This window comes from Anabrus simplex, chromosome 1, assembly GCF_040414725.1.
Source record: "Anabrus simplex isolate iqAnaSimp1 chromosome 1, ASM4041472v1, whole genome shotgun sequence".
Taxonomy (NCBI): Eukaryota; Metazoa; Arthropoda; class Insecta; order Orthoptera; family Tettigoniidae; genus Anabrus; species Anabrus simplex.
In genome coordinates this window covers 1,775,822,265-1,775,894,353 of record NC_090265.1, presented here as the reverse complement: position 1 = coordinate 1,775,894,353, position 72,089 = coordinate 1,775,822,265, and positions in this window count along the sequence as shown.

The window sequence follows — 72,089 nt, the reverse complement described above, 5'->3', positions numbered from 1 at the left end:
ACAAACAATCAGGTTCTTATCAGTGACAGAGGTTTGGCAACTCCCAGAAAGACGAGCTGCTCTGAAGTTTTATCTCCATGGCAACCGCAGTCGCCCCACCCTCGTTTCCATGGCAAGGGCATACAGCCACTCCCTTTATCCCGCCTCGGCAGGCAGTAAACGGACCTCCCTCTAAGAAATGTCAGACACCAACTCTTATTATTAGCAGTGTAGTTCACCTATTAAACATCTTGTCGGTATAAAAAATTAAGCTAATGCTGGAGCATCAAATTATGTGCAAGATAAGAGAAATATTGAAAGGACGCTTGGATAGCTCTATCAAAGTAAGAAACATATTTCGAAAATCACTTCCGGCATACATGCTGTTCCGGAAAAAGAGCCTACAGTCGCTCGTTTGTTTACCCGTTTTCATTCAAATCCTATAGAAATTATGTACATACATGCAATTCTTTCTCTAATGTGTTTCTTGGTTCAATGCATACACTCAGACATGTCCACACCGAATGTAGTTATAAGGGTTTAAGTGAATTGACTCACATTAGTGCTCGTAGTGGTAGGAAAAGTCAAACTGCCAATCTAATCGACCGGGTAACGATGATTACGGAAAGGTTTGTCATTTTACGGAATAAATAAAGAATATATTCTCATACTTTATTATATTTCATTTACCTAAAATTCTTAGCTCATATCCCTAGGATGTTTTCAACACTGGGTTGCTTGCCTGAAAGGCTATTATCTTCGATTTCCCGTTTGGCGAACCTTTCTCCGGTTAAACGTTAAACCTACATAATACTCATTATCTGAGATAATGTTCTTGGTGAATATAAATTTGCCAGTTATCTCGATTTTCTTCGCTTAAAACAAAGATAAAAGTTTTTACTCTCGTTGCTGAATACGGGTCTAACTCGTCAAGAAATAACGAGGTCGGACAGGAAAAATGAAAGTGACCAGTCTGACAAAGTAAGTGAGGGAAGTTAGGAGAGGCTAATGCCTGTTAAGTTCATAAAAGGATAAGCGCAAGGAATCCAAGAATCGGGCCCATTTTCTATTTTTCTCACGTTACAGAAACCCTGATGGAAACCATCTGGACCCGGTAGTTGGATCGAATCCCACTGTCGGCAGCCTGTAAGATGATCTTCCGTGGTTTCGGATTTTCACTCCAAGTAAATGACTGTACCTTAATCAAGCCCACGGTCGCTTCCTTTCCTCTGCTGCCCCATTATTATCGCAATGTCGCTGTAAGACCTATACTGTGCCAATGCGCCGTAAAACAGAATTAAAGAAGGACAAAAGAGCGTCTAATATGATCCGATATGCGACCATACACAAAGAACACACTGTGCTACAGCAGCGCTCGTAACTAAGCTGTAGCGCGTGTGAATATAAGCTGCCTTTACGGTAATACGGAATAAATTATTTATTCATTCCTTTCACTCGATTTACGAGCCGTACGGACCTAAATTTAGTCACTGATGTGAACTTAATGGCAGAGCAGAAGAGAATAATGGCGCTCTCACAATCAAAATACCTCGCTCAAGTAAATGCAAATCACATACACATACATAGAGAGAAAGAAGATATAATTGCGAGAAACAATAAAAAGCCGTTCCAAAAAGAAAAGACATAGGAGAAACACTAAGAACAGGACCGCAAAAACAAAAATAAAGAGGTGGATCCTTTTCCTCAACTAAACAGATTTATGAACGCTGCGAACCATTACCTTGAAATCAGTCACCACTGATCTGCACTTAGGGCAGGCGCAGAGGTGGCAGATTGCCTTTCTCTTGTTGTCTTACATACATACATACATACATACATACATACATACATACATACATACATACATACATACATACATACATACATACATACATACATTATCATTATAGACTGTTATGCCTTTCAGCGTTCAGTCTGCAAGCCTCTAAGAATTTACTAAACGTCGCCACAATCCTCGATTTGCAACTAGTGTTGTGGCCTCATTTAGTTCTATACCTCTTATCTTTAAATCGTTAGAAACCGAGTCTAACCATTGTCGTCTTGGTCTCACTCTACTTCTCTTACCCTCCATAGCAGAGTCCATTATTCTCCTAGGTAACCTATCCTCCTCCTTTCGCCTCACATGACCCCACCACCGAAGCCGATTTATGCGTACAGCTTCATCCATCGAGTTCATTCCTAAATTAGCCTTTATCTCCTCATTCCGAGTACCATCCTGCCATTGTTCCCACCTGTTTATACCAGCAATCATTCTTGCTACTTTTATGTCTGTTACTTCTAACTTATATCCTGAGTCCACCCAGCTTTCGCTCCCGTAAAGCAAAGTTGGTCTGAAAACAGACCGATGTAAAGATAGTTTCGTCTGGGAGCTGACTTCCTTCTTACAGAATACTGCTGATCGCAACTGTGAGCTCGCTGCATTAGCTTTACGACAGCTTGATTCAATCTCACTTACTATATTACCATCCTGGGAGAACACACAACCTAAATACTTGAAATTATCGACCTGTTCTAGCTTTGTATTACCAATCTGACATTCAATTCTGTTGAATTTCTTACCTACTGACATTAATTTAGTCTTCGAGAGGCTAATTTTCATACCATACTCATTGCACCTATTGTCTAGTTCCAAGATATTAGACTGCAGGCTTTCGGCACAGTCTGCCATTAAGACCAAGTCGTCAGCATAGGCCAAACTGCTTACTACATTTCCACCTAACTGAATCCCTCCCTACCATTTTATACCTTTCAGCAGATGATCCATGAAAACTACGAACGGAAAAGGTGAAAGATTACAGCCTTGTCTAACCCCTGTAAGTACCCTGAACCAAGAACTCATTCTACCATCAATTCTCACTGAAGCCCAATTGTCTACATAAATGCCTTTGATTGATTTTAATAATCTACCTTTAATTAATTAATGGAATGGGAGTGGGCAATGGAATGGGAGTGGGCGTCTCGGACATATTCTGAGTCATGGCCCTCCTTGTGCTCAGGCGGCTAGGACTATACAATTCACCGGTGGTCCATAACCCGTTAGAGGAGAGATCCTCTCTTGGACTATGTGCAAGTAGGGTAGCATCCTGCTTCATGAATTTACCGAGCTCAGAACATTTTAAGCAAGCCTCTTGTTGTCTTTCCTTAAATAATTGTAAAAAAAATATTGAAAATTATTGAATGTCTCCATAGGTAAATTATTCCAATTCCTAACTCTCTACCCCTCTGCAGATGAAGAATACACCCACAGTATCCCCTGCCTTTTGTAAAATGCGAATAAAAGGGGCGACCAAGGTATGATACATTTGGAACTATGAGACAATCTGTGATTTGTACCATTACGTGATGAACGGCCTGGGTCTACTTTATTTACGATTAATACTACTACATGTATCTGGCTGTGCTCCTTCTTAAAGCAATAATCACTACTACCTGAGGAACTGTTAACGCTACTGCATCCAGCTGGGCCTGTGATGAGTACCACTATGCGAGCAACGTCATGAGTATATGGAACCTGTGATTAGTACCACTATGTGAGCAACGCCATGAGTATATGGAACCTGTGATTAGTACCACTATGTGAGCAACGTCATGAGTATTTGGAACCTGTGATTAGTACGTTTATGCGAGCAAATTGTCGGGTTCGCTGAGATGAATAGTGAGACTCCGGATGTTTTATAAGTCCAAGTTCATCCCCCTTTGGGATCGGGGGCGAGGTGATATATAAAATTAATCCAAAGTAGTGTCGAAGAAATAGTTTTCGGGGTCGCTGAGATGAATAATGGCACTCCGAAATTTTTTAAAGTTCAGCCCCCTTCGTGGTGGGTGGCAATGGGAGAGTGATATATAAAAATAAACGAAAATAATGTTGAATCCATAGTTGTCGGGATCGCTGAGATGAATGGTGAGAGCCCGGATATTTTATAAGTGCGAGTTCATCACCCTTTCTCGTGAGGTGTGAGGGGGATTCAGATTTAAAAATAATCGAAAATAGTGTCGAAGCCATAGTTTTCGGGGTCGCTGAGATGAATAGTAACACTCCCGATTTTTAAAACTCAAAGTTTAACCCCCTTTAGGGGGAAGGGCGAGTGAGATATAATAATAATCGAATATACTGCCTAATCCATAGTTTTCCGGGTCGCTGAGATGAATAGTAACATTCCGGATTTTTAAAGTACAACTTCAGCCCCCTTTGGCATAGAGGGTGAGAAAGGGTGAAAAGTAAATTGTCAAAAATGCATCCTAGAAACGCAAAACTTGGTACCAGACAACCCGACGACTTCAGGATCCCCAGAAAAATATAAAAAACTCAAAATTCTCTGAGAAGGACACGCTGGGAGTTTCAAATCTGCATAAGAACACAGTCGGTGATATTTATCCCGAACGATAACCTATAGGTTTCATGGACTTAAAAGTTTTCTGAAAAGGGGGAGTGAGATATAAGAATAATCGAAAACAGTGTCCAATCTACAATTTTTCGGGGTCACTGAGATGAATAGTGATAATCCAGATTTTTTATCTCTTATGGGTTCGGGAGGGGGGGGGGGGGCGAGAGAGGGACAGTCTCACTGGCAGTTGAAATCCTGTACATCGTATCCATAGTGCGACGGCTAAATACATATAGTTATCACTTAATTTTCGACAGGATCAAATACTTCCCAGTCGATTCGAGCTTCCATAAAGACGAAGTTTTACTTGAAAATTAAATAATCTAAAACTTGAAATCAAACACATCTAAATAATTCTTATATCAATCTGCAAGTGAAAAAGGAATTCTATAAAAATTCTCTTCACACATAACTGATAATGCAAATCTTAAAGGGAAATATTCAGAAACTATCCGGGCAACGCCGGGTACTACAGCTAGTATTATATAAAGGGGTCCAAAATCTGGACGCCGGCCCCTCATAATGCTACTAACCACTGGTAAAGCAGAACCATGGTGCTCATCCTATAGAGGTACTAATCACAGGTAACGTAGACTCATGGAGTTTCTCGCTTAGCAGAATTAATCACGGGCGCCGGTATTCTCGTGGTTTTCTACACTTAGTGGAACTACTCATAGAAAATGTAGACCCACAGTGTATCACACATTATGTAAACGCCCACAAGCAACACAGATCCATGGTGTTCCTCGCATAATGGTACTACTCGTAGACAACGCAGACCCATGGAATTACATAGAGGTACTTATCACGGGCGCCAGCCGAACCCGTAGTGTTTCTCACATAGTGCCACTAATCTCAGGCAACGTAGACCCATGGTGTTTCTCATAGAGTGGTACTCCACATAGGTAACGCAGGCCGATTTTGAACACAGTGGAATACACACGATGACACTCATCACAAGCAACGCCCACACCCGAAGTATTTCTCTCATAATGGTACTGCTCCTATGTAACGTAGACTCATGGTTTTCATCGCAAGGTGCTACTAATTCAAGTAGTCTCATCGTTCAATTGTCATCATCCCTTGGTCGCCCCATTTAGTCGCCTCTTACGATAGATAGGGGATTCCGTGGGTGTATTCTGCGTCTGCGTCCCCCACCCACAGTGGTTGCAACGGAGACTAATAAAGGATATAGAAAGAAGTAAGGTAAAACTTGTAGTTCATACCCTGAGACACAATGAGTTCCTGGTAAAGGACTTTGAAGGAAAAAATACGAGGAAATAAAGGAATAGGAAGACCAAGGAAGACTTGATGGGATGTAAAGACTACAAGGAAGTGAAGAGAAAAGAAGGACTGAGAGGACAATGGTTGCACTGACAAGGCTTAGCCTAAAGTGTATGATGATGATACTATTTATGTAGCTGGGAGGTATAAGATGAGCCTGAAAATGAAATGAAAATAATGGCCGGCTCAGCTGGAGACTTCTGTTCTTACGTCACGACCCCTAACTTGTGAGCCCCTTGAGAGAGTGAAGGCTGGAAAAGAAAGAAAGTGCTGTACGTTGTAGATATTACTTTTTAATGACGGTCGAGCCGATGACATGGGGCAACATAATCCCAAGGGGAAACAGAGAGTTCTGGAATAAAAATAAGACAACAAGAAAGGAAGGCAGGAAGGGGTAGGGTATGGATTATCTCCAGTGCCCGTGACCCAGATGTCGGTGCCAAACGGCGCTGCAGTGGAGGGCGAGCCAGCACCGGACACGAGCCGGCCTGCCTCTGGGCCAATCGATACAGAGAGCCACCGTGGTCTTTAATTGTCCGGTCAACCACTGCGGCTTCACACCCCTTCCCTGTCCTGCTTCACTTAGCGTCACCGTCACTGCCTTAGGAGGTGAAAGTAGCAGGAAGTTTGTCATGAAAGGGATTCGTAGAATAAGTTACATCTGGTGGCTAAGTTGGTTAAAACACTCGCCTGATAGTAATGTAATAATGATTCGTTTTCAATTCAAATTATTGGCGGAAAAGGAGAAATAAGGTCGAAGAATGAAGGTATTGGAAAAAATAGAAGGGTCGGATAAGGTAAGAAAATGAACTCGTAATCCAGGCAAACCCAATACAGTGGGGGTTGAAGAAACGTTAAGCAAGGTACAATGATAGGATAGATGACAGTGAGAATGTGACACGTATAGTGAAAGCCATGCTAGTAGCCAAGTGGTCGGCGTTTGAAGCTCCAGGTTGAATTATTCACGAAGAGATGCTGGTGGTAGTGGGGAGTACTATAAGGGGCATCGCAACTGCAGTCGAACCTCGATATCGGGGACTTCATTACTCGAACTCGATTTCTCGAAGCAAACATTTCCTCCCTTGAAGTAAATAATACATTGTAACTCGAATTTTGTGCAACATTAACTGTGCAATGCAGCATTTGTGGTTTGTGAGGAACAGTTAACAAGTAAGGAAAGAGTAACAGTGATGCTGGGAGCTAATGTGACAGGAACGGAAAAACAAACTTCTGGTGATCGGAAAATCGGCGAAGCCTCACTGTTCCTCGGGTTTGAAGTAATTACCGGTCACGTACGACAGCAACCTCCCGAGTCGCGGATGACAAGCTCCATTTACGAATCTCGGCTGCGTAGTATTGCCTACAGTAGTAGTTTCAACGTGAAGCGAGGAAATGTTAACAGTAACAAACAGAAAAGACTAACGGATTGTTTCCAAAGTTTCTTGTTTCACTACTGTGTGATCTGTATCCTGTCTTCTAAAAAGTTACTATAATAAGGATTAAAATTAGAGTGATGCCGCAAAATAGGGTTTGTTCGTATATTTTTTGAGTACTGTTCAAAACGTATGCATTATAAGCCCGTAGACACATATGATTCAATTATCTGCTGTACGAAATTTCGATAACTCAAATAAAGTTTAGCTGCTGAGGTGATTCAAGATATCGACGTTCCACTGTACTTTTTATTCGCACGGATGCGGGATCTACCAGACAAATGGAAATTTACAGATGGGAGAAGGGTAAGGTGCTGTGGAATGCATTAATATAGGTTTACCAGGTGTAGGATATAAAGAGAGGAAATTGTAAACCGTGAAATCCTTGTACTTCTTAGAGAGTACAGTAACCTTCAGAGAGTAAATTTTAATAGTAGTCCTCTAGATTGTGCACTGCACGTTGACAGTGATGCGGAGTCACCTCCTCATGTGTGAATTTTGCAACAGAGTTGGCAATGTTCTCTCATGTCCCAAACCGTCCCCAACGCAGACAAGTCCGGTGAGTATGGCGGCTATTCCAGTACTTGCCTCGTCACTTCCCTTCTTTACGGAGTCTGTCTCGCTATTGCAGCCCCACCGCCCTGTGCGTGCTATCTCTCCAATACAACGCCTTCTCGTACTGTGTCCATGTACTCTGAGTACCACGCTTTCCAGGATATATGGCTATTATTGAAAATCATCCTCTCTCTTCTTCTCTCCCGTTTTTTCAGCTGATATTTTCACTATCCTCTTTTCTTGTCTCCCCCCACTGGTGCTTCTCTATTCCTGTACCTTTCTCTGTCATTGAGCTCTGGTATATTGGTTGGTGTATATTTATTTTTCCAGTTCTCTGTTCCTTCCAAGTTGATCCATCTCAGTCCAGTCCTTCCAGAGTTCGACGACTCACTTAGTCCCCGTCTTTCCTGTCGTCCTACCCGTTGTCCCCCACACTCTTCTAGTCATTCTCTCCATGCATCCTGATCACACGTCCGGCAAGTCTTGCTCTTTTGAGTCTTGTTTCTTCGGAGATCGTCCTCATGTTTCGGTACAGTTTGACCCTTGATCTTTCACCTCCTCTTTTTGGTCCCAGTATGTTTCACAAAATTTTTCTTTCTTCTTTCTCCAGTTTTGTCTGCCCCGTCTTGGCGCCGTACAGTACTGCGTTCCTCACTGTAGGCTTGTAATGCCTGAGCTTTACGTGTCGTGATATGTTTGTTCCCTTTACTGTACACTTTTGTAGTCGCAAGGCAGGTAGTCCTTATCTTTTTTATCCCCTCTTTTATCCCACCGCTGCTCCTGTTCCTTCCTCTTACATTCATATTATTCATTTGAAGGTATACCGTACATCAATCAATCAATCAATCAATAACAAAATAGTTGCATTGACTTATCCCACAACCCTCGTATTTTAAGCGAAAGAAGCAAACCCCTTTAACACAAATCAGAAGAGAAAAAGGAAGACGTACAGCCCTTCAAGGAATTAAGGCGGCTCAAAGGGAGCAGAAAAGGTTACGAAGGATGTGAAACTGAAGGGTCCCTTAGGCCCTACAAAAATAATTCGTCGGCAGCCCTGAAGATGGTTTTCCGTGATTTCCCATTTTCATACCAGGCAAATGCAGGGGCTGTAACTTAATTAAGGCTACGGCCACTTCCTTCCACTTCCTAGGCCCTTCCTATCCCATCGTTGCCATAAGACAGATCTGTATCGGTCCGACGTAAAGCAAATAGCATAATAATAATAATAATAATAATAATAATAATAATAATAATAATAATAATAATAATAATAATGGATTTACGTTCCACTAACTACTTTCACAGTTTTTGGAGACGCCGAGGTGCCGGAATTCAGTCCCGCAAGTGTTCTTTTACGTGCCAGTAAATCTACCGATACGAGGCTGGCGTATTTGAGCACCTTCAAATACCACCAGACTGAGTTACGATCGAACCTGCCAAGATGGGGTCAGAAGACAAGGAATTCTAGGAGAGAGTCTGAACTAAGATGGTACTGGGTAGGTAGATATTGGCGCACTCCTCAAACACTTGCAACCAACCACTCAACCACCCACCCACCCCTGATCTGCATTTACGGCAGTCGCCCAGGTAGCAGATTTCCTATCTGTTGTTTACCTAATCTTCCATTAATAATTGCAAAGAAATTGGAAGTTTACTGAACATCACCCTTGGCAAGTTATTCCAACTCCTAACTCCTATTCCTATAAATTAATTTGCTCGAAGTTTTCCTCTTAATTCCAACTTTATCTTCATAAGGTAATCTATCCTACTTTTAAAAACACCACTCGAACTCATTCGTCTACTTATGTCATTCCATGTCATCACTCCACTGACAGCTCCGAACATACCACTTCTCCCAAGTCTTTCAAGCCCAGACTTTGCAATATTTTAGTAATGCTACTCTTTTGTCGGAAATTGCCCGGAACAAATCAAGCTGCTTTGCTTTAGAATTCTTCCAGTTCTCGACTCAAGTAATCCTGCTGAGGATCCCATATACTGGAATTATACTCTAGTTGGGGTCTTACAAGAGACGTATATGCCTTCTCCTTTACTTCCTTACTACAACCGCTAAACACCCTCATAGCCATGTGCAGAGATCTGAACCCTGTATTTATAATACAGTTTATGTAATTAACCTAATTAAGATTTTCCGTTATATGAACACCTAGGTACTTACAATAGTCCCCGTAAGGAACTTTCACCCCATCAACGCAGTTCGTATCAGAGGAACTCACATCCTGACTTTTAACTCCGTTTATCAACATACCATTGTCTGCTGTCCATCTCACAACAATGTCGAGGTCGTTCTGCAGTTCCTCACAAACTTGTAAGATTTATTTCTTACTGTATAACTAAACCAAACCAAACTAAATCCCATGGCGCAAGGCCCCCGAAGGGCCATGGTCTACCAAGCGACCGCTGCTCAGCCCGAAGGCCTGCAGATTACGAGGTGTCGTGTGGTCAGCACGACGGATCCTCTCGGCCGTTATTCTTGGCTTTCAAGACCGGGACCGCCATCTCACCGTCAGATAGCTCCTCAACTGTATAATCACGTAGGCTGAGTGGACCTCGAACCAGCCCTGAGATACACGTAAAAATCCCTGACTTGGCCGGGAATCGAAACCGGAGCCTCCGGGTAAGAAGCAAGCATGCTACCCCTACACCGCGGGGCCGGCCTTAGTGTATAATATCATCCGCAAAAACAGTTTCCAATTCTTTACACTTTCATTGATATATATAAGAAACAAAAGTCAAAAAACACTGCCTAGAGAAATTCCCGTCTTCATAATTACAGAATCAGATACAGCTTCACCTACTCTAGTTCTCTGAGTTCTATTTTCTAGAAATATAGCCACCCATTCAGTGACTCTTTCGTCTAGTCCCATTGCACTCATTTTTGCCAGGAGTGATCCTGCTTTTTGTTGGCTCGGTTCACAAGGTTATGCATATCAACTGTGCCAACAAAATTGAAGTAGGAATTTTAGTATCACAGACAGGTCTTATAAAGGTTATACACTTTAAGAAAGGGCTAGAATTGGGAAGGAAGCAACCGTGGCTTTAATTAAGGTCTAGCTTGGCATTTGTCTAATGTGAAAATGGGAAACCAAGGAAAACAGCTTTCAGGGCTGCGGACAACGGAGCTTGGGCCAGCACTCTCCCGAATGCAAGCTGTCAGTTGCGTGACCCAAACCGTGCGGCCAACTTGCTCGGTGGAATTAAAACTGGAAAGCCTTCTTTCCTTTCCTACATAAGCAGAAAGCAGTCACAGAAAACTAAAATTATAAATACTAGCCTTACGTGAATGCTTTTTTTTTTTTTTTTTTTTTTTTTGCTAGGGGCTTTACGTCGCACCGACACAGATAGGTCTTATGGCGACGATGGGATAGGAAAGGCCTAGGAGTTGGAAGGAAGCGGCCGTGGCCTTAATTAAGGTACAGCCCCAGCATTTGCCTGGTGTGAAAATGGGAAACCACGGAAAACCATCTTCAGGGCTGCCGATAGTAGGATTCGAACCTACTATCTCCCGGATGCAAGCTCACAGCCGCGCGCCTCTACGCGCACGGCCAACTCGCCCGGTTTACGTGAATGCTGTCGTACAGATCGATTGTTCTTCGGAAATAATTTATTGTATCAATGTCACAGTATTTACAAACCTTATTGACATTTACGGTCCAGTGGAATGTTCCACGTTCACAGAACAATTCCACCGCCGCCTGGCTAGCCATAAAATTTCAAAACTGTTACTTGTGGTGGTGTTCCATGATGCACAATGTATGGACCTCGCTGTCCTCAGTTTTCCGGTAACGCTTCGGAATCTACTTACGTCGTCAAACAATAAGCCATTTTCAATAATGTTCATACATGTGCGCGGTTCATCTGCTCCTCAAATGCACAGACCATACCACGTCTTCCTGCACAAAACTCCCCTGGCTCTGTCTGCAAGACAGGTGTAATCTTCACTGTCTAATCTTACTGCAACGAACTGTAAATCTGAATTCTCCCCCATTACCTTAAAGAACGTTTCTACAATCTATCTTTATACTACGAAAAAACACAAGGGCACAGAATATGCATATTCTTACCATACCCAACCACAAGTCTTCAGAATATGGCAATTCCTTCACAGTTACAGCAATTCGTGAATAGAACAATCTGCTACAAGACGTCAGATGGATATCAGAGTCCCAGACATTTAAACGTGCATGCACTAAGTATCTAATGGAAAGACACAACTAGCGAGTGGCTTTCCTGCTTCGTCGCCCTCTTCCCCCGTCTACTGTATCCTTCCCCTCTACCCTTCTCAACTTGGACACTCACAGTACAGGAGTAACTTATTTACAGATAAATATATTTTGTTTAGTAAATTTCTTTCGAATTTTAGAATTTAAGTATTTATGTATATCTTCAAAACCGTTCTCTTTTTCCGTAATAAAGTGCTGTTTTCCCTTAACTTTTATAACTGTTAATGTGCAAGTAGTTACTATTAGCTATAGTTCAGTAGTTCTACTGAGTTTTTAATATAGGTTATTTTAATGAATGGCAATTAGTTATTTATCAATCTATTTCTCTTACTTGTTAAGAGTAGTATAATGGGAGAGTTCGGCGGCCACCGCCACCTCCGGCTCCCAGTGGCCACCTCCACCTCCACCTCAGCCAGAGGCCTCCCAGTGGCCACCTCCACCTCAGCCAGAGGCCTCTTCCAGTGCTGCCAACTTAACCTAACTAGCGCGAAATTTGAATTTGTAAACAAAGCCACGTGCTTTTTGACAGACAACAACGCATCGCTAACCTCAGTACTGCCATCTTGACGGGCCTAAACCTCAGTAGTGCCAACTTAACCTAACTAGCTCGAGATAAACAAAGCCACGTGCTTTTTGACAACCACGTGCTTTTTGACAGATTTGTAAACAAAGCCACGTGCTTTTTGACAGACAACAACGCATCGCAAACCTCAGTACTGCCATCATGACGGGCCTAAACCTCAGTAGTGTCAACTTAACCTAACTAGCATGAGGTAAACAAAGCCACGTGTTTTTTGACAGCCACGTGCTTTTTGATAGATTTGTAAACAAAGCCACGTGCTTTTTGACAGACAACAACGCATCGCTAACCTCAGTACTGCCATCTTGACGGGAATAAACCTCGGTGGTACCAACTTAACCTAACTAGCGAGAGGTAAACAAAGCCACGTGCTTTTTGACAGCCACATGCTTTTTGACAGCTGCCATCCGCCATCTTTGAGCACCGTGCTGCCCTCTTTCGTCACCTGTCATCGGCAGTGCTGCCATCTTGACGGGTCTAAACCTTAGTGCTACCAACTTAACCTAACTAGCGCGAGGTAAACAAAGCCACGTGCAGCCGTCATCCGCCATCTTTAATCCATAGAGCACAGTGCTGCCCTCTTTAGCTACTTACCTTTGAAATGTGGTGGCGGATAATTTGAAAAATGCTTTTTGACAGCAGCCATATTGCATCGCAAACCTCAGTGCTGCCCTCTTTAGCTAGATACCTGTGGTAGCAGACAATTCCACGTGACAGCAGCCATCTTTATTCAAGAGAGCACCGTGCTGCCCTCTATGTGGTGGCGGCAAATTGAAAAATTCCACGTGCTTTTGTTTGGAAACAAACTCACGTGCTTTTTTGACAGCTACCATCCACCATCTTTAATCAACAGAGCACAGTGCTGTACTCTTTAGCTAGATACCTTTGAAATGTGGTGGCGGCAATTTGAAAAATTCTATGTGCTCTTGTTGGGGAACAAAGCTACGTGCTTTTTTTGACAGCTGTCATCCGCCATCTTTAATCAATAGAGCACTGTGCTGCTATCATGCGGGCAATTTCGTTAGCTGTCATCCGCCATCTTTAATCCAGAGAGAACAGTGCTGCCCTCTATGTGGTGGCGGCAAATTGAAAAATTCCACGTACTCTTGTTTGAAAACATACTCACGTGCTTTTTTGACAGCTGTCATCCGCCATCTTTAATCCAGAGAGAACAGTGCTGCCCTCTATGTGGTGGCGGCAAATTGAAAAATTCCACGTGCTCTTGTTTGAAAACATACTCACGTGCTTTTTTGACAGCTGTCATCCGCCATCTTTAATCCAGAGAGAACAGTGCTGCACTCTATGTGGTGGCGGTAAATTCCATGTGCTTTACAAACCTATGTGCTTTTCTGACAGCTGTCATCCGCCATCTTTAATCTAGAGAGAACAGTGCTGCACTCTATGTGGTGGCGGCAAATTCCACGTGCTTTACAAACCTATGCGCTTTTCTGTCATCCACCATCTTTAATCTAGAGAGAACAGTGCTGCACTCTATGCGGTGGCGGCAAATTCTACGTGCTTTACAAACCTATGCGCTTTTCTGTCATCCACCATCTTTAATCTAGAGAGAACAGTGCTGCACTCTATGTGGTGGCGGCAAATTCTACGTGCTCTTATTTGGAAACAAATTCTACTCGCTCTTCAGCTGTCATCTACCATCTTTAATCAAGAGAGCACCGTGCTGCCCTCTTTGTGGTGGCGGATAATTTGAAAAAATTCTTTTCGACAAGCAGCCATCTTTAATCCAGAGAGAACAGTGCTGCCCTCTTTAGCTACTTACCTTTGAGGCGGTTAATTTGAAAAATTCTTTTCGACAAGCTGCCATCTTTAATCCAGAGAGAACAGTGCTGCCCTCTTTAGCTACTTACCTTTGAGGCGGTTAATTTGAAAAATTCTAGCTGCCATCTTTAATGAAAAGGGCATCGTGGTGCTATCTTGCGGGTAATATTTTACGTCACAGCTGTCATCCACCATCTTGCATTGCTAACCTTAGTGCTGCCCTCTTTAGCTACTTACCTTTGACAAGCTGTCACCCGCCATATTGCATCGCAAACCTCAGTGCTGCACTCTATGTGGTGGCGGATAACTTGAAAAAATCTTTTTGACAAGCAGCCATCTTTAATCAACAGAGCACCGTGCTGCCATCTTTAGCTACCACCATCTTACATCGCTTACCTCGCTGCTGCACTCTATGTGATGGCGGTTAATTCGAACAAGTTTAATCACGCATCGGGTAAGCTAGAGTAAGCACGTGCTGTTGTGATGACATCATCATACATGTTTAGACTTGTCCGTTTTCTTAAGAGTAAGTCGATGTAAAGGAATGTGGTAGCGGTAAATTCGAACGAGTTTAAACATGCATCGGGAAAGCTAGAGTAAGCAAGTGCTGTTGTGATGACGTCATTGTGCATGTTTAGACCTGATCGTTTTTCTTAAGAGTAAGTCGGTGTAAAGCAATGCAATAAGTACAACATTTTTTGAATGCGATCAAATATTTATTTACAAATGTACTACAACAGTGTTCGTTTTTGCTGCTGACAAGGTTGGTGTGCTTCTTAACAACGTATGCTTCCGAAATGCCTCCTGCAACATTCAAATTAAACAAAGCATTTAGAAATATATTATACTAAGTATGTTATGCTTTACAGAGAAGATCATGTACTTCTTACCTTGCTGTTATTCCTTTTCGGAATCATCATCATCATCATGAAGTACTAGAGAAAGTTCATTCATACACTGTGTACAGTGTTCAATCCTCGGATTTGGTCCATCCCAATCATCATCACCATTTTCTCCTCGATGCTTGTAATGTCGCTCACAAGTTCTGCATAAAGCTACTTCGATTGACATCTTACTGTGTAGAGGAAGGATGTCCCAAAAATTATGTACGTAAGAGGCAGCGTACGTATATAAAAATCCTGGTGGTAAGTATTGAATAAGATGTTTCGGCATCGATGATCTACGTTTATAGAACATCTTAATAGCCTCACTCACTCGTGAAACATAAATAAGATGTTGCGTATGAGCATGCAAACAGCATGCACATTTACAGTTTTGTTCCATAGCGTACGATGTCGAAGCACACACTAATGAAAATGATAAAGATCTATTCTTATTTATAGTCTCGTAACAATATTCGTTAGCGGATGGTAAGTAACATCACTCATACGAATAATAAGACAATAGGCTGCTGTGTTAGCAGGAATGGTTTCAGATGTTTCAAATTCTAAACGAATATCAACTGGAGATTCTTTTATAGATTCTTCATGATAAGAGCAGTCTATAACTACAATCGGTGCTTTATTTTTAAATTCTTGAGGTGTAAATAGCGGACGATCTTCTTTCTGATAATACGATGATTGAAATTTACAAAACATGTCATAGAGCATCCCAAACTTATTTTTCTCAAAGTTAATGTCGATGTTTTCGTAGGGATACGTAATTCCATTGAGATATAGTCTAACGTGTCTTAATTTGCAGTGATCAAACAGTGAGCTATCTTTTTCGTGATTGAATTTACGATTAGTTTGAAATCCAAAAATAATGTACAAGGGCTTCTCAGTAAAACGTGATGTTTTAACTGCCCAGCTATGCTTGTTTGTAGGTGGTAACACAGGATATTCATGCAGCTCCCAACTTCTAAAACGTATAGGTAATGGTGTATCATTTTCTACAATCTTGAGCAATCGAAGTTTTTCACGATCAGATAAGGTAACATGTGGGATCCGCCACAGTATACGATGCAGTGTTATTTTCGATTCTACAGGTGTTTCTACTGCTTTAAGAGAATTGTAATCACTTCGATCACGGATTAGAATAAGCTCTTGTTTTACGTTGATTATAATACGTGTAAAGTCTTCTGCGAATCCAAAAATATGTTTCAGTGATAACATACCCGTAAAAGTTCCATCCTCATTAATCATCCAGTTGTTAGTAGATTTTGGACACCATCCAGCCATCCGCAAAAGATTACTTTCTTCATCACAGAAAGAAGGGTAGAGTTTCATTGCGCTTGTAATACCAACATTCTTCGTTCGATCTATTTCAACATTATTTACTTCATATCGCGCTTCAGAAAAGAGAAAAGCTAGAGCATGGTTGTTTAGTTGTGAAGTGCTTGGTCCACTTCCATCAGACTTTTCTAATCGTCCTTCAATATAGAGGTAGCTTTCGTGTGGTAAGGTGTAAACATCTTGTTGATTAATAATAAAATGAATTTCATCATTGTTATTTAATCCAAACGTAAAAGGTTGATAAGAATGAAGCTCACTTCGTACTACACCTTCACGACTTTCTACTGTATTCGTAATGTCTAGCATTTCTTCCATTCTGTTGTAGTAGTGTATATCCTAAATCTTGGAGTATCTGCTTATGGGTATCTGTTAACTCGATGAGTCTCTGCACACATGTAGTATGTCTTCGGAATGTACACCGTGTTTTATAGATGGTTTTCATACTGGTTTAAGATGTAGTTTGTAAGCTACGTACGCGTGCTGATCTAAATGAATAAGCTGATTATGTTTATTTACAAGTCTAAGAGTAATGTTGCTAATGTGTTTTACAGACACAGGATGATAAAGAACTACTGCTGGTTTCTCACAAATAGTATATCCACGTTCCTCTGTAACAATAAAGTCGTGCAGGACGTGCGAAGGTTGTAGATTACTATTCAAGTCTGTAATAATATTACAAGTAATGTTCACATTATAATCATCGAAGAGTTTTATAGTTTGATCAGACTCGTAACGTACGTTCGGTAGGAGCTCCCTCGATGAAAATCCAAGCAGTGGTCCAATCGAATCAGGTTGTGATTTGAAGTCAATCTTAAATGATGATTCAATAACACATTTGTGCGTAATGTTGCTTATAGTGATTGAGAACTTGTAATTATGATTACTAAAACTATCTTCCCCAAACTGATCAATTAACGTACTTTCAATATAGTCGTGAATATCATCTACTGTATAACTACCTGAGGGTAGTGTTAGCACATACTCATCGTAATAGAACTTGTTTAAACCATCACGCACATTATAGATTTTATTGTAGCTTTCAAACGATACTAGTCCAAGACTATGCGGCTGATAACCAAGTTCGATTGGTGGATTAAAATAGACGGTTGTTTCAGGTCCTTCTCCACGTACAGCAAACGTTCTTTCACTGTTCGTCATCACGCATACACTAATGCACTTTCTCTACTGTCTGGGTTTGATATAAGAACATAAGACATAATCGTCCGCACATGCGTGTATTAAAGTTTTGCACACGGTTTTTATTGTAAACAATGTCTGCACTGCTTCCGAAATAACGTATGAGCTCAAAAGGAGGAGGTAAATCTCCATAGCTATCAAAATACCATACTTTAGATTTACGTTTTACATAAGCAACGTAATGAGTTCCAGGTCCACGACTGTCGTCCAAGTTAATTACGGCACTTTCACGTTCACGTGGACGTGCTGGTAGTTGATCACGCATATACACTCCTCGAAAATAATGAATTCCTAGTTGTTTAGCAAACGTAAAAACTTCATCATGCGTTAGAGCTCGATATGGCAGTGCATTCAGTAGACGTTTTTTGGAGAAATGTAGATACCAAGCCCTTTCTTGTATGGCGCTAGCTTCATGTTCACACCTTTGCCTCGTAACGCAATTGCCTCCATCGTCTTGTTATGACGTTCACTCTCTTTCAACTGTTGTTTCGCTTCTTCTACAGCTTTGACAGTTCTCGCTACAGCACTAGCACCACCTAGCAATGACCCTAAAGCTGCTAAGCCAGCAAACAGCGCAGGAAGAAATCCTCCTCGTTTTGGTACAGGAATAATTCGCGCACGTTTACTAAATATTGCTCTGCACTTTGGAGAAATTCTCGCTCTTGCTGCGCGTAACGCCTTAGTAATAGCTACACGAGGATTGTATTCCCCTCGAATAGCTTTTTGCGCAGCCTTTATAACATCTTTCCATCCAACAGTTTTTACTTTCTTCTTCTTCTTCATGTCGTTTGGATATCGTTGTTTCACCATGCTGGACACGACTTTACTAGTCAAGAGCAAATCATAAACTAACCGTTGCCTCTTGTTTCGTTTAATATATATATTACTATTACGTACTTTATGATTCAGTTATCATGAAGATTATAAAGCAGCAAGACACGCTACCTGTTACCGACATTGTACCACATCTCTTACCTAGTTCTAGTACAACTACAAGAAAACGTCATGGAACGTTGTTTCCTTTTACTGTGCGATGTATTATATCAGGTCCGTCGGGATGCGGTAAAACAAATCTTTTACTCACACTTATTACTTCTGTAAATGGTATACGCTTCGAGAATATTTACGTTTTCGCAAAGTCACTCTATCAGCCGCTATATACTATTCTACAAACTGTAATGCACGATCTAGTTAAAGATGGAATAAGATATTTTAAATTTAATTCACATGAGCAAGTACCATCACCAGACGATGTGCTTCCTAATTCTCTAATGATCTTTGATGATGTCGCAACAGAACAGCAAAACGTTATTCGTGCATTCTTTAGTATGGGTCGACATAAATATGTTGATTGCATCTATTTGTGCCAAACCTATTCTCGTGTGCCCAAGCAGTTGATACGCGACAACGCAAATGTTATTGTGCTTTTTCGGCAAGATGAGCGCAACATGCGACATGTGTATAACGATCATGTTAACACTGATATGACATTCGATGACTTTAAACGTATGTGTGCTAAATGTTGGTCATTACACCGTTACAGCTTTTTAGTTATTGATAAAGAAAGTGATGTACAGCATGGACGATATAGCATGGGCTTCGATCATTTTATATGCATTAACACAGAATTACAGTAACTACTTGATTAAAAACCACCATCATGTTAACATCTAGCAAGGAGATCACAAAACATATCATCCAAGCTCGAAACAATATTCGACGGAAATTTAAAGAGCTTAAACGTATTCAAGCAGACACGGATTTATTTTTAAAAACACAACTAAGTACACCACTCAAAGAAATTTTTAATTCTACTTCATTACCGCAGTCTACTTCAAGTTTTGCTTCTATGCAAACATCATATCATAAAGAGAAGCATGAAGAAGAAAAGCATGAAGAAGATACGGAAGAGAAGAAGCAGGATGTAGATCAAGAAGAGGAAGATAAGGAAGAAGAAGAAGAACTTAATGATGCATCACCATCTAAGCGTGTTGAGTTTTTAACTACAGATGTTATTGCAGAAACACCTACTACATCGACGCAAAATCTACCATCTTTGTCTGAGGTTATGATTACACCAGAATATCGCAATCAGTTTAGAACTTTTATTCAAGATACCTATGGATCTCTCTTTGCACCTTATATAGAAAAACTTTTTACAGGACAAACTGACACTACCTATGGTATTCGCTACGAAGATGACTGTTTCCGGATAGGAAATTCAAATGTTAAGATTAATAGCAACAAACTCATTGTAAAAGGTGTTACCTATAAACCTACGAAAGGACTCTTAGAACTTCTTTTCTCACGAATACCTGACAAGGATATAATTTTACAAGATGATCTTAAAAAGTATAAAGCAATACTTTTTGCTACCGATGCAACACGACGTAATTACAAGAGAACAGAAGCTGTAAATGCGAATAAGAGTTACAAGTATCGTGAGTTTATTTCTAAGCTGTTTCCGACTGCACGTAGTCTAGACGTTATCTACAAGCCTTTGTTGCCGTATGTGGATGTAAGATACTGGAATGACCCAAACTTACTCGTTGAACGATTACAACTTTTAAGAGCATCGCAAGAGGCTGGTCACACTGGTCACGGATCAGAAATTCTAGAAATAGAAAGAGAACTACGTTATGCCGGTATTATTTTATAACGGCTCGTCAAGAGAAGATCTCACCTGTAAAGGTAAACATCGCACATGAGTTACATAAACCAGCACGTCGCACCTACTGTCGCAGACGCGTTATTACACGAGGAAAAGATGATCTCTGGCAAGCAGACTTAGTAGAAATGATTCCATATGCTTCTAGTAATAAGGGCTATAAGTATTTACTTACTGTTATCGATGTGTACTCAAAGTTTGCTTTTGCACAACCCGTGCGTTCTAAAACAGCAGCTCAAGTTAAAGAAGCATTTAAACATATTGTTGAAGAATCGAAACGCTGCCCAAGGCTTCTTCAAACTGATCAAGGTAAAGAGTTTTACAACAAGGATTTTTCTTCTTACCTCAAGTTACTTGGCATTCAACACTACTCTACGTTCAGTAATCTCAAGGCAAGTGTTGTAGAGCGCTTTAATCGTACACTCAAAACAATGATGTGGCGAGAATTTACAGCGCAAGGTTCATATCGTTGGATTGATCTGCTACCTAGACTTTTATCTACCTACAACGATACACCTCATCGCACTATCGGAACAAAGCCACGTCTTGTTACAAAGAATACACCTCGTCTAGATGCTATTCATCTTGTAATCAAAACAGCTGATCCACGTCGCTATCGCTTTAAAGAAGGTGATTTCGTTCGCATCAGCAAACACAAGTCTATCTTTGCAAAAGGATACACACCTAACTGGAGCACTGAAATTTTTCAAATCAGAAGTGTTAAGCTTACTAATCCAGTTACGTATTTACTTCGCGATCTCAGAGGACAGCCTATTGAAGGAGGATTCTACATCGAAGAACTGCAGAAAACAAAATATCCTGATCACTATTTAGTTGAACGTGTTATTCGACGTCGTGGTAATAAACTGTATGTTAAATGGCTTGGTTTTAATAACAGCTTTAATTCATGGATTAATAAAGAGGATGTACTTTAAATCTTATGTGTGTTTTCTTTTAATCCTCTACGTTTCCTTTCTTCTAAGTCACTAGGACATGCTGTAGGATTAAACAACACCTGTAATATGTTTTGACAATTCATATTTATTTTAGACTATATACATACATTTTTATCCTTTGTTCATGTTACGGTCTTTGTCACTCAGTTTTTCGTTTTATTGCACCAACAACGACAAGTGCTGCTATATTCTTCTGAGCAGCTAAAGCACTAGGTAATAACACATACACACACATACACAGCATAACTTTACGAAGCAGATTTTAACAGCTACACTCTATGCAGGCAGCATGTAACTACGTATCAGGCGAACGTGTTCTAGGGCCGCAGGGGAGATGAAGCACGAAGAAAAGAAGATCAATCACTCTATTGATGAGTCCACGCCCAACATGCTTCCTCATCTTTCTCCCAGCACGTTTCTTCACCTTTTCCTTGTTTACTCTCTCCACAGCCATGATAAGTGTTTATAAGCGAAGACAACTCGTTAGTTTTAGGTCCGTGATACAGTTTAATTAGTTGACATGTACGGCACTGTCTCACAGAAGGTCTTCTAGCTAAACTCACGTGTTCATGATGTAAACTACACGTTTGAAGCTCTGACAAAACAGGATCTTGAGTCCACTCACGAGGCACCTTATCCCAAATCTTCTTTACAGCATTCGCAGCTACATTGACCAAAAATGCCTTTGGTAATGCATTTAACTCTTCTTCAGTAAAAGTGTTTAGTTTCTTTTTGCATGCATAAAACTTTACGATCGCCTTTTCAACTGCGTTACACTTAGTATCTGTTAGAAATGACATGATGTCTTTACTCTACAAATGTTTCTTTTACACTAAGGTTATTTCGACACTGCACTTTACATATGTTGTTCACTTCCCGACATGCACTGCGACACAACCAATCAAAGAGCATGCATACATGTTGTAAAGACTGTTTAGTTGTTTCTCTACTATGCTCTTTCGGAAGAGTTTTAAATGATGGGCACCCCAATTCATGCATGTCGATAACTTCACATGATGATGGTAGAAAATCACGCAACCATTCTTTCTTTTCACAACCCTTTAAAAGAACAAGATCTGCTCTTGACAAATGTGCATTCATCATTAAAGGTAGAAAACGATAAGGTATTCCTTTTTCTTCCCACTTCAAACCTAAATTGTTTTCAATCCACTGAGTCTGCTTTTTATCTTCATCTGTTTGCAAACAGTAAGGGAACGGTGGACTAAATACTAAACTAACAAGTTTTGGTGCCCACAACACACAGCAATCTAACACAGCCACCTCTTTAAACACAAACTTGTTTCCGTTTACTTTAAAGCCTTGCACATCAACTATTAATGTTTTCGTCATGTTTGCACTCCACACTCTATCACTGTTTCCCGAAGACTAAAGCTTTTAGTCAACGAACGGGTTTAAACATGCATGATAACGTCATCACTACAGCACGTGCTTACTCTAGCTTACCCGATGCGTGATTAAACTTGTTCGAATTAACCGCCACCACATAGAGTGCAGCAGCGAGGTAAGCGATGTAAGATGGCGGTAGCTAAAGATGTCAGCACGGTGCTCTGTTGATTAAAGATGGCTGCTTGTCAAAAAGATTTTTTCAAGTTATCCGCCACCACATAGAGTGCAGCACTGAGGTTTGCGATGCAATATGGCGGGTGACAGCTTGTCAAAGGTAAGTAGCTAAAGAGGGCAGCACTAAGGTTAGCAATGCAAGATGGTGGATGACAGCTGTGACGTAAAATATTACCCGCAAGATAGCACCACGATGCCCTTTTCATTAAAGATGGCAGCTAGAATTTTTCAAATTAACCGCCTCAAAGGTAAGTAGCTAAAGAGGGCAGCACTGTTCTCTCTGGATTAAAGATGGCAGCTTGTCGAAAAGAATTTTTCAAATTAACCGCCTCAAAGGTAAGTAGCTAAAGAGGGCAGCACTGTTCTCTCTGGATTAAAGATGGCTGCTTGTCGAAAAGAATTTTTTCAAATTATCCGCCACCACAAAGAGGGCAGCACGGTGCTCTCTTGATTAAAGATGGTAGATGACAGCTGAAGAGCGAGTAGAATTTGTTTCCAAATAAGAGCACGTAGAATTTGCCGCCACCACATAGAGTGCAGCACTGTTCTCTCTAGATTAAAGATGGTGGATGACAGAAAAGCGCATAGGTTTGTAAAGCACGTAGAATTTGCCGCCACCGCATAGAGTGCAGCACTGTTCTCTCTAGATTAAAGATGGTGGATGACAGAAAAGCGCATAGGTTTGTAAAGCACGTGGAATTTGCCGCCACCACATAGAGTGCAGCACTGTTCTCTCTAGATTAAAGATGGCGGATGACAGCTGTCAGAAAAGCACATAGGTTTGTAAAGCACATGGAATTTACCGCCACCACATAGAGTGCAGCACTGTTCTCTCTGGATTAAAGATGGCGGATGACAGCTGTCAAAAAAGCACGTGAGTATGTTTTCAAACAAGAGCACGTGGAATTTTTCAATTTGCCGCCACCACATAGAGGGCAGCACTGTTCTCTCTGGATTAAAGATGGCGGATGACAGCTGTCAAAAAAGCACGTGAGTATGTTTTCAAACAAGAGTACGTGGAATTTTTCAATTTGCCGCCACCACATAGAGGGCAGCACTGTTCTCTCTGGATTAAAGATGGCGGATGACAGCTAACGAAATTGCCCGCATGATAGCAGCACAGTGCTCTATTGATTAAAGATGGCGGATGACAGCTGTCAAAAAAAGCACGTAGCTTTGTTCCCCAACAAGAGCACATAGAATTTTTCAAATTGCCGCCACCACATTTCAAAGGTATCTAGCTAAAGAGTACAGCACTGTGCTCTGTTGATTAAAGATGGTGGATGGTAGCTGTCAAAAAAGCACGTGAGTTTGTTTCCAAACAAAAGCACGTGGAATTTTTCAATTTGCCGCCACCACATAGAGGGCAGCACGGTGCTCTCTTGAATAAAGATGGCTGCTGTCACGTGGAATTGTCTGCTACCACAGGTATCTAGCTAAAGAGGGCAGCACTGAGGTTTGCGATGCAATATGGCTGCTGTCAAAAAGCATTTTTCAAATTATCCGCCACCACATTTCAAAGGTAAGTAGCTAAAGAGGGCAGCACTGTGCTCTATGGATTAAAGATGGCGGATGACGGCTGCACGTGGCTTTGTTTACCTCGCGCTAGTTAGGTTAAGTTGGTAGCACTAAGGTTTAGACCCGTCAAGATGGCAGCACTGCCGATGACAGGTGACGAAAGAGGGCAGCACGGTGCTCAAAGATGGCGGATGGCAGCTGTCAAAAAGCATGTGGCTGTCAAAAAGCACGTGGCTTTGTTTACCTCTCGCTAGTTAGGTTAAGTTGGTACCACCGAGGTTTATTCCCGTCAAGATGGCAGTACTGAGGTTAGCGATGCGTTGTTGTCTGTCAAAAAGCACGTGGCTTTGTTTACAAATCTGTCAAAAAGCACGTGGCTGTCAAAAAACACGTGGCTTTGTTTACCTCATGCTAGTTAGGTTAAGTTGACACTACTGAGGTTTAGGCCCGTCATGATGGCAGTACTGAGGTTTGCGATGCGTTGTTGTCTGTCAAAAAGCACGTGGCTTTGTTTACAAATCTGTCAAAAAGCACGTGGTTGTCAAAAAGCACGTGGCTTTGTTTATCTCGAGCTAGTTAGGTTAAGTTGGCACTACTGAGGTTTAGGCCCGTCAAGATGGCAGTACTGAGGTTAGCGATGCGTTGTTGTCTGTCAAAAAGCACGTGGCTTTGTTTACAAATTCAAATTTCGCGCTAGTTAGGTTAAGTTGGCAGCACTGGAAGAGGCCTCTGGCTGAGGTGGAGGTGGCCACTGGGAGGCCTCTGGCTGAGGTGGAGGTGGAGGTGGCCACTGGGAGCCGGAGGTGGCGGTGGCCGCCGAACTCTCCCATTATACTACTGTTAAGTGTTAGACAGGGGCAGCTGTTCCCAAGTTTTCCAGAATAAATAAAAGATCTATCTAATGAACGTACGATTCCGTGACCCATTGTATTAAAATAAAGAAACTGCCGACAGAGGGCGGTCAATCAGTAACTTCCCTCCCAAACACCACAGCACAGAGTGACGGTCCCCGAGTTCAGTTAGTGGGGGCCCGTGGATAGTATTCTCGTGTCTTCCATGTTCTTTGCTCACTGTTGGAGGCAAACCTTCACATGCCCTGATGAAGGCCAATGCAATTTGGCAGTAAGTTCTGCTTTGCTAAATAAACTTTAATCAAGTTAGCATATTTATTTCTTTATTTTAAATTACCTAATTATCCATCTATCCATCTATTATTTTAGTACATTCTGGCAGATAATTAGTGAACAATTGAAGTACATCATCATTCGACTGATTTCCTCAGTGATCTTGCCAGGTGGTGTCCCGCATTGGCCACGTTGAGTCTGGCTTCATCCGGGGTGGCAGGGATTATCTCTTCAACCGCAACTGCCACAAGACCGATGGGAACCAGGAAGGGATGATGACCTAGGACTTCGAAGGAGGCCAATGTGGTCTTAAGTTAGGTACCAGGTAAGCACAATGACAGAGGTGGTTAGTTATTATTCCTACGTTCTCAAGATAGTGTGTTCAATGCCAGCTGAGATCGCTGACATTTAAGGGTGTCCATGTGACAGCATGTTCTACCCCTGCAGGACAAAATTCTGATATCCCAATGTTTCTCAAATATCTACAGTAATTGCAGGGACATTAAATAAAGTGCAAAGTTGGATACTATTCCTGCATTTGTCTCAAGTTAAAGTGAGACAGCTACATGGATAGCTCAGAAATAGCTTTTCGACCCCGTCTATTGTCTTCATAAAGCTCAGTTTATCCCCTTTGGACTTTCACTAAAAATTTTAAATCTCCCGATATTCCTGGGCAGGATACGAAGGAAACAGCTAACATGAATTAAATTTCCATTCTCGTAATAATAATAATAATAATAATAATAATAATAATAATAATAATAATAATAATAATAATAATAATAATAATAATAATAATAATAATAATAATAATAATAATAATGACTTCTCAACTAATTGCACTCAACATTTTCTACTAACTAAGTTTTACGACGGGATGCTTTTCCTGATGTCACCACTATATGGAGAGATGTATTAACTATGGCGTGCGTGTTTCTGTTGTAATGTGTGATATGATGTTTAAAATAATGTATAGCTCGAAATACCGCTGTGTAACACTGTTGAGGGGAGAAATACTGACCCGCAGCCCATGTGTCACTTAGAACGGAAAGTCGTCGACATAGGTCATGCAATACTGAAACTTAGGGGACAGGATATTTTTGGTCACAGTTCTACGCTGAAATATTATCACACAAACATACAATCCCCGAGTTAGAGGAATTAACACCTAGCTCGATAGCTGCAGTCGCTTAAGTTCAGCCAGTAAACAGTATTCGGGAGATAGTGAGTTCGAACCCCACTCTCGGCAGCCCTGAAGATGGTTTCCGTGGTTTCCCATTTTCACACCACGCAAATGCTGGGGCTGTGCCTCTATTAAGGCCACGACTGCTTCCTTCCCACCCCTAGCCCTTTCCTTCCCAACGTCGCCATAAGACCTATCTGTGTCGGTGCGACGTAAAACAACTTGTAAAAAAGAGGAATTAACAAGATACGGTTCAAATTCTCACCTCCCTGGGAATCGAACCCGGAACCTTCTGAGCAGAAGACCACTACGCTACCCAAGCCAGACAAATAAATAAATAAATAAATAAATAAATAAATAAATAAATAAATAAATAAATAACATACGTGTGTCTACCATTAGATGGCTTCAGATATTTAAATAAAAATATACAAGGAAATGCAACCATCCTCTATTAACAGTAATCAGAGGGAAGATAACCGAGCGCAGAATGACGGTATCTGCAAAAGAATGGGAATGTCCATGAACTTCCCACTAAGCCTCGCAAATATACTACCGTCGGGCTTAGAAGAGAACAACGGTGGAACAAGGGAGGTCAGAGAGGAATGTGCAGAGCCAGACGTACCTAGGGCCTCCATGGCCACCAAGCCACGCTCCTCTTGTAGATACCTCTTACAACAGGCAGGGGACACAGTGGATATCGTCGCATTTTAACCTAGCAGTTTGGCCGGTAATATTCTGTCATCTAAGGTTCAATACTGTGCGACAACGTGAGAGGAATTCTCGCTCTCGATGAGGTATGTGCTGCGTGTCAGTATTTCTCGGACTAAATTATTACACAGCAGGTTTCGCAGGTGCACCGATATATTCTACAGGCACCGATATATTCTACAGCCTACGAGTGACACAGAGTGCGCCACAAGAAATACCTAATAACATGGAATGCCAACTTTTTAACTGTTCCTCAAAAATCTGCTATACGTACATCAGCCAGGATCGAACCGGCGAACTTGGAATCATGAATCGCACATTCGACCGCAGTTCCACTGAGTCAACTAGCTCACTCGGTAAGGTAGTGAAAATCACAGTGTCGCACTTCCCGCTTCTTCTTCTTCTTCTTCTTCTTCTTCTGCTTCTTGGTACAAATGGGGTCTACATTGGACCACGCTTGTTCAGACGTTGGGCTTTGATCTTTGCCCAGTATTGGCGCATTTTCTATCGGTGTAACTCCTTTCTTTAATCTGTCCACGGGGTACCTTCCTTCCGGGAATTTTCCTGAAAATACATGGACTTCTTGCAGGACTTTTTGAAGATCTGATATTCCAAGTTCTTCAATGTCCTTCTCAGTTCCTGTCAGGCAAGTGGCACGAATCTTTTTGTTCTGCCAGAAGATAACAGGCGATTGGCCAGTCTTTTGGCAGTCTTACTATATGGCCATAGAAAGCTACTCTCCTTTCCGTTGCACAATCCAAGAGCCTCTCTGTGTGTTCGTAGAGCTCGGAACTGTGCCGTCTACGGAATTCTTCATCTTCCTTTACCAGACCTTAGATCTTCCTGAGAATTCTCCTCTATCTAACTTCCAGTTTCTCCATCAGACCTCTTCGGTTCGATGAACAACTCTATACTTTAATTAATCCGAGTCCCTTCATGATAACTGCGTCAGTTCGCAAAGCCACGGAGAGATGTTTTTAATCGAAGAAAGACTCACATATTTCACCCATTCTTATCGCTTACACCCCTCCGAAAACAGCCAATCTACCTGCCTTGAATGTTACCCTTCCCGCTCGTTATATGCCCTTAATCCCGCGTAATTATCCCCCTGGTGGAAACTTTAGCCGCAGCTAGGACAACGCCACTTCCTCTGCGCCAGTCATTTTAAACTAGAGGAATAAACTTTCTAAACGAGACAGTTTATTTACTGCAATGGAGATACCAGAGTCTAATGACTGGCCAAGTGGTACTACACAGTGAGAAACTGAAGTTACACGTCACCATCAGTCCACACAATGGACCGTGCCAAAGCTATAAAAATATAAATCTACGACTATACTGTATATGTGATTAAATTGTTGACCGGAAAGGGACTAAGTATCATTTTCTCAAACAATATGTTATTGCTTAAAAACGGGCTACGTATCTTCACCAATAACCTGCATAAAACGCCAGTTGCAATCTCACTGCATTGCAAACTCTGTACAATAACCTAACAGAAACAACAGGTTTTATTTTTACCAACATATTAATTCATAAGGGGCTACGTTGTTTTCAGCTGGTCTGCAATATTCCTTGAATAAAGTGTTTCATATTTACAGTGTATTCTGACTCTTTTTTACGTTGTACAGACACAGGTCATGAATGGGCTAGGAATGGGAGTAAGGAGGTACAACCCTAAGAAACTGTCAACTATGTGACCCACACCACGTAGCCAACACGCTCTGTCCGAAGTTGACAGTGAGATCAGATGAAAATGATGATGATGATGATGATGATGATGGTTTATTAAATGGCCTAACAGCTAGATCATCGGCCCCTAACTATACAAAGTGTAGCGAAATGAAACGATAACTAAAACTTCAAAATGTATTCACCGACTAGAATGATGACGAAGAATGACCACAAATCCAAAACACTCAGTGGTTCTAATTCCCAGTGCCGTGTTTTATGAGACGATTCTTCTTGTCTAATGGGGTCCAAAGTCCAGGTCACTGACCCCTCACAATGGTACTAATCATAGGTAAAATAGACCCATGGTGTTCCTCATTTAAGGATACTGTCCACACGAAGCGTAGACCCATGGTGTTGCTCACACAGTGGAACTAATCACAGGCCACGTATACTCATGGTGTTGCTCACATAGTGCTACCAATCATAAGGTAATGCAGACCCACGGTGTATCACACATTAAGGTACCACTCACAGGCAACACAAACCCATGGCGTTCCTCACATAGTGGTAGTAATCACAGGCAACGTAGACCCGTGGCGTTTCTTATATAGTGGTACTACTTATAGGTAACCCAGACCCATTCTAAACACAGTGGAACCAACACATTCGAGCGCAGCGCTCGGTACCTATCCCCGCTAGACACCAGTCTGCGCAGCCGAACGCCCACTCCCCCACTTCGGTGGGATCCACAGGGCAGTACTAACAGGATACTAATCACAGGCAACGCCCACACCCGTGGTGTTCCGCACATAATGGTACTGCTCCTAGGTAACGTGAACCCATGGTGTTCCTCACATGGTGGTACTAATAACAAGTAAAGTCGACGCATGGTGTTCCTCACGTCTGGTAATAATCACAACTAGTCTCATGGTGGTTCTAAGTCCACTATCTCTTAGTCGCCCTTTTTTGTCGCCTCTTAGGACAAGCAGGGGATACCGTGGGTGTATTTTTCATTTGCGTCCCCAAAACAAACGTGGTTTTGCCTTAGTCGCCTCTTGCAACAGGCAGGGGATAGCGTGGATGTATTATTCGTCTGCGTCACCCACCCACAGGGGGAATTGACATCAGAATTTCAAACGGTGTTTTCCACAAAGAAGACATGTTCTGATATCGAAGATTGCAGACACGTCCGCATTTTGAAGAAAAGAGTGAACAGTGACAGTTCACATTGTTGCAAGCTCAAATTTGTCGCTATCTCGTCATTTCTTCAACTATTCTTTAAGAGCGATTCTCCTCTGCACGAAAGGTTTTTTCCATGTTCGCAAGAGAAGCAGAAAATTTGTAAAGAGCATTCTGATTTCGTGAAATCCGTAAAAATCAGTAAGGCTTCCGTATGGTCGTAGAAAAAGACAAATCCTCATGGAATTACGGAAAATCCGTAATAGTTGGCATCTGTGTTGGGTAAGTTTACGTGTGCCCCAATTTAAGGTGTTAGAGGGATCGTCGATACCCCTCGTCTCTCTTACCCTAGCCATTACAATACAGAATCCACCTTCACACCAGGGGGCGCGTCGGTCACTCTCATTACACGTGCAATCAATAAGAGGCTTGGCTTTTGTTTAACTTGCCATGTTCACAACGGTGAAATGGCTAACTAAGTTTGTAAGGAGTTTAGGAACGTAATTAAGGCCATTATTCAGTGCATCCATGGTTCAACACTTATCGAGTCATAGATGGGTCCGCAACATTAAAGTGAACAATGTTCTATGAAGAGTCGGGTAGAAAGTCACAGCGTTGTTTCCTTACAGACAAACTCCTTGGAATAAGAGTCAACGGAGAGGAAACGGAAGACGTTAAGGCTACGTCGCATTATATTCTATTTTATAACTATCACGCACATACAGCTGTAGGCCTATTCCAGACTGAAATCAATAATGATACCTCATATTAAATTATATCTACTTTCGTACGAAATATCCATGGGTGGGAAGGAGACTAACTTCAGCAAAGTACACATTTCTTAAAAATATAAGTTCGCTCAGCTACAGAATAATTTCGCGGGGCTATTACTAGCCTCGTGCAGCCCTAGTAAGACAGACCCTCCTACAACGGTGGGCATCAGCTGCGTGTTATTGTGGTGGAATAAAGCGTTCACTCTCCGACCTTAGCAAATTAATCATTTACCATTAAAATCCCATGTGAGGCCGGGAATAGAACCGGCGGCCCTGTGAACCTTAGGCCATCATGCTGGCCATTCAGCTAAGAAGCTGAACATTCACTCAGCTCATATAATATTGGGTTGTCTCGTAACTTCATTCCCTTCTGTTACCTTTCAGTCACTAATAACGCCTGCACGAGCTGTCACCCGCATTAGAGGTACGGCAGAGCAGTTGCCGAAAGTCCTCGCGTAAGGCATAAACGACGTAACAAAAGTGATACGCAAGGTCATTCGCACCAGAGAAACGACATATTATGCCTGCGAAAACCGCTATGTCAAATATTTGAGCTCATGACCTTGGCCGGTAACGTTCTGTCATTTACGGTTCAATATTGTGCGAGTAATTTAAAAAAATCCTCGCAATTTATGACATACCGGTATGTGCTGCGGGTTAGTATATCTTCCAGAATATTATAACATAGTGGTTTTCGCAGGCGGAGCAACTATATACAGGCAATAAAATAATACTTTGTCGTAAAAAACATTTAACACAGTATGCCCCAATATTATAAACAAGACAATGCAGTATTTCTGGATGTTTATCAATTCCATTTCTCCAAAATGCAGAGCTTTCCTGGCTGATGAACTGACCCAGCTGAAACTTTTATCAGTTCTATTAAACGACGAAATTTTGTAATACATCGGAGCCGTGACTAATCTATTAGTTGCTCCAGAAGACGAGAATGGCGCTATAATCCTGGTCCTGCGCTCTTGAATGGGCTCCTTCCTTGCGGTTCATCGCGAAAAGGTCGTGAGTCCAGGATACATGACAATCCAGCATTCATTGTCAATTTCTGAAGCTCGTGACATATCGGGTATGATGAGGACTCGTGTCGTTTCCATTGCAGGCATAGACTTTCATCTCAAGCAATGGCTGCTACCAAGAACTCATTTTCTAGAAATATGCAATCTTGACGTTTCTCAAATGAACGATTAAGTTAGTCCACGGGTGTTGATTGAGGACGATAATGATGCTTGTTGTTTAAAGGGCCTAAGATCTAGGTCATCGGTTCCTAATGGTACGAAATGAGACTAAATGCAATGACGATTTAAAAGTGAAACATTCATCCACTGACCAGAATTCAAAACGTGATGAAGAATGAATGGATGAACAGTGTTGCCAACTTATATTTTCAAGATCCGCTAAATGCTACCAAAAATCCGCTAAAATTCCGCAAAGAAATCCGATCTCAAATAACGAGCAATAAAAATGAGCAATAATAATAATAATAATAATAATAATAATAATAATAATAATAATAATAATAATAATAATAATAATAATAATAATAATAATAATGAAATGGTGTATGGCTTTTGGTGCCAGGAGTGTCCGAGGACATGTTCTGCTCCCCAGGTGCAGGTCTTTTAATTGGACTCCCGTAGGCAACCTGCGCTTCGTGATGAAGATGAAATGATTATGAAGACGACACAAAAACCCAGCCCCCGTGCCAGCGAAATTAACCAACGATGGTTAAAATTCCCGACCCTGCCGGGAATCGAACCCGGGACCCTGTGACCAAAGGCCAGCACACTAACCATTTAGCCATGGAGCCGGACATAATAATAATAATAATAATAATAATAATAATAATAATAATAATAATAATAATAATAATAATAATAATAATAATAATAATAATAATAAAGTAAATGTCTGCACTCACCTGATCTGTGAGTTTCGCTGGGATAAACCCGCTGCCTGCGAGGCGCCGAGCTAAAACTTGTTGGCGTTTTACTACCGGGTGCAAACTAGGTGAATCCCCTACCTCAAGGGCTACGCACAGAACAGGCCAGTTCTTTAACGGTCTTCTTTGATAGCATAAATATAAATGCTACTCTCTCACAGTTTCATTAACTGTCGTCGTTTGTCAACTAAGAGATAAGTACCCTTTCCCCACGCATTACAAATTTATGATACCATGATTTCATACCATCAAATCCATATAACATGTTTTCCTCATGTCACTGCTAGCTCCTGGCAAGAAGTACGGAATAGCTCGAAGACAGACTGGAATATAATTTTTTTTAAACGTTAATTGGATAAAACACTAAATTCCGCTATAATATATCTAGAATTCCGCCAAAAAATTAGCTGTCCGCTAAATGATATATTTCTCCGCCGAAGTCTTCTAATTCCGCCAAATTTAGCGGAAAATCCGCTAAGTTGGTAACGCTGTGGATTAATATGAATTTAAAACAATCAGTAGATCCGACCCGCAATGACTCACCTTCCCACAAACAATATTACTGACCAAGGGACTGCTTCCAAAGCTCGTTGTCTAAAGGATCCAGGTCAACGGTTCCTCATAATGGCACTTATTGCTGGTAAAGTAAAACCATGGTATTTCTCAAGTTGCAGTACTAATTAAAGGTAGCGTAAACTCACGGGGTTCCAAACATTATGGTATCACAAGTATTGTACGCCATACACGTAACGCAAACCTATGGTGTTCATCATATTATGGCGCCACTCGCAGGCAACCTAAACCTATGGTGTTCCTTACATAGGTAAACTAATCACAGGCAACGCACCCCAACAGTGTCGCTCATATAGTGGTACTAATGACATCTACTGGAATCCCACAGTGAAACGCTCTCTGCTGATACGAATCACAAACCTATTGTGTACCTTACATAGTGGTACTACTCGCAAGTAAAGGCGACCCATGGCTTTCCGCGCGCGATGGTACTAATCACGAGTAGTTCCATGGTCACAATTCAATCATCCCTTGGTCGCCCCTGTTAGTCGCCTCTTACTACAGGCAGGGGATACTGTGGGTGTATACTTCTTTTGCGTTCCCCAGCCACAGGGGTAGTGCACAGGTGTCAAAGCTTGCCAGCCGTAAGCGCAATGTCCGTCCTGACTCAGGGCTGTGACAGGCTCCAGTTACCTGTTTTGGTCTACAAGTAATAGTTGAAATACTCAGCTGCACAGGCTGTGGCATAAGGATTGACATAGTAATTTGTTACTGTGTGTTTGAATTTGCTTACTTCTGTATCAACATGGTTGCTTCAAGTGATGCTACTTTTATGATAGACTATTTTCTTTTGATTAAGTTTATAAAAGCATGATATTTTGCTACAGAAGCAATATGGTAGCGATCTAAATGTTCACAGGAGAGTTGAGCATGTTAAGCCCCTAAAAAGTAAACGTCTTTTACTTTGTACTTCATTGCTTATGACAACCTTTCACGTAATTATAGTAGAATTCGGTTATAACGACATCCAAATTGTGTCGTTATAAGCGAGTATCGTAGTAACCGACAATCGTATTATCAGTCTAATGCTGTGGAAAATGAAAAATACACTAGAACTCGGTTATAACGACATCCATATTGTGTCGTTATAAGCGAGTGTCGTAGTAACCGACACTCGTATTATCAGCCTAGTGAGGTGGTAAATGAAAAAAACAGTAACAAACTGAATGTGCTTCATCGATGTCGCTCCGTTCAGGTTCTCGAAACAGCTCTTTCTCGTGCACGCAGAGTTGTCAGTCAACTCGTGACCCATGCCTGGCTGCCTTCATCTCCAGAAATTAATCTGTTACTCATTTCTGCTGCGGTGTGATTGCATCTCAAGACTGTGAGCTTCTCCAGAAATAGAAGTATCGTTCCTGCATGTCTCGATTATCGAACAGTTAAAAAATCTTCCTAGGTGAGCCCAGGCCCCTTCGACTACGGAGCTCCCACCCGTAGAACAGAGAGACAGCGCTTCGGATAGAGATAAATAAATGATTTGCTTCAGCTATTATTTATTGTAAATGATCCCTTCCATGTGCCATCTATCCCTTTTGTTCGTAACTATCAATGCACAACAGCAATGCAGTGATATCACTCACCATCCGATGAAGCCCTGACTTCAGTTCGTGGTCACTTCCATCAGACACAGAGCCGGTGTGACAACAGGTTTCATCTCCGTAATGGATTTAGCGCTCGGCCGCTCCGATACGATCAGAGGCTGGCCTAGATTCGAATCAACGTCTCCCGGGGATATGTCGAGGCGCTTCAGCGGATAGGACGGGCGGCGGGGAACGAGTCAATATTGTTCTAATTACAGATCGAATGTTTTACTTCCTAACACCAAAGTCAGACAAGGTCTATCCCAAAGGACTGATCCCGCAGCGGCAATTCGAATTGCGGCACCTCTAAACAATACCGCCCAGAGCATCTTACCAACAAAACAAACCAATCACAATACACAAGCGGAACTACGAAATAATAATAATATACGTCTCTGTGGTGTAGTGGTTAGTGTAATTAGCTGCCACTCCCGGAGGACCGGGTTCGATTCCGGGCTCTGCCAAGAAATTTGAAACGAGGTACGAAGATTGGAACGGGATCCACTCAGCCTAGTGAGGTCAACTGAGTAGAGGGGTTCCAATTCCAGCCTCAGCCATCCGCAAAGTGGTTTTCCGTGGTTTCCCACTTCTCCTAGAGGAAAATGCCGGAATGGTACCTAACTTAAGGCCACATCCGCTTCCTTCCCTCTTCATTGTCTATCCCTTCCAATTTTCTTATCCCCACACAAGGCTCCTGTTCAGCATAGGTGAGGCCGTCTGGGTGAGTTACTGCTCTTTCTCTCCAGTTGTATGTCCCGACGCAAAGTCTCATGCTGCAGGACACTGCCCTTGAGGCGGTAGAGGTAGGAACTCTCAATGAGTCCGAGGGAAAGCCTACCTTGGAGGGTAAACGGATTAAGAAAGTAAAACAAGAAAGAAAGAAAGAAAGAAAGAAAGAAAGAAAGAAAGAAAGAAAGAAAGAAAGAATAATACACCAAGCGAGTTTTGTATACCGGTGAAAAGGTGGTTTTAAACCCCCCAGGCCTTAAGATGGTTTTCCGTGCTTTCTCGCTGTCACACCAGGCAAATGCAGCTGCTATACTTTAAGGCCACGGCTGACTCTTTCGAGTCCTAGCCCCTTCTAATTCTGTCGTAGTCGAAAAATGAAAATGAGTCGGTCCAAGGATTAAAAAAACACAAAAAAAGGCATTTGAGAGCAATATCTCAGTCCTCGTTTTTTAACATGAAGGTACACAATTATTTTACTGTTAGTATAATAAAAATTCTATTGGTTTTATATCCTACTGATTTCATGTTAATGTTTTTTCAGAGACGCCCAGATATCGGAATTTGGTTTCTGTTTTCGTCGCACCGACATAGAACGATCTTATACCGACGATGGGATAGGAGAAGGGTAGCACTATTACAAAAGAGACCGTAACAGCCTGGTGTGCAAATGGGAAACCGCGGAATAACTTCTTCAGGGCTGCTCACAGTGGGATTCAACCCCACTATACCCAGAATTATAGCTGACAGATGCATGATCAAACCCCATAGCTAACTCGCTCGGCAACTGGAAAGGAGGCGCCTGTCTACTTGACGTCTACATTGAGTGATGATCACGGGGAAAAATTAACATAAATTCGGAAAAGTTTATAAATGTTCCAGCGATACCAAAGGAAATTTAATGCGTTATTCTGGAGTATTGAAACCATTTTTTTGTTCACCACCGGAAGTGAAACAGCAACATTAATATTTGCATCGTCCTCTAGGTATAGTTTTCACTTTTTAATGATTCCACCTTTTGTGTGATCCCGTGATATCTCCGAAGTTAAACAACATTGGGCGTGGTCAGGAGCTGGATGGGTTGCCACGCGCTGTTGGTCGGGGGTAAGGGAATGGAGAAGCGGAAAGGAACTGGCCAACCTACCGCACGTAAACTCCGGCTCAGGAGCACCTCTGCGGAGGTTCGACCTGCCTTCGGGCAGAATAACCCTTACCTTACCTCATGCCTTAGATGAAGTGAGTCTCCACCACATCTCAATTGCAATATTTATCCATTCTGAACAAGGAGTGAAGCGTAATGATGACTGATCCCATCCATAGTGTGAATTCGTATCGTGTTGTGATGTCACTGATCTAACATTAATCCGTGACGTGATCACGACTTCTACTGTATATCCTGACATGATGTTATACGAGGGTCGAATCATAAGTCATGGCAACTAATTTTTTTTCTCTCGCGAACAGGAGATAACACGAAAAATCTAAGATATGCATTTCGAAATATAGGGCATGTACTTATGCATAGTGCCTGAAGACAAATTATGACTTCAGGAGATTCTCGTAGGAAAGTGACAGAACACAGGCCATTGGTAAACATTGTTTTATTATGGTATAGACAGCAAATACACAAGACTACGTACAAAGGACAGGTCTCCACTGGTTACAGACCTTCGAAATAATCACCCAAGGTTTCCACTGTACGTTGCCAGCTGTGGGGCAGGCGCTGAATACCATTCGCTGCATGTGTATCGCTAACGTGTGACACCTCTGTTACAATGTCCTCTTTGTTAGCATGGCATGACATGCACACCTAATACTTCCCGCACCTCTGCATGGCATTGACGTGCATTTCTGCCGCGGAGAACTACTATTTTACTATACGATCGTTGCCCCTGCTTGTTGACTTCCATTTTGTAACGCTCTCACTCACACACTGAATTTGGGGGCATGCTTAGACCGACACTGTTGTATACATACACCATCTAGTGGCATCATACGCAAGTACATACCGCGCGTTTCCAAATGCATCTCTTAGAATTTCCGTGTTGTCTCCTGTTCGCGAGAAAACAATAGTTGCCATGACTTATGCCTCGACCTACGTATTTTGTGAAGTACACAGCAGTAAATGTATCAGTTGTGTATGGCCAAGCTTCACACAAGGTAGCAAAGTCATATCCGCACAGGACATAAAGGCCCACTTCACTCGACACTTCGTGGGGAAGGGAGGTTAGCTCTATCACCGGCCGTCTTAAAGGAATAGCTGAGAAGGTTGCTATGAAAACATGTAACAAGCCAAGAGAGTGGTTTATTACCCACTCTGTTGCAGCTTTTCCGATTCTTTGCTCAAGACTGAATTTTCAAGAGTGATTCACGCACAACAGGAGGTACCATGGCTATGTTCACGATATTAACGGTCACGTACAACAACAGATTCCATGGCTACGTACACGATATCATGATCAAGTAAATAGGAGATCCCATGGGTATGTTCACGATATTAACGGTCACGTAAAACAGGAGATCTCATAGATATGTTCACGATATTAACGGCTATGTACAACAAGAGATTCCATGGCTATTTTCACGATGTTAACGGTCACGTACAACAGGAGATCTCATAGATATGTTCACGATATTAACGGCTATGTACAACAAGAGATTCCATGGCTATTTTCACGATGTTAACGGTCACGTACAATAGGAGATCTCATAGGTATGTTCACGATATTAACGGCTATGTACAACAAGAGATTCCATGGCTATTTTCACGATGTTAACGGTCACGTACAATAGGAGATCTCATAGGTATGTTCACGATATTAACGGCTATGTACAACAAGAGATTCCATGGCTATTTTCACGATGTTAACGGTCACGTACAATAGGAGATCTCATAGGTATGTTCACGATATTAACGGCTATGTACAACAAGAGATTCCATGGCTATTTTCACGATGTTAACGGTCACGTACAATAGGAGATCTCATAGGTATGTTCACGATATTAACGGCTATGTACAACAAGAGATTCCATGGCTATTTTCACGATGTTAACGGTCACGTACAATAGGAGATCTCATAGGTATGTTCACGATATTAACGGCTATGTACAACAAGAGATTCCATGGCTATTTTCACGATGTTAACGGTCACGTACAATAGGAGATCTCATAGGTATGTTCACGATATTAACGGCTATGTACAACAAGAGATTCCATGGCTATTTTCACGATGTTAACGGTCACGTACAATAGGAGATCTCATAGGTATGTTCACGATATTAACGGCTATGTACAACAAGAGATTCCATGGCTATTTTCACGATGTTAACGGTCACGTACAATAGGAGATCTCATAGGTATGTTCACGATATTAACGGCTATGTACAACAAGAGATTCCATGGCTATTTTCACGATGTTAACGGTCACGTACAATAGGAGATCTCATAGGTATGTTCACGATATTAACGGTGACGTACAACGGGAGATTTCATGGCTTTGTTCACGATGTTAACGGTCACGTAAAACAGGAGATCTCATAGGTATGTTCACGATATTAACGGCTATGTACAACAAGAGATTCCATGGCTATTTTCACGATGTTAACGGTCACGTACAATAGGAGATCTCATAGGTATGTTCACGATATTAACGGTGACGTACAACGGGAGATTTCATGGCTTTGTTCACGATATTAACAGTCACGTAAAACTACAACTGAGCACTCCATTCCTTTGCATGCCATGTTGAAACACCGAATTCCATTAAACTTCCAAAACTAAGCAACAATGGGTGTGGTCAGTACTTGGATGGGTAGTTAAATCCGCAAGCTAGAGGAAGAATGTAAGGAAACTGCAACCCCCAGCCCTACTTTCACAAGTAAACTCCGGCTTAGTATGTCTCATGATCATTGTATTTCGGCCTAGCTGGAGGCATCGGCGAGATCGCGAACATCCAGGTGTGGGTAAGGCAGTTGGTAGAAGTGATTGAATAAGTCTCCTTAAGAAAATACCGCGATCAATAGGTGACAACTTTGCAATATTACAGATTTCATCAATGTTGAAGTGAAAGGAAAGGTAGATATGTGATAAGGAATCTATCAAAGAAATGGTTTTAAGAAACACAAAAAGAAATCAGAAATTGCTTACAAACAAAAAAGAGATTATTAGACCTAATCCGTTACATCCCTATTCCAATATCTTCATGAGAAATGAATTTTGCGTACTTGCTGCTGGCTCATCATTTCACAATCAATGCGGAGGGATGAAGCAACGTTCCTACAGAAAAAAGTAATGGAGGTGCAAACTTTACCTTCAATACTCAAGTAAGAGTAACTGACGATAAACATGTAGCGTGTACAATACCAAGTCAAACTTAATAGAGTCTATAACACACTAGGATGATCTCCTATAGTGGTGCCGAGCTGAGTAGAGTGCTGGCCTCTAAGCCCAACGTGGTAGGTTCGATCCTGGCTTAGACCAGTGGTATTTAAAGTTGCACAGATACGTCAACCTCGTTTCGGTGGATTTAGTGGCACGTAAAAGAAATTCTGGGGGACTATTTTCTGGCACCTAGGCGTCTCCGGGACGTAAAATCAATTCATTAATTCATTATGAGAGGAAGAAGTAGCAGCGGTGAATATTATGTAGGCCGGGCTGAGTGGCTCAGACGGTTAAGGCGCTGGCCTTCTAACCCCAACTTGGCAGGTTCGATCCTGGCTCAGGCCGGTGGTATTTCAAGGTGCTCGAATACTACAGCCTCGTGTCGGTAGATTTACTGGCACGTAAAAGAACTCCTGCGGGACTAAATTCCAGCACCTCGGCGTCTCCGAAGACCGTAAAAGTAGTTAGTGGGACGTAAAGCAAATAACATTACTATTATTATTATTATTATTATTATTATTATTATTATTATTATTATTATTATTATGTACGGTTAAAGAGGAAAACAGCAGGAAATAGGTGAGAGTGGGGTCGAACCCATTATTTAGGTATTCTCATCCAGCTGAGCGTACCATGTTCAAAATCTCAAATTATTATTATTATTATTATTATTATTATTATTATTATTATTATTATTATTATTATTATTATTATTATTATTATTATTACGAGGAAAATACGAATTAACACGTACTTAAAACGTTCAGATCTCTTCCATTCCGGAGAATTTGACAGATTTACAATCAAATTCAAAGAACATTGTAGGCTATGTCATTACAGGTACGACTTTAACTCGATGAATAAAATACCTACGAGTTGAAATAAGACTGCGGAAATGACAACACGCAAGTCAACCTGGGTTACCAACAACGTTGTTGAAGATGTAAAAAGTAAATTTTACATTTACTTACCTAATTGTTATCCTCGTAAAACGAAGAAAAGCAGCCTATTTCAGTGAAATCTCATGAAATTCCAAATACAACCTGACACAACTGATCACGAAAGGCACAAAGGAGAAAGGCGACGTCACCGGAGAAGATTGTCCTGGGTATGGGATCTACGACAGTGATTTCCTCCGACAATCCTTTAAAAGACCTGAAATCTAACGGCAAGACGTTGGCGCTCTTCAGCATCGCTTCGGAACCAAAACAGCAAGTTTAGGCTCATGTGAACTCTTTAGCCCGGACGTTTTCCGGCGATAGCTTACATCAATCAAAGTATGACTTGGAAAATTAATCTTCCAGAAGTTTTGTGCAGAAAAATCGATATACTGATTGTGATTTCACATGGCAAACATAACATGAATGTAAACAAATACACAAAGACAACGACCTTCACGATTATCTCATTAAAAGTTAGAAATGAAATGAAATTGTGTATGGCTTTAAGTGCCGGGAGTGTCCGAGGACATGTTCGGCTGGCCAGGTGCAGGTCTTTTGTTTCGAGGTCCGTAGGCGACCTGCGCGTCGTGATGAGGATGAAGACGACGCATACAACCAGCCCCCGTGCCGGCGAAGTTAACCAATGATGGTTAAAATTCCCGAGCCTGCCTGGAATCGAACCCGGGACCCTTGTAACCAAAGGCCAGCACGCTAACCATTTAGCCATGGAGCCGGACATTAAAAGTTAGAAGAAACAGTAATTAAACATGCTTACCGTATTGTATTACGGAATAACGTAGAAAATCAGTGAACAAACCAGGATCTAACAAAAATGGTAAGGATTTATATAAAAACCAAACCAAACCCCACGGTGAAACAGCCTCGAAGGGCCCTGGGTTACCAAGCGACCGCTGCTCAGTCCGAAGGCTTGCTGATTACGAGGTGTCGTGTTGTCAGCACGACGGATCCTCTCGGCCGTTATTCTTGGCTTTCTAGACCGGGGCCGCTATCTCACCGTCAGATAGCTGCTCAATTCTAATCACCTGGCCAGGAATTGAATGGGTGGCTTACGGGTAAGAGGCAGGCACACTATCCTTGTACTGTTATCATTTGATGCTCTACTAGAAGAAAATAACTTCTCCAAGTTGTGACTGGCGCTGAAATGCAGACTGACCATCATGTATTTCAAGACTGTCCTCAGAGCTTTCCCTGGCGATCCAACGGAGTTCCTACTTTTGACGGAGTGATCAAGAGACTACATTTGTGACCTGGATTTAAGTTTGTAATTTAAGCTAACTGTAAATATTAATTTTTAGTGATGTAGCCATACGCTAAATGAATAAAGGAATGGCGAAAAGAAATGAGTCAAGAAAATATCCCGAATGGAATCAAGGTGAGACACGAAAACCCTGGACTTAAATTTGAATTTTTCCATTTGCAGACAACTTAGTGTTCTTCGCTGAAAATCTAGAGACTGCCACTACACAGAGAGAGGTTTTGCAAGAAATGGCAGGACTGTAAATATCCTTTGAGAAAACTAAGTACATGAACATAGATCCCAAAGAACCAACATGGACAATGAAGACCAAGTATGGTGTCATAAAGAGAATTCACAAATTCAAATATCTAGGCGAGATGCTGACTCCGAAGAAAAACGACAAGCCAGCTATCGAAGAAATTGCAAAGAAGATGGAGACCGCATTCAGACTATGCCAGGAAACGGGTGTCTAAATCCCTCTCCTATCAAGCCAAACTCAGATACTATAATACCGTGCTGAAACCTGAATGCCTCTAAGCAGCAGAGATTATTACCAGAAAAAGGATTATCGAAATAGAAAAGAATGAGTGTAAATTTCTGAGGAAAATTTTTGGACCCAAGAAAGCAACAAGGACTGAGTTTACCCTCCGCTTGAGATCAAATCAAGAGCTGTATGAAAAATACGGGAACATTTCAACCTCGATAAAAAAAAGGCTACTGACTTTCTATGGACACCTGAGAAGAATGGGACCGCAACGCCTACCAGATAAGATCCTCGTCTTCCAGGAAAGAGGAAAGACCCAAGTACCACGGCTGAAAGAAGTTCACCAGGATCTTAAAAATGTGGCATTGAGGAGGGAGATACTACAAACAGAACAGTGTTCAGAAGGGAAATTGTGGAGGTGACGGATCTGTTCGTAGAGAACCGCACGAGGACAAGAAGAGTGTTCTCGGATGAGGAACGAGCAAGTGTGAGCCAGAGAATGAAGGAGTATTGGCGTAAAAAGAACATCAACAGTCAAGGAAGTTGTGTAATCGTAACTCATAGGAGGTTGAATCGATCCTAAATAAATAATATAATATTTCGGAGTGAGCTTTCTTCCATGCATCAGAATGGCCATGCTTCAGTCAAGTTGGGACTTCTTCTTGATGAAACTGTCTAAGTTTGTGTGTGATGTTTCTCAGATTCGATACTTTAAAAGATATTTATCGATCTCCACCAATCGAGGAGGAATCGTTTTCAGACTTCTGAAGTAGGATAACAAACGTTTACAAATTCTCTGAGCTCGCAGTCTGAAGAAATGAGCGTAAAAAGTTATCCTTCCTTCCAGGATTACGCTTCATATCTTTTCAGTGTGGGTGTATATTTCTTTTTTTTTTTTTTTTTTTTTTTTGCAAGTTGCTTTACGTCGCACCGACACAGATAGGTCTTATGGTGACAATGGGACAGGAAACGGCTGGGAGTGGGAAGGAAGCGGCCGTGGCCTTAAGGTACAGCCCAGCATTTGCCTGGTGTGAAAATGGGAAACCACGGAAAACCATTTTCAGGGCTGCCGACAGTGGGTTTCGAACTTACTGTCTCCCGAATACTGGATACTGGCCGCACTTAAGCGAATGCAGCTATCGAGCTCGGTTGTATATTTCTAAGTTGCTCGGAAGTCTAAGCACTATTATTATTATTATTATTATTATTATTATTATTATTATTATTTCAACATTAGGGTCTTTTAGGAACCACGTGACAATTTCAATGCTTTTTTTTAATTTCTGTTTCTTCTTCCTCAAATACTCCATCTTCTCACTACACCTCCCTTTCTTCTGCTCCGACCATTTTGAGCCTGTTTTCTTTCCCTCCCGACCTTGGAACCCTTCAATTTTTAACGCTTTCTTTCTCAAAATCTCTCTCTCTCTCTGTTGCTATTCCTTCCCTTGTATTGTTTCCTTCCAAATCTTTCTTGACTTCATGAACCCAGGTTGTTGTTGATTTCTTGTTCCAAAGGTATTTGAAGATCGGTTTGGTTAACCTGTTGCCATCCATTCTGTATAAATGTCCAAAAATTATCAATCGCCTCTTCCGCATTTTATCTGTTATGTTTTCTATGTTTCAGTATATTTCGTCATTACTTCCTGATTTGCTGATTACTGTGGTTCTTGTCGTTGTTGTGAAACAGAAATTGATTCAACACATTAAGATTTGAAGCTAGCAGCACTTAAATCACTTGAAACTAAATTATTCCAAATGACTTTCTAACTTAATTTTTAATTCATCGTCTCCGGAAAGTAACAGCTGACGTCAAAGCTAAGAAAAATTAAGTTCGTTTTTTGTTCTACTTTCTTTCCGAAACGAGTTTATTTCCCTTTAGAGCTTTCAGGAGGAAATAAAAAAAAGAAACAAGGGAGGAAACTAATTATACCTGATCTTAAATCCTATCTGAATTGCTAATTCCGCCGAGCTCAAACATAATCCACACAATGTGCTGCTGTTTTAACAAGTTCTCAAGCGAGGATGAAGGAGGAGGGTGTGTGGTGGGAGAGACGGGCCACTCATAAGCAGTAGAGTAGAAACCACGTGGCTTTAACAAAAGTAAACAAGCAAGCTTGTAGACTTACGTGTCTGTCGATATCATGACCACAGCCACGAAACCTCCAGTTTGCTTGTTGTTTAAAGGGGCCTAACATCTAGGTCATCGGCCCCTAATTGTATGAAATGAGACGAAATATAATGACAATTTAAAAGCCCACGATTCATTCACTGAACAGAATTCAAAACGTGATGAAGAATAAATAGATGAATGTGAATTTAAAATAATCAGCGGATCCAACACACAATACTGACAGCTAAAAATAATTCCTAAATCGGTCTGCTGACCAGAATTCAAAAAAAAAAAAAAAAAAAAAAAAGAAAGAAACGACGATGACCAATGATTATGAACTTAAGACAATGAGTGGATCCGACTCGCAATGCCCCACCTTCCTGGAAACTACCTTGAAATAGTAGTATTACTGACCAAAGGGCTGCTTCCAAAGCACAATCCTGAATCGATGATGCTTGTTGTATAAAGGGGTCCAAAATCCATGTCAATGGCCCATCATAATGGTACTTATCGCTAGGAAAGTAGAACCATGGTATTTGTCATGTTGTGGTAGTAATCAAAAGTAGCGTAGACTCAGGGTGTTCCACAAATTATAGCACTACTCACACGTTATGTACGTCGCACACGTAATGCAGACCTATGGTGTTTCTCACATAATGGTGCCACTCATAGGAAAAGCAAACCCACGGTGTTCCTCACCTAGGCGTAGTAATCACGCGTGCCGGCAATCGCGTGGTGTTCCTCACACAGTGGGTACTAATAATAATAATAATAATTTCGTGTGGCTGTCTATAACCGAGTGCCGCCCTTGTAAGACAGACCCTCCGATGAGGGTGGGCGGCATCTTCCATGTGTAGGTAACTGCGAGTTATTGTGGTGGACGATAGTGTTAAGTGTGGTGTGTGAGTTGCAAGGATGTTGGGGATAGTACAAACACTCAGCCCACGAGCCAATGGAATTAACCAATGAAGGTTAAAATTCCCGACGCGGACGGGAATCGAAGCCGGGACCCTCTGAACCGAAGACCTCAACGCTGACCATTCAAAAAATGAGTCGGGCTATGCAACCACAGATTAGCCATTAAAAAGTTTTGGAAGGTAGAAATCATCTTTTAAAACCAAAGTTGAGTTTAACGACAATACGGAACCCCACAACGAAATTTATAAATTGCCTCAGCTAAGCATTTAACCATGAATTTCTCCATCTACCGACGGACGTTTCCCTTGTACCTTTCCTTCAATAATTAGCTGTAATAATTGATAACGCTCGCCCCTCATAACATGTCCCAAGTATGGCGTCTTCCTTAGTTATATAATAAATTAAAGTTCTTTTTTTACTTTCTCAACATATTTTAATAATAATGGCGTGTGACCCCCGGAGGATGAAATGATGATGATGACGACACATACACCCAGTCCCCATTACAGGGGAATTCACCAATTATGGTTAAAATTCCCGACCCTGCCAAGAATGGAACCCGGGAACCCTGTGACCAAATGCCAGCGCGCCATGGAGCCGGAATTTTCATCCGAAGAAGATCCTCGACATTTTAAATTTTCAATATCGAAGGTATGCAGCGTTGTGCCCGTGAATTTGAAGGACACTTGCTCTACTGTAAGACCTTTCACTGTGAGATTTGCTCGTATTGACTGTTTAGAAAACACCATTTTTGTTTCGGAAGGGTTAACATACAGGCCAAATTCTTCACTGTGCTGAACTAAGCGATTTATGATGTGTTGAAGGATGGGTAAATCATCTCGTATGATAACAGTGTCATCCTACGCTTACTGAAATATCATTTAACGCTGTTTAGAACAACAGGGCAGTACTTATTACCTAATTTCAGCTAGCCTTGCACATTCATGATATTGAAATTTACTTACCATCATCTCCTTTTCTTCAACGGCGAATCACTCTTTTCTTCCTTGCCTTCCTAACGACATACGTGGTCCGAAGCAACACCAGAAATGTCTCTTTTAAATAGATTCTAAAATATTTCTTCCTTGTGTTCTCTGTTGAAAAATATTTAAAACAACTTTGCGTCACTCAAGGAGCGCAGCATGGACTTTTAGTATAAGCTGTCTGCATAGGGTAAGTTGATTGTGAAACATTTCATATTTTGCGTGTGGTAAATTTCTCTAGTATTCGATCACATTTCCAAAACTTCTACCGCCTCTACTGATTCTGATGGTAAAAATATTCTCGACGAATGGGACTCGAGCCGTCGAATCACAATAACTTCATGCTTTCACAACCAGGCATTCTGCTCCATTTCGGCTTACAGATAGATGATGATGATGCTTGTTGTTTAAAGTGGCCTAACATCTAGGTCATCGGCTCCTAATGGTACGAAATGAGGCGAAATATAATGACAAATTAAAAGTCAAAATCACCCAATGGACAGAATAAAAAACGGGATGTTGAGGAATGAATGGATGGATGGATATGAATTTAAAACAATCAGTGTATCCGACCCAAATTAAAACTCCAGTCGTGTTCACCATGGTTACCGCTTGCATCGCCAATATCTACGCGCGGTATGACTGTCCTATGTTTATTTCTCACAGATGACGTGGTCGAGCGAAGGACAACGCTGCCAACCACTCCACTTAGGAAATAGACCATCAGTGAGCAAAGCAAGTAAGCCCCCAGGTTAGAGCCTTAGGCCTCTAATTACCTGAGCAAACACCATTGGACTGCACTGGTTACGGTACGGCCAGGATTAGACCATGGGTCTGGATTGATTTGGGTAATGAGCCCTGGACCAATATTACCTTTTTTTCCACCTTACTACACCAGCGCATTCTATGTGGGTTAGTGGTCAGAAAATGAAATACCTTCTTCTTGCTAGTTGCAAAAAAACTTAATTAATTAATAACAATAGATAATAGCAAAGCCTACTACGTTTTTCTTAGTAGATAGCGCTTCCATACCTAGACAGCTGTCCCTCTGTCCATTGTTGATACAATACGTATGTAATTCTATTACTTGTGCTTTTTTCTTACTCCGCGGGTTGGCAACGCTATGTGCCTTTAATTACTAATGGCAATGACGTAACAACACATTCTACGACAGCCAATAGCAATGCGCGTAGCCATTCCAGCAATGGAAAATGACATGCGCTACTCTTCGTTAGGTTATTAAAGTAAGTGTACTATTTGAGGTTGTACGGTGGGAGGGTGGGTCACTGGTCATGGTTATGGAAACATCTCTTCTCTAAAAGGAATTCCACGTAAGTTCTGCATGCTTTATTCTACACCAGCTCCTTATAAAACTTGTGTTAAGAGCTCTGGAGTTTTACCGGAACCAAAAACTATATAAACAAGAGTAGTACTGACAAGGGATTGCTTCTAAAGCACAATCCTGAATCGAGGATGCTTGTTGTCTAAAAGGGTCAAAAATCCAGGTCAACGGCCCCTCAAAATGGTACTTATCGCTAGTAACGTAGAACCATGGTACTTGTCATATTGTGGTAGTAATCCAAAGTAGCGTAGACTCGCGTTGTTCTACACGTTATGGTAATACTCACAAGTATTGTACTTCCTACAAGTAACGCAGACATATGGTGTTTCTCACATAATGGCGCCACCTAGGCGTACTAATCACGGGCTCCGGTATTCCCGTGGTGTTCGTCATATAATGGGTACTAATCACCGTTACTTGAAAATCCACACACACTCACCTTCTGTTGCTACTAATCACAAACCTATTGTGTAGCTAACACAGTGGTACTACTTGCAAGTAAATGCGACCTATGGTGTTCCCCGCGTGATGGTACTAATCACAAGTATTTTCATGCTTCTAATACAATCATCCATTGGTCGCCCCTTCTATTCGCCTCTTACAACAGGCAGGGCATACCGTGGGTGTATTCTTCGTCCGCGTCCCCCACCCACAGGGGGTAGACAGAAGAAAAAAGAAAAAGGAAGGGATCCGTCACTTCGACAAATAAAGTAAAGAACGAAGGACAGCAAGGGCCACGAAGGGCATGAAAATGAAAGTCCCTAGGCCTCGAATGCTCTTAATATCGTCGGAGTCGAAAAAGAACAAGAGTTGACCACGGAAGGTCGGAAAGTGAGGAGCCTGGCACACGTAAGTGGAAACAATACCAGGACCAGGACTCAGCTAAGGGCCCCGTGGTCGCTAACACTCGTTTCCAACTTGAGAGCCCCTGGGGCCCCTTTTAGTCGCCTTACGACAGTTCACCTCCAACTGTGCGCGTGAGTCAACACAACGCCATCTTATAACAGAGTATGTGTGAAACCAGGGAATTAAATAAAGCAATGTTACGATAATATTCAAATATTCGGGCTAACCCTTAGTATACGCTGCACATGGACGATTCACTCTGCTAGAATAGTAACTTCAAAAAATGAATGACAAAAGAAAAGCTTAATAGTTAGAAAATCATTATAATCAACAACGGGCAGAGATGCAAAGGTAATGACGAATATGACATCTAGTCCAGGCTAAGAGAATGGGCCAACGCGGATCAACAATGACATGCTTAAATAATACTGATATTACCTCTGGGATAATAACGCTACTACCAGCCGTCATCCGGACGGTCGTAAACACGTAGCATACATAAACAAGAGTTACATTCATTTCTGCCGTTCTCTCTCCACAGTGCGACGACAATGTCTGCTTCAATCACTGCTCCGTGGGTTCATCTGAATTACAACACTTCTACGGAATGGCCGCATATTTATGAACGACAGATCAAAGACAGACATCACTCAAACAGACTCACACTATTCCGCAATGTATATATTTATTAATGTCTCTTCAATTGCCCTGAATATGGTTTTCCGTGGTTTCCCTATTTCACACCAAGCAAATGTACCTTAATTAAGGCCACGGCCGCTTCCTTCCAACCCCTAGACCTTTCCTATCCCATCGTTGCCAAAAGACCTATCTGTGTCGGGGCGACGTAAAGCCAGTAGCAAAAAAAAAAAACAAGCATACCGAGGTCAGATGCTTGTTACTAGATTGATCATTTCCCTTTCGTCGTCCGTGTTGGATTTTATAACCCTGACATAGTGATACTAATCACAGGCCCATGGTGTTCCTCACATAGTGGTAACATTCTCTCTGCGATATTGAAGATCCATTCTGGACACTGTTGACCTCGGAAACCCCAATTCACGTGTAATCCCCGCAATGCTATGACCCATGCGTCGTGCGCCAATGATCATCCCACGTTCGAAGTCGGTTAACTCGCGATGTGTTGCCATCTTCTCGACACTGGTGTCTGTGACAGACTGCGCAGCTAGCCGCAACGCTCAGGGGTCATACACGACACATTTCCTAATGGAACACCCACTGCCGTGACTTTTAGCCAACGAGTGTATAATAAATACCAGTGGCGTGCACTGAACCCCATCTACCCAGCGCTGGTGGGGTAAGTAACTTTGTATTTAAATGTCCTTATTATTCCTTAGAACGCTTTTTATAAAGTTAAAAAAGCTGTGAACATCCAAGCCAAGCCAAGTACGGCTGTCTCGATAATCCGTTCGCACTACCGCAGTTCAGCTTCTCCAGTGAGCTGGGTTTCCTTGCAGGCGCGAATGAGAGCTATCCCACCGAAATTTAAGTCGCTTGGTTGACGCATGCACTTGAAGCCAAAGAGAATAAGTCTTGAAGCTTCCTTGGCCTGGGAGCGGGGCGGGGCTGTGGGCCCTCCCTCGACAGCAATTTACGGCAACAGGTCCGCTTGCTTAGGAAAGGCATGTTAGTTTTAATACTTGACACTGGAAGTGTTCAGCGCCACACACTAGAGACTACAAGAAAAATATCAACATGTTAACAGTATAGCGACTTGGACATCGTCTTGCTAATAAAAATAGAGCCAATTTATGAAACCAATTGTAATATAGAAGAATATATTTTATTTTTGGATTTCGGCATGTATACAATTTTTTCGAGCAATTCGTTGATGACACGTGTAGTGTGTTTTACGATAGCCACAGAAAAATATTTAGGATGTCCAGCGTGAACACACAGCTAAAGTGAAGTAAGAGAATTTTGTATTTCGTTGTTCTTGACGCTGTTATACAGTGAATTTTTGTAGTGTTACAGTTGAAATGTTCGTGAGTTCTGTGCCATTCTTCATGAATATAACGTGTGTTATGCGTCATGACGATTAATTTCTCTCGTTTGTCGTTGATGCACGTACACTCAGTAAGCAAATGAAACTATAAACGTTTGGCGACGGTAAAATACCAGTTAAATTTTGCTGATTCAGTTTAGGCTAGGCTTTTTAAGTTAAGAAACAAATAGTCCCAGTTACGTTTCTGGAAAACATGACTGGAGTTCGAACTTGCCAAGTTGGGGTCAGAAGGCCTGCGCCTCAACCGTCTGAGCAAATTAGTCCGACTTAGGTGATAAGACGTTCTCATTTTAAGCGAAACACATTTTTATTTTCTATTATTATTCCTCGCTACTACAGGAACAGCTGCGAATGAATCGTAATAGTTGGCATCTCTGCGGACTGTAGGTCTCACATTTTATCTACCAATCGAAATATTTCCGACATACATAAAGGAATCACTTCTGCTGTTTCTGCTATAACTTTTAAAGTAGTAGTAGTAGTAGTAGTCGTCGTAGTATCTACATACTATGTAAGACAAACTGAGATACCTGGAATGCTGGAGATATGTAAACGCCGTGACTTAGCTCGCTTAGGCAATTCTCTTTCCACATCAGTGAAACGGGACAATATAACTTGCCCCTGCACCGTTCTAGCATGCTGATGATACTACACATTATATACATACCAGCTCCTTGGCTGAAAGGCTAAGCATTCGCTTCAGAGAAAAACTTCTCACGTCAACGTGTACTCCGATATCTTCAACACCCAGGTCCTCTAGTTCGAACCTTTGGTGGATGCGATGCACACGCGAGTGCACAACAACTAATCGGCGGCAAAACATTAACATGTTTACATTTTTAAAACACAATGATATTCGTAAACAGTGGCTGGCATCTGGTGAAAGGGGAAACATGCCACCTGAAGAACGAATTCGTCCCATTTCAAAGAAGAGGATTTTGAAAAGAAAGACATCTTCTGCAACGGGCATTTGTTGCGCATTTGAATGTACATGAAATAGTGGCAAAAGAAAAACTTACTTTCGCGGATGTTTTTACGGGTACCAAAGGAATATCCGGACTCTTAACACAGATCCTGCAGATCTGATAACTGAAATACAGTCATTTTCATAAAAACCAGAACACCTTAAAAAACTAGAGAGAGGAAGTTCATATTTACAGGACATGTGCACTAGTATGTTCTGAAAAAATTATTAGCACTTCAACCATCTCAGCCCTCGCGTTCAAAGTCACCATCGATATCTCCGTGCATCACCACCGACTGGTAAAATGTGCCTGCGGCTCTCGTTGTCGCTATAAACCGAAGGTAATGGATCAGTGTGACTTGAGCAGACGTGCAGGATGACTCGCAGACGTGTGCGAGAACCGTACCGTCAAATGAGTGAGTTTGAAAGACGGCACATTACTGGCATGACAGAACGTGAAGCATCCATTCGGGAAATTGCTGCCCGTGTGCGACGAAGTGTGTCGGCAGTGCAACGGGTGTGTACAGAATGGTTCACAGAAGGCCATAGAACACGACGACATGGGTCTGGTCGCACCACCCACAGCACCACCCGAAAAGATCGACACCACATCTGAATGGCATTGCAGGACAGATCTGCGCCCTCCTCAGCTATGGCGGAACAGTGGAACAGTGTAACACATCGTACACTATCAGGGGTGACAGTCTGTCGCCGTTTAGTACGGTTTGGGTTACCGGCGCGTCGACCACTTCTCCACCTACCTTTGACTAATGTGCATAAACATGCTAGACTGAAGTGCTGTATCGAAGGATGCCACTATAGACAGGAATGGCAGGATAGTGTTTCCGGACGAATTCAGGTTCTATTTGTTTGAAAATGATAGCCGCATTTTGGTTCGCAGCAGACATGGGGAGAGGCATCATATCGACTGCATTCGCACACGAGATACAGCGCTAACTCAAGACCTTATGGTATTTGGTGCTATTGTGTACAACCGCAAATCACAGTTGGTGCGTGTCCAGGGCAGTGTGACCAGTTTGTCCTACGTGAATGACATCCTACGACCCGTAGCCATAACGTTTCTGCACGACACCTCAGACGTCATACTTCAGCAGGACAATGCACGGTCACATGTTGCCTTCTTTTCGTCACAGGATGCCAGACTGTTGCCCTGGCCAGCCCGATCATCGAACTTGTCGCCAATCGAAAACGTGTGGGATATGATGAAACTACGGGTGCGGCACTGTGACCAATGCCAGTGGAACAGGTGAATGCAGCATGGATAGCTATACCACCGGACGCCATTCTGCCTTATACGCGTCGATGCCATCACGTATGGAACAAGTTATCAGTGCCCATGGAGGACGCAGTGCCTCGAGGCAACAGGACACATGCTGAACCTAGGTGACAAGTTGTTTAAAACACGACGCGGTGTCGGAATTTCGTCCCGCAGTAGTAGGGAGGCGCCATTTCGAACACTTCTTGTAAATGGAGCAGGTAGTGAAACGTGTGCACGTAAAGAGACTTAAATGAGTAGAATTTTGCTTAACTTTTGACTCGATCGTTTCCGGAATATGGTTCCTTACATCATCACGGATACACGCTGTAAAACATCTCAATAATGGAAAAGAAAGAGTGGCATCACACTCATATTCTGTTATACGATGGCGCTGTGCTGACTCGCGAGCCATTTCTTAGACATTCGTAGTGTACCACGTTCTATTGAATAAAATGTATTATTAGAAATAACCGACAAATATTATGTGAATAAGTAAGTCTACGAAAAGCTCAAGACCCTGCGGCCACGCTTTTTCACGATTCCAGACAACTGTGCGGCGTGGTTATAATCCGATCGAAGGCGTAATGAAAATAATTTTATTTGTTTTTACGTCCCACTAAATACTTTTACGATTTCCGGAGACGCGAGGTGCCGGAATTTAGTCCCGCAGGAGTTCTTTTACGTGCGAGTAAATCTGCCGACACGACATTGACGTATTCGAGCACCTTCAAATACCACCGGGATGAGCCAAGATAGAACCTGCCAAGTTGGAGTCAGAAGGCCAGCACTCTACCATCCAGCCACTCAGCCTGGCGATCCAAGGTGTAACTTCCTCGCTAAGAACTTCGTTTCTTAAGCTAAAGTCACAGTGAAAAGTCACAGTTACCCCTTCAGATGAACAATTAAAAATGCAAACCAATCATTACTCTGAAACTTCGGCGAGTTTCGAATAGAATAAATTCGTCACGAAGAACATAAATGAACAGGGCACTTGCCATAAAGCACGGCGACGTGTTCAGGATGGAATGTCGTACAATAACACTGAAGTGCCTTGTTTTAAGACACACAGAACATCCTAAAATGTAACTTTATGAACTTGGTAACGTTCAATATAATCCTTTCTTCGCAGTGTAACCAACTAGATGGCGCCGATGGAACATTTCATGAGCGACCGTAACGTAAGTTATCGTCTACCAGTGCTTACCTCTGTATTAGCTCGGTTTAACAGCGTATTTACCACCAGACATTTACTACGTGTTTATATCGGAAGAGGATCTATACTGTCTGAAAATTAGCTGACGGACATCGATAACATCGGCAGGTCCAGTACTTTACAGTCAAGGTTTTCAAATCCACTACATAACTGGTTTAACTAGAATGACAACTGTTAGTAACTAGACTTCGAAATTTTAGACAGTAATAGGTTAGAATGCAATAGCGGTACAGCACATCAGAGCCCCTCGAATTTATGTTACTCTTGCTACACATCTGAAGAACGGGCTACACGACACCTTCCTTATAACCAAATTAGCTAGATTCTAACATATTAAATCACAAGGATAATACATGGCTCTGCTCAATTCAGTATTATAGGGATACTCAATCGCCTCATTTAACTGGGACATCACTTACGAAACAACGCAGGTGACCGGAAGTGATTATGGATTTGTCTGGAGTAAGGGGAGAATTTGCTAGGATAGGGTACTTCAGACACAATGAACCGCAGCCAACGTATAACAAACAATTCATTACTGTACCCCATCTTCCAAGCACAATCCAACTAAGTTTTAAGAAGAAACAGGGAAGAGACTAAGACGACGTGAAGAAGAAAGAAAAAAGTTTAAAAGAAATGATGATTTTTCTTGTTTAAAGGGGCCTAAGAGCTAGGTCACCAGCCCCCCATAATGGTACTACTCACAGGCAACGCAGACCCACGATGTTCCTCACGAAATGGTAGTAATCACGAGTAATCTCATGGTTCCAATTCCATCAACCCTTGGTCACCCCTTTTCATCACCTCTTACGACAGGCAGGGTATATCGTGGGTGTATTCTTCGTCTGCGTCCCCCATCCACAGGGGTGAAAGAAAGAAAGAAAGAAAGAAAGAAAGAAAGAAAGAAAGAAAGAAAGAAAGACGGAAAAGTAAGAACAAAAGGGGTAGACAGAACGTGGAAGCGAGTGAACAAAAACGTACGACAAGGAAGAAGAAAAAAATGGAAAGGAAAAAGTAAACAAATGAAAGAATGAAAAGGGAAGTACGGGTGGGAGCAGGGCAGCGGACAAAGGAAAAATGAAATGAAGTACGTAAGGAGAAAGTGAAGAAATGAGACAAATAAGGAAAGTAAGAAAGAATTTAACCTATGGGGCTATCATAATTGAGTTAGTAAGACGTGATCGTAGCTATTACCAACTGACTGATCAAAGGCTTAGGACTTCAGTGAACGAAATACCCCATTAAATGGACAGCGGTAGAATGTGTGATAGCAATTATAATAGGGAGGTTCGCTCTAAAAGTGCACCGTGCTCGAAGGCAATCAGGACGGCACAGCTTTTCTCCATGTTATATCAGCACGTACTAATGAGTTGCTCTTTGGATTTGACGGTACAAAAGTGATATATATGAACGACGCTAATTTTCCCTATGCAGCAAGTCCATGTCAGGAGTGATGCAAACATGTCATCCATAGGGTCAATTGATGTATGAATTCTAGTGTGCATGTCAGACATATAAAAAAGTAATTCCTGACTTGCTGAGGAAGGCAACGGGGAAATGCCACGCCCCTCACTTTCTAGGATAGCTGATTGTGAAACTATAAGGGATCCGACAGGCCTTCTGATAAAGATATAAAAGAAAAACACTCACGTTGAATTGTACCCCCTTAGATATGTTTACATTAAAAATATCATTAATCTTATTCGAGTTATGAACACTTCAGATCGGTGACTCAAAAGAGATTCTGAAAATAACTCTAAAACTCTAGAAGTTTAGCTCCACAGTTTTCAGAGATAAAGGCATATCAATTTGTCAAAATTGGTGGGATGGGAGCAATAATGAAGTTTTAAGGAGAGCTAGAGCTGGGTGTGAGCCGGCAAACATCATCAAATCCAGGGAAACGGCTTATTTAGGCCATGTTCTAAGAGGTAGAAAGTACGGGCTTCTACACTTCATATTACAAGACAAACGAGGAGCTGGTAGAGCACCTATATCATGGCTCCGAAACATCAAAGACTGGACTTGTGTCAACAACACCGAACAACTCTTAGTTACCTAAAGAAGGGGTGATCGCCGACGTCTGAAGCACCGAATATGGCACTCGAAGGAGCACACGAGTGAACAAGTACAGAAGAATGTAAGGGGTAAGGAATGCAGGAGGTAGTACATTGTGACAGAATAAGTGATGTTTGTAATTTCAATGCGATGTACGATTTTTATTGTAATGAGAAGATAAAGGCAACGTTAGGAAAGAACTCGATGGATGAAGCTGTGCATGTAAACCGACTTCGGCGGCTGAAATAAGTTAGGCGAATGGAAGAGGGTAAGTTTGCGAGGGGAATAATGGCCTCGATAGTGGAGGGAAAGAGAAGCAGAGTGGACCAAGGCGAGGCCCCTACAGCTAGCAATTCACCCCCGCTTGCGTCAAGACCAAGAAAAGGACGGAAAGGAGATGGTTTGGAAACAGCAGTCAACTTTCCGCTTCAGTAGAGAATTATTCTCCCAAGTGCGCACTATAAATCTGTGCAAGAAAAATGCCAAAATTTGTGTAACACCACAAAGTGTATTTTTAAATCAGGTGGTGAATGGATTTGGAAAATACGTGTTTAAGTTAAGTGGGCGTGTTTTATTTGGTAAATTTTGCATTACATCAGAAGACAATTATTTCTGTAAATACAAGAACGAACAGGGATATATCTCTTGAAAAACCATTGTTACACACACCAGAATTCAATTTAGTAAAATATTTTTAAGTCATTTCAAATTTATTTTGAAGCATTTTTCTATAAATATCAGGGCATTTTATTGATCATTTTCAGTGCTTTTTAGGTCGTCAACATCGGCCCTTATTGACCACTAGCACGCACGGTTAAAGTGTATCAGACAAGAAATATTGAAAAACTAGCAAATGTACCCGTGCTTCGCTACGGTATTGTACATTGTATACGGATATCGACGTAAATACTGTGCGTGCAGTAAATGAGATTGTTTTAAAATTGCATGTCTCTTGGCCTTATCCGAGAAATAGCATAGGGAGGTCCCCATACGTTGTCTCCAATGTAAAGTGTCGGTTGCGGTGTTGTGATGATAACGGCAGGCTCACTTGCCTACTGTTTTAGTTACAACGGCAGGCCTCCTTTCTTACTTCCAGACAGATTACAGTTGAGGAGTTTTTATTATAATAGCAGGTAACTTCCCTACTACCAGTTAAATTGAGTTGCGCAGTTGTTATAATGACAGGCCCTTTTCCTTGCTGCCATCCAGCTTACTGCCAGTCATACAGAATTAGTGAGTTTCCATGAAAATAACAGGCCACTATGCCTAATGCTAGTCACATTTTAGATTGGAACATTTGTTTATAATGGCGGTCACCCTGGCCTAGAGCCAAAAGCAATAGGGTAAGGGACTTTTGAACAAAACTGCATGCTCCCTTGCCTTCTGCAGGACAAATTGAGAAGTGAATTATTCAATACAATGGAAGGCCCCCCTTACTAATGCCAGTTGCACAGGAGTTGGAGAAGAACCCCATTCCTACTGCCAGTCAAAGTAGGTGTAGGGAGTACTGATTACAATAGCAGACACACCCTTTCTCGATCGCTACAAATCGACATCAATGAATATATATACATGGACATACGAAAGTATATGCATTTTTACAATATTGCAGACCTTCATTTACAGATTAACTGCTACTAAACGGTACGTCATATCGGCAAGGATTGTACCGTAAGTATTTGGCGATCTAAATGGCTGGTCCTATGATATTTTCTCGCATCTCATCTATTCATGGGACAGATTGAGTCAGAAACGTTAAAAGGTTGAAATTTGTGTAAGATTATCTTACATTCAATTACTTTTCGGATAATTATGTGACATAGCATATGGCTCACGTATGGGTATTTGGTGGGCCAATGTTCGTGTAGAGTATGATGATTATCTTTCCTGTAAGTGATTGAAAGTATGAATTATGCAGATAAAAAGTCCAAATTTACTTAAAATCGAGAAATAGAGACGAATCTAACGTATAAACGATACAGGTACGACAAAGAGTCATAAGACCAAGGTTGAAGTACACTTTTAAGTCAACGAAGATTCTGCCATCCGTTATGTGATAGGACTTCCCGTTTATCCCACGAAATACCTCGAAACGAAGGTCTGAACCATCATTAAAATATTCTCCATATTTCGATATTCTTCGGGGATAAAAAATGAAAAATTTAAAGATCTTGGAAGTTTTTCGTCCGTTACAGGCTGAAACGTATAATTTTGCCAAATTTCAATTTTCTTGCTCGTCTGGCAGATTATGCTGCAATCTGGATTTAGGGTGAGGCGGGGGGGGGGGGGGTGTAAAAATTAAGACTTTTAGGAAATTAAACAAAAAATCTGCAGATGATCATTATTACCCCTCAAACGGGTAGCTGTGCGAAAATTTCACCAAAATAGTCAATGTACAAGCACACACAGTCGTTACGATTTTATTTATATAGTTAGATAAGGAATCTGCTCCACATACAACACCTTTTGACTACGTCCGCTGGACTTAACCTGCAAAACCAACCGTTCATGATATATGTCGGAAAAATTCACATGAGAAAAAAGTTTTAGAAATGGATTTCCATTAAGGATTGTAGATTTCAATTAATTTCGGATGTGCATATTTTGAGGAAGTGCAAAATCATGGTTCCCGTTTCGGATAAACCCCCAGTAAATTTACGTATTCAGAAATAATATTGGCCCTAAACCCTACACAAGGACAGGTGGATTCTAAATATAAAATTTGGTAGAAATATATTCAGTAGTTTTGAAGTTATGAAAACTCACACAATCAAACCGACAAACAGACACCAAAGCTAAGAAATATGCAGATGGTCATTATTACAACTGAAACGGATAACTGTAAGGAAATTCCGGCAAAATAGTCAATCTACAGACAGACGGTCGTTACGATTATTTTTATATAGATGACAGATAAGCATGGGCACGTTTGTAAGTGCAAACTTTCATTTCGAGATTTACTGCTCCTAAACGGTATATCATACCAACAAAAGGTTTGCATCCTCAGACGTCCCTTTTATCGCTCTATGTGTTTGGTGTTAAAACATATTCTCGTATCTCACATATTTATGGATTCGATTGAGTTACGTTCTTTGAATGGAGTGAAATTTGGGTACATTTTTATCATTTTACATTATTTTTCACATATTTATGTGGAAGCTAGAATCATGAAATTTGGTTCGCATATAGCCATTGGTCGTGTCAATGTGGGTGCCAAATTCGATGACTATCTTTCTTATGTGTGTGTCAATCTAAGTAACAAACGTGTGAAATGCACAAAATTTACGAACAATCGAAATATACAGCCAAATCTACCCTATAAGGGAGAGAGAGAGAGAGAGAGAGAGAGAGAGAGAGAGAGAGGACAACATATCACAGGACCAAAGTTGTAGAACACTCGAAATTGAACGGAGATTGCGCCATCCGTTTTGTGATAGGACTTACCGTTTAGCCGCGAAATGCCTCGAAACGAAGGTCTGTACCGTCATTAAATTGGATATATTTCGATATTATTCGGCATAAAAAGTGAAAAATTTAAAGATCTTGGAAGTTTTCCGTAGGTTACCGGCTGAAATGTATAATTTTGCTTAATTTCAATTTTTCAGCTCGTGTGGCAGATTGTGAGGCAATCTTGATTTTGGGCGAGGGGGGTAAAATTCAGGACTTCCAGGAAACTATAGCTCAAAAATATGCAGGTGGTCATTATTACCCCTTAAACGGAAAGTTGTACGAAAATTTCGCCAAAATAGTCAATGCACAGACACACGGTCGTTACGATATGATTTATGTAGGTAGATAAGATATCTGCTTCACATATAACACCTTTTGGGCTATGTCCGCTAGACTTAGTCTGAAATCCGACCTTTCATGTTATCTCCCTTATTAATCCTCCTGTTGAAAAATGCACATGAGAAAAAGAAATTAGAATGGGATTTCCATAAAGTTTGACCGATTTCCGGTCAGGTTGGTCTTGTACGTTATATATTGTGGGAGAGTAAAAATCACCATTTCGGTCCCCAATAATACCCCAGTCCATTCCAGGAATTTGAAATGCTATTGACCTTAAAACCTACCCTTGGATAGGTGGATGATAAATATAAAGTTTGGTTCAAATATCTTCAGTCGTTTTCAAGTAATAAGAAATACGCTTTACGCGCACCCACTCTTGCGTTAAGTCCGGCGGGACTTGTACCGAAAAACGGTCCGTTAATGACAACTCCGTTATTAATCCTGGTATCGAAATAATGCGCATGAGAAAAAAGGTTTAGAAATGCATTTCCATTAAGGCAGGTAGATTTCCATTAAGTTGGGTTGTGTATATTTTGAGGGAGTGAAAAATCACGGTTTCGGTTTCGTATAAACCCCCAACCAGTTCAGAGATTTAGAAACAATATTTGCCCCAAAACCTACCCAAGGATATGTGGATTCTAAATATCAGGGGCGTATTCTCCTTGAATGCAAGGCATTCACTGCATGCGTTATGATAACACAATGAACTGTCTGATGCACGATTTTAGGTTGTTTTAAGTCAAATATTAACGATTTCATCTCTCAGAAGTTCAAAAGGTCCGCGCAACTGTACTAGTTCCGTTGCTTGACTACGTGTGGTGCTTGTGTAGTCTCGCCGTCTACTCCTCTCTAGGAAGAAAGAGACAGCATGGCGGAGTTAACGATGCAAGGCATTCAATCTTAAAATTGCATTCGGTGGCAGACGTAGTTCTGAAACCCTCCGAACGATGTCGCTGCAATTGAAACTTGGTCAGAATTTGTCACCCCATACCCGTGCTACCCTCTGCCATCTGTTAGCAACTTGGAGAAAGTCGACATGTTTACAGCGAACGGGACCCACAGATTAGATTATCCCCCAGCGAGAACCCAACGTGACGAAACTGACCAATGCCACTGAGGTGACTTTCCTCCAGTGCTTCAGTTGTGGCTAACTAGTGAGTTAATTCATTGTGTGTTTTGCTGATTAGTGAATTCATTCTGTGTGTGCTGTTCCTGTGCTATTCGTCGTTTTCGGTCTTTTTGTATATTTTGCGCTTATTGTGGTATTTACGATGGATGAGTCTAAAACGGATATAATTGTAAATCAGTTTACTGGCCGTTCGTTTGATGAAAAGATTCAAATAGTTCAAGCCGGGAGACCTCTACCTTCCCTCGTATATTTCTTCTTTACCGGGCGAGTTGGCCGTGCGTGTAGAGGCGCGCGGCTGTGAGCTTGCATCCGGGAGATAGTAGGTTCGAATCCCACTATCGGCAGCCCTGAAGATGGTTTTCCGTGGTTTCCCATTTTCACACCAGGCAAATGCTGGGGCTGTACCTTAATTAAGGCCACGGCCGCTTCCTTCCAACTCCTAGGCCTTTCCTATCCCTTAGTCGCCATAAGACCTATCTGTGTCGGTGCGATGTAAAGCCCGTAGCAAAAAAAAAACTTCTTCTTCTCCTTCTTCTTAATCTGCTTACCCTCCAAGGTTGGCTTTTCCCTCGGCTTTTCGGACTCAGCGAGGGATCCCACCTGTACCGCCTCAAGGGCAGTGTCCTGGAGCTTCAGACTCTGCGTCGGGGACAAAACTGGGGAGCGTGACCAGTACCTCGCCCAGGCGGCCTCACCTGCTATGCTGAACAGGGGCCTTGCGGGGGATGGGAACATTGGAAGGGATAGACAAGGAAGAGGGAAGGAAGCGGCCGTGGCCTGAAGTTAGGTACCATCCCGGCATTTGCCTGGAGAAGTGGGAAACCACGGAAAACCACTTCCAGAATGGCTGAGGTGGGAATCGAACCCACCTCTACTCAGTTGACCTCCCGAGGCTGAGTGAACCCCGTTCCAGCCCTCGTACCACTTTTCAAATTTCGTGGCAGAGCCGGGAATCGAACCCGGACCTCCGGGGGTGGCAGCTAATCACACTAACCACTACACCACAGAGGCGGACTCTCGTAAATTTAAAAATAGAAAACAAGAATTGTGTACGCACGTTCAATCCAGGAACTTACAGTAAAACTGTTTGGCTCGAGTTCACTTACATGTAATTAGGGTGAGTAGAATTGAAATTTACTTAATACATTGTGTTAACTGCATGGTTACTAGTTGCATGCCTCAGTGGAGATTCCAGGATACCCCACTGCTAAATATGAAGTTCGGTGGAAATATATCCAGCAGTTTTCAAGTTATAGAAAGACAAACCGACTAACAGACAGACAAACAAACGATCAAACAAACCAACAGACACCAAAGAAACCTACCCTGGGACAGATGGATACTATATATAAAGTTTGGTTCTAATATCTTGAGTAGTTTTCAAGTTGTAAGAAATACGCTTTACACGCACCCGCTCTTGCGTTAAGTCCGCTGGGACATGTACCGGAAAACGGTCCGTTAATGATATCTCCCTTATTAATCCTGTTATCGAAATGATGCACATGAGAAAAAAGGTTTAGAAATTAATTTTCGTTAAGGCATGTAGATTTTCATTACGTTCGGTTGTGTATACTTTGAGGGAGTGCAAAATCACGGTTTCGGTTTCGTAAAAATCCCCACTCAATTCAGGGATTTACAAACAATATTTACGCTAAAACCTACCCAAGGACAGGTGGATTCTAAATATGAAGTTTTGTGGAAATATATCCAGTAGTTTTCAAGTTAAAGAAGGACAGACAAACATACCCCAAAGCTAAAAATTATGCAGATGGTCATTATTACACCTGAAACGGATAACTGTACGGAAATTTCGCCAAAATAGTCAATGTACAGACACACGGTCGTTACTACTTTATTTATAAAGACAGACTGATAAGATCTTTATTTGAACTTTGAAATTCGAATTTTGTATTCTGATATTTAGATTCAGATTTTCTCTTCTTCAGTTTGTTATTTTGACATTTTACTTTTTATTGTCATTTTGCATTTGGATGTTGAAATCGGTTCTTTCGTACAATTTTTAAATATAATTCGTATTTCCGGCGGTGTTTGGAATTTCGTAAAAAAAGCTGTCAAATTTACCTATAGGAAAATAAAATGATCATAAATATGACATATGTCGGTCATGACCATCCATCAACAGCTCCCCCTGCGGGTGGGGGCGGAAGAATAACACCCACGGTATCCCCTGCCTGCCGTAAGAGGCGACTAATAGGGGCCCCAGGCAATCTGAACTTTGGAGCGTGGGTTGGTGACCACGGGACCCTCAGCTGAATCCTGGCATTGCTTCCACGTAGTTGTGCCAGGCTCCTCACTTTCATCTATCCTATTCGACCTCTCTTGGTCAATTCTAGTTCCTATCCGACCCCGACGCTTTTAGTTTTGCGAGGGCTAGGGAGTCTCATTTTCACGCCCTTCATGGTCCTTGTCTTCCTTTGGCTGATATCTTCATTTATCAAAGTGTCGGATCCCTTCCATTCTTTCCCTCTGATTAGTGTTATATAGAGGATGGTTGCCTAATTGTACTTCCTCTTAAAACAATAATCACCACCACCATCAAGAACTATTAATTTCAAATGGCCACCATCCATAAGACACAGCCAGTACGGTTGCTAGGTAACACTGTCTGGCCATCCACAGCCAGTATTGTTGCTAGGTTACACTTCCATCACAAAGTTTCGGATGTCCCCCAGCTGTAAGACATATTTATGTCAAAATATAATAATCGCGATTACCTCCGTTATTATTAGTATTCATAAAGGTGAATAAAAAGGATTTGAAATGTTATTCCACACAGATTTTATAATTAGAATTTATAGTCCTGAGGCCATTCAGTAGATATGTTAGTGATAACTGAATTCTGTCAATTGTTTATGTACATACAGTGAGCAACAATATTTTTATTTCATTTTTGTACCGGTACTTTGTTTCGCGCACCTCAGGGCACAAACGCGAAAACTTACAGGAAATGATGCTTTAAATGTATCTTTCCTAATGCCCCGCTTGCCCACTCCCCTGCCCTACATGTGTTTAGTCACGCAACGCACACTACTGTATTGCTTGCCAACTGCAGAGCACGTGGAAACAGCTGATACCGTGCGTACCTTAGTCACACACTCATATCTCTGCTCCGTTCGCTAGAAGAGATCCTGAGCATTTCTGCGTACGCCATGCATTTCTCTGAATTATAATTTTAATACTCTTCACCGCTAACATTGTGTTGCGAATTCAGCGCACTACGTCGCAGCACATAAGAGATATGAACCCGTTAACCCTGGCGATTAATTGAAGGGTGTAGAATAAAATGGGTGACGGATCTTCTCTTATATTATTGGGTTTATTATGCCCGTACATGTTCCGAAACTTATTTTCAGACACTATGTATAGACTATCCGCATATCTCTGAACTTAAATACTGAATCTCAAGAAATTCCGTCAAGCCGTTTTCCCAGGAAGTTGAGACAGACAGACAGACAGACAGACAGACAGACAGACAGACAGACAGACAGACAGACAACTGAACTGAATCTATTTTCGATTTCTGCATACCTAATCCAATATAAATGCGAAGCATGAGGCCAAACTTTGAAGTGTATATACAAAAAATTATAACTGCATTTATGTATATAGGGAGTAGTTGCATAGATGTTCTCTCACATTAAACAATAATCGCAGGCACGGAACCATCAATTCCCTAAAACAAGAACGCATTACCGCAGGATGTAAAAAATTACTCACTAGCGAAGCGAACACCTCCCTCCTGCAACCAATACAAATGAAAATAAAACAAAGAATTATAGGATTTGAAAATCCACTGTGCGTTGTGTTGTACATCAATCCTAACGGTAATAATTTAATACATCGAGTTTAATGCTAAGGGAGCCTGAAATATGATTATTAAACCACTAGTTTTCGAAAACAACTAGCAACGTATTTTCCACTTTAATTCCTTATTGGATAGTCATTCTAATTTTTGCTAGATAACACGTGAACATAGTATGCACAAGCACATTCGCGTAATCTGTTCTCAGGTAACAGGGCTCGATCCTGGTCGAGGTCGACGGCATTTAAGGATAGTTTAAAGCAACGGCCTCGTACCGTTGACTTCCGAACGCTGAGGAGCTCCTTCGGTATTATTATTATTATTATTATTATTATTTTACCGAATGAGTTGCCGTGCGGTTAGGGTGAGCTTGCATTCAGGAGGTAGTGCGTTCCAACCCCACTGTCGGCAGCATTGAAGATGGTCTTCCGTGGTTTCCCATTTCCACACCTGGCAAATGCTGGGGCTGTACCTTAATTACAGCCAAGGCCGCTTCCTTTACACTCCTGGGTCTTTCCTATCCCATCATCATTGTTTAGCCCGACTTGTTCGCTGAATGGTCAGCGTACTGGCCTTCGGTTCAGAGGGTCCCGGGTTCGATTCCCGACCGGGTCGGGGATTTTCACCTTCATTGGTTAATTCCAATGGCCCGGGGGGCTGGGTGTTTGTGCTGTCCCCAAGATCCCTGCAACTCACACACCACACACAACACTATCCTCCACCACAATAACACGCAGTTACCTATACATGGCAGATGCCGCCCACCCTCATCGGAGGGTCTGCCTTACAAGGGCTGCACTCGGCTAGAAATAGCCACACGAAATTATTATTATTATTATTATTATTATTATTATTATTATTATTATTATTATTATTATTATTATATTATTATTATCTAAACAAGACAAGCTAAACAAGGTGAGTCTCATAGTATTACTTACCTTACCATTTTCCCCCGTTTTTACTTCTAACTTATCCTGCTTTTCCTATAGATCTCATAAATCCATATCAATACTGATAAGTTCATATCCAACAACATACTCTAGGAGTTTATATATATATATATCACTATCCATTTTTAGAAGTACCAAAGACAAACGCATGTTATTCGTTACCTAACAACAACCGTATTCCTTGCCTAGCAACAATTGTAAATTAAGCTGCATCCTTCAAGATCCTTTTTAACCTCAAGATCTAATATATTGACCTCAAAGCTCGCAGCAAGAATCCTCAAGAACGTCACACTGCTTACGATCTCCACAAAAAAAATTATCTCCATGGAAGTGTGTTACATTTTACTTGTATCTTTCAGTTCTTTTAACGTTCACAGCAAGATTGTAAAAACTATATGAACTTCAATCGATTACTTCTTCTTCTTCATGTGTTACAGTTATCCTCTAATGTGTTTTTTGTGTGTTGATAATTGTTTACTTCTTGCCCTGTTTTTTAAATCGGATGATGATGGCACCAAATATGTGTCGAAACCGGTCCGAATTAAACATGATGTAACAAAAGTTTGTGTAACGGTACATCAGTGTTTTGAATAGGTGGAGGTGGAACCTCTCTCTTTTTAACATTGTGTATCCCATCACCATAAGACCTATCTGTGTCGGTGCTGTGTACAGCCAATTGTAAAATATTATTATTATTATTACAGTATTATTATTATTATTATTATTATTATTATTATTATTATTATTATTATTATTATTATTATTATTAATAGAGTTGAAATAGGAATTTGCAAACCCTGTACGTGATATTTGGACACAATGTAAGGTCAGGGTTGTAATCCTTTCCCCAAATATGCAAAACAGAGGTTGGCTTTGTATCTTCTAAGACAGTTGCACGATGAACACTTCTGTCCACGGAACCAATGCCACCCTAGAGCTACAAACAGCACCTTACCAAACTCTCTCATCATATTGCTGCAAGAAACAGCCTAGTGTATGGGACCTCCACCAGGATTACTTGTTTCAAAAACTGGAAAAAAAAATCCAAAGAAAAGCAGCTCTATTTGTTCTGGGTGATTTCCGACAATAGCGATACGAAAATGTTGGAGTTTGGGCTGGGAAGAGTTTGGAGAAAGGAGACGAGCTGCTCGACTCAGTGGTATGTTCTGAGCTGTCAGTGGAGAGATGGCTCAGAATGACATTAATAGACGAATAAGTTTGAGTGATCTTTAAAAGTAGTAAGGATCACAATATGAAGATAAAATTGGACTTCAAGAGGACAAGGTGGGGCAAATATTTGTTTTATAGGAAGGGGAGTTAGATGTTGGAATAATTCATCCAAGGGAGATGTTCAATAAATTTGCCAATTCCTTCAATTATTTAAGAAAGGAACAGGTAAACAACAGATAGGGAATCTGCCACCTGGGCGACTGCCCTGTATGCTGATCAGTGGTGATTGATTGATATTGTACTAGCTTAGAGGTACTTTTTGGAGATCCTCTGCTGCTTGCGTCTAACAGGTATTAGTCTTATCTACTCGGGTGGTGAGTACTGTGCAGAGTGTACAATAAATGCAAAATTAAATTAAATCACTGGTACTGTGAAGTAGACTCTATGCCACATATTACCTGTGCTAGTAAACCACATGAACACGTATCTACATTAAGGATTGATTTAATATGCTTCGCTGATCGGTGGGCATCACACTTCAGCACCTTATCAGCAAATTACCTTTGCACCCATCACTGACGTCTCCTGGTACGGTCACGCCCTGCGCGCTGCACCTGGAACACCACGACAGTGAATGCTGATTTAAGACTTTGGACTTAAGACCACATGATGACAAAGTCCGTTCAAAATGGCGAGACAAGATTAGAACAGCGGACCCTGCACCAACGGGAAAACGCTACGAAGGAGAAGAAGATAAATGGAAATGTAACCTCCGCAAGTTGGTTATTATATTGAAAATGACAACTTTTCGTGGTTGGACTAACTATCGGAAGATTGAAAATTCTAATTTCTTCTCTTCCAGTGTAAATACTGCATATTTTTTTTGGTTTAGGCTGCAACGCTGACAATTCAAGGAAGGAGCCGAGCTGAAGATTTAGTATAACAAGGTAAAATAGAAATGTAACGTCTGAAATTCTCAGTAATTTCATTTTTTTTCATTTTTGAATCTCCTGCATTTTTATTCACACTACACTGGCTGTCAATACTATTCTTATTGTCATGCTATCGGAATAAGTACTCCAAACATGTAATCCTTGTTTAAACTTGACTTGCGTCGCATCGACACAGATAGGTCTTACGGCGATGACGGGATATGAAAAGGCTGGGAATAGGAAGGAAGCAGCCATGAATTTAAATAAGGTATAGCCCCAGCATTTGCCTGGTGTGAGAATGGCAAAGCACGGAAAGCCATCTTTTTGGGGCTGCCGACAATTGGGGTTTGAACCCACTATCTCTCGGATGGCTAACTCGCCCGGTTCACTTTTAGAAAGGAGGGCTGAGAGAAAAAATTCTGCTCGTCTTCTGGGAGAGTATCTTAATGGTGTGTCAAAGTCAGAATCAAAAAATACTCCCACTACGTCGGCTTCTTGCGAGGGCAACGAATGCTATATCCCCACCATTACGACACAGAAGCCCTCGTTCGCTAATTTTGTCTCCTTTGACGTCTATTGGTAATCCATTAACGAAACATCAAACGTGTGTACCAAGAACTGTTCGACATGCTAGACTGAATTATGTGGGAGTGGCCCGGAGTAGAGTAAGTGTTCCATTAAGCACATTTGTGAATGGTTACTGTAATCAGATTATGGAAGGATCACAAGAGATGGTACTTCATAAAAATACAGACCGGTCTCCGTGAATCAATCATACATCTCACTCCAGGATTTTTACTTTAATCCTCGCTATCGAAGAGCTTTCTTCGTCAACTACACAGGGCACATTCTAGTATTCAGATCTAGAACATACCAGGTGTAGGCATAAGTCTTTTCCGGTTTCACTACGAGACGGCGCCACCGAACAGTACGCAGCGTACGAATTTGACACATACGTCAGTTTGCTCGTCTGACATTAACCTAGCAACACACACGTGTTGAGTTCGCCAAACACTAGCGTCTGTGTTGTATCGTTCAGTGATCATGTCGACGTTTGTGGTTGAAAAAGAACATTTGCGACATGCATTCCTTTTCTTTCTTTCTTTCTTTCTTTTCTTTTCTTATCTTTTTTTCTTTTTTTTTTGCTATTGGCTTTACGTCGCACTGACACAGATAGATCTTATAGCGACGATGGGACAGGAAAGGGCTGGGATTGGGAAGGAAGCGGCCGTGACCTTAATTAACTTACAGCCCCAGCATTTGCCTGGTGTGAAAATGGGAAACCACGGAAAACCATCTTCAGGGCTGCCGACAGTGGGGTTGGAACCTACTATCTTCCGAATACTGGATACTTGTCGCACTTAAGAGACTGCAGCTATCGAGCTCGGTCATTCCTTTTCTTATTTAATCAAAAGAAAAGGCTGTAGAAAGTCATCGTTTGCTGGTAGAAACATATGGTGAACACAATCCATGGATTAGAACATGTGAGATATGGTTTCGACCATTTAAACGTGGTGATTTCTATGTGAAAGACAGTGCGCGCTCTGGTAGAGCACAGAAGTGCGAAGAAGAGTAATTGCAGGCGAAACCGTTAATGCACAAAGCTATCGCCAAGAAATGATTAATGTAAATCACGCATTGATCGAAAAACAACGGGAATGGGCCAGAGAAGACATGGAAAAGTGAATTTATTACACGACAACGCGCCGTCTCACACAGCAAAACCAGTGAAAATACCTTGAAATCGCTTGGATGGGACATCCTTCCGCACCCGCCGTACTGCCCCGACATGGCACCATCTGACTATCACCTCCTCGCATCAATGGGACACGCCCTCGCAGAGCAGCATTTCAGAAATTTCGAGGAGGTTGGAAAATGGCTCGACGAATGGTTTGCCGCAAAAGACAAGCATTTTTTCTGGCATGGTATTCATAACGTACCTGAAAGATGGAGGAATTGTGTAGAAGACAATAGCCAATATTCTGAGTAAACAAAAAATGAATTTCCCTTTAAAATTACGCGTTTTCTTTACCACGAAACCCGGCAAAAACTAATGCATACGCCTGGTACATCGAAGAAAGTATTGCATCATCCTTGGTTGTCATTTAACTGTGTAGCTATCTCGGCCTGTCCTATGCAGACAGAAAGACGACTCTTGCGATATTTGTACTCACAAACGCACGCACCCTAATCCACGGGCAGTCTATATGGTCTGACACCGTAGTCGAGCCGTCGAGTAGTAGATTCCACTCAAATACCACATAATAATAATAATAATAATAATAATAATAATAATAATAATAATAATAATAATAATAATAATAATAATAATAATAATAATAATAATAATAATAATAATAATAATAAATCATCCCCCCTTTTTTAATGCTACTTATTCGGGGCATCGACCTAACAAGATCTTTTGTCCCTACTTTGCACTATATGTTATGAACCTGCGTGTATTTGGAAATTGCGGAAGTGTTGAATGTGAGGAAAGGGAAGTCACCCCTATGTATATTTTCATACTGCGAGGCTCAAGATTATTAAGATTAACAACTTATTATCACCCTGTTTTTATTTATCGACGAAGCACAAAATACAGCTACACTGAGCAAATTTGATTTGTACTGTCAATAGAAAAATTAACAAGTATAAACTTTCACGATAAAATATAACAAACTTAACAAAAGATAACAAGATCAGGTACACAGCCTACAAATAACAACTGTCCGAATCGAAAACCGTGAGAATGTCCATGTTCGTAGCCAAGTGTTCGATGGTCAAGATGTCGGTATAACTACTTCATATCAACTTATTCTTAAGAGACTGTTTACACCCCTCTCGAATACACTTTTACTTGGTGCTATATCAAACTCTTGTCTCCTATTAATAGTGTTAAACGATAGCTGCAGTCGCTTAAGTGCGGCCAGTATCCAGTATTCGGGAGATAGTAGGTTCGAACCCCACTGTCGGCAGCCCTGAAAATGGTTTTCCGTGGTTTCCCATTTTCACACCAGGCAAATGCTGGGGCTGTACCTTAATTAAGGCCACGGCCGCTTCCTTCCCCCTCCTAGCCCTTCCCTGTCCCATCGTCGCCATAAGACCTATCTGTGTCGGTGCGACGTAAAGCAACTAGCAAAAAAAAAAAAATAGTGTTAAAGGGAGTTCGGAGGCTGATTAGCAATGATCGTTGAAGTATTGAGAGCTGAGTGTGGGGAAGGTGGAGAAGGTCTTTGGTTCTGGTGGCGCGGGAAGGAACACGGAGAGAGAAGAATGAGACAAGATGTTCCGAGCGGTAATGCCCATTTAAGATCCCTTGGAGAAAACACAGGTCATCTACCTGTCGCCTGATACCCTTACGTAAACACACGACGTAACCCCGAATGTAATAGTTCCATGATGACACTTGGCAAATCTACAACTTGCATATCCTCGTTGCCGGGACAAAACCTCCTATGCGATAATATGTTTTGGAGGTATACTGACCCGCAGCACATACATCGTGAAGAGCGAGAATGCCATGACAGTATGCACAAAATATTGCACCTTAGATGACAGAACCTTACCAGCCAAAGTTCTAAGCTAAAATTATTTCACATAGGAGGTTT